Below are 71,906 nucleotides of genomic sequence, written 5' to 3'. Positions count from 1 at the left end.
ACCTGGGAAAAAAGTGTATTTCGAGCCCTGCACCGGTACATTTATTCTTAATACACGATAACATTTAATACATCTTCAAATCAACATTTTCTCTGTGCAATAATAAACATTCTCCTTTCTGTACATAGCATACCCAAAGCGTCTTGATTCAGAGTTATCGCGTCGAATGTTTAGACTTTGATCGCAAATTGTTTTAACGGACGGTGTGGCTTTATGTTTTGTAGAATTTCGTGCAAGTACTTAGGAATTTAGGAGTCGCAAGCACCTTTTCTGCTGAAAATATCACAAGTGACAGATATACCAAAACAGATCCTTACATATGGTCTCTTGTTGAACAAGAAATCTGCACAAGTAAGTTTACGTTTGCTTAATCTTATATTGATAATATTGAAAGCATTGCATTAATAAATAATCTTACTTGATATATGAACTATGCATGTTAGGAACCACTGTTTCATGCACAGATCGTTTAAGTAAAAGCAAAGAGTCTATGCCTAAGTTACCTATCAATATGTGAAAGACAGTACGTTCCAATTATTGCTATCGATATACCTGATTCATCGATATCTGCAAATCAAAGTGGCCGCTTTGCCATCTGTTCAGAGAAAGTTTATTTTCGATTTTTACTAAAATCAGACGAAAACAATTTGATACTATTTCAAGTGTGGCCGTTAGTTTTGATGCCAGTTGCAAGTTTAATCAACTAATCCGATACCAGAAAAATGACATGATTAGTTGTTTTGATCCTCGTACGCTTTAGATGATTGGTATCTTTCAAAGAAATGCTATGCCTAAAGGTTTTAAGGAAAATGTTAACTCACATAGAACATAAAAATAATTCGTCAGGAACATTTGGTCTGTAACGAGATATTTTCTTTTATTAATTTTATTTTCTTGTCACAATAATCTATTTTCGCGCGGGACATAAATAACAAAGTTCACAATGTATAACATTAAAGTACGGCTGAGTATTCTCGGTCGAAATAAGTCAATGAAGGCTCAAGCACTTCAGATAAAAGTCGATTTGTTGATGAGACGTTCCAAATGAGTTAAGAATATTTATTTTTATATATGGCCATCTGCAATTGCAGATATTCCATGTCCTAAATCATCATTTTTAATGATTCTCTTTCTCAGAGAAAGAATAATGAGTTGATATTTTATAACGTTTCTCTTTGCAGATGCCTATGTATTTATTGGGCACTACAACAGCACTTGGTCGAAGAGAGTTCGCGAGAGAAGGTTGGGAAGTATGGCTAAATGCCTAACAATTAAAGATTTTGCAGCTAACTATACGAATGAACTATTTAGCCGTCGTCGCTAACGTGACAGCAAAATGAAATTTCAAATTTAATATTTTTTTTCGTTTTATTTAAATTTGAAAGCTTTCATTTTGGAAAGGTGTGAGGCATCATTACTAACTCAATGTTATTTCTTCTTTTCTTTCTTACTTTCCTTTTCTATCGATCATATTTTGTAAGAATGATATTGAAATTTGCGAGGAATATCATACAATACTTTGGTATTCGGCGTCAGCTACCCTTATTGAGACTCTACACTGAGTGTTTAATTATATGTCGTTGTCGGCAAATAGATTTCTGGATTGATTTAATTTGCTTTTGCCAAAAATGAATATGCACCTTGCATGTGCATAAAACTTGTTCGAAGTGCAGATGTTTCCAAAATGATGTGGATCATATGCAAAGTGAATACATGCAAAGTAGGGACTTAATTTCTTTTATAATAAAATTTAAAGATGCTATTAGTGAGTCCATCTGGCTAGGAAGGGTCACGAATGACTCATTAACCATGGAGAGAACAACATCTTTGCAGACGATGACAATCTATTACAGCAATGTGTGTGTGTTCGCCGAATGACCAGAAAGCATCATCTTTTTGAACAAGGCTAGACTGAAAAAATCGTCTGACAAGAATCTAAATCAATTAATCTAAAAAGTTCACTGAATACAATAAATTGAAAGCGTGCCTGTAAGCTTCGGCAATGCAAAGATGTTCTGGTGCAGATATTTTCACAGTACAATTCTACGACACCTCTATGGAAGCATTTCGATCCAACGGGCGCCATAGAACCTTCTAGCCATGTTCGAAAGAACTTGATAAAGTTTTTCTCTTCTAATCTGGTTTACATGAAATCAGATGCCAATATCTTCCTATGATTATTTGTCACAAATGACGTAGAATAGCGAGGCGTATGACAAGGAGAACGATGATGGCGATGGCGAGGACAACAAAAGTGTACTACTAATGATTCAGAGGGTGAAGATTACAATAATTATGATTTAATTGAATACTGTAAGTCTAAAATTTGGGAAGCGAAGTGTGAACTGTGAACTTTGTGAACTTCTGTGATTTACATGTATGTTGGCTTTCATTAGAAAACTGTAAAATAACACAATTCACAGCTTAAAAACAAGAGCGTAGAAATGAAACTGTTGTTAAGTCCTACTTATTGTTGTGTGTATATGTGGTAGCCTTTAAATCGTCAAAAGTGGACGAATGTATTTTGCTTCAGCTGTATCATTTAATTCAAAAAGGCTAACTGTTGTCCAAACATTAAATAAAAGTTCCGAACTGTCATCTAAACATATTTAATGGATCTTATATTATGTGATTCGGTGCTCTTTAAACATTCATCTATGTGCATGTCCATAACCTCAAGTAGTGATCAGTGGTAGACTATGGAATTTTTACCAATTTACCAAATTTTCAGTACATACTAGTAGATTGTGTGAACCAATTTATCAAGTTTTTCATTATTTTCAAGTAGATTGTGTAAACAATCTATTGTCAGCAGGCATGGTGAAACAAGAAGTGTACTGGGTTGCGTCGCATCTGTTCCTTATGTAAATAGGTGGTCTGATTAAGTCAGTTCCTAAACTCTAAGATTTGAATTTTGCATAATCTGATCAATGACAACAATTATCACATGTTGGAAAAGGCAAAGTTGTGAGTGATGCCTGATTCTTTTCATTCTGAATGTGTTTTCAAATCCAAATGGCTTTAATACTGTTTGTCTGAATCCCAAAGTGCAAACCCAAGGCAGTTACGATACTACAAGGAAGGTTTAAACCACTGCCATGACTCGCTATGATAATCTAACAACTTTGCTTCTATACTTGAAATTCATATACGATGGTTGAAGTAGAGTGGCAGTCTATCCTAAGCTTTATAACGCATTCAACTGCATGTTCTGAATGCCATGAGGAAAGTTGGCGCAAAACGTGACCAATGCTATTCAAAGTTACTGTTTCTATGGAAATGTATCTTATTGCTAATTGAATAGTAAATGTCTGTGAATGTTTCGCATGGAAAGCTACTAGAATTCTGATCCAAAGATTATAGAAATAACGGGCGACTCGCTGACCATTAACGATTATTTATATGCGAGAGGAAAGCCAAAATTAACGGGCGAGTTTTGCCGAGCCGTTTTTTTTGGGGGGGGGTTCCTCAAGCCCGCGCCCATAAATAAACGTAAATGGTCAGTACGGAGTCTGTTATTTCAATATTATATTATCAACAAACCCAAAAAAGTCACAATTTACGAAAATTTCTCGTGCGAACGACAATGTGGCCCAGAACCTGTCAGTGAGTAGTGCGCACGCTGCAAAAAATTTGCAAATCCGGAGATTTTTTGAAAAGCATCTTGGCTCACAAATGCTCCATTTTATTTTGAGGTTGATTATGATCTTGTACAAATCACAATTTTCATTTTAGCCGTAAAGTTACTGTGTTTACGATATTATTCATATTCACGGGCATGAAAACAAACCATTACTATGTATTTGTGGGCAGTCACGTGATTCAGCTCGGCCATAAAACGCAAGGGACAGGGCATGTTAATATAATGACAGTTAATTGTGGTCTGTTTCTAAAGTTATTGAAAGTTATGGGGTCTGTCAGATGTACTGCTGTAGTTATGAGACTTATTTGCGCAAAGTACCCCAGCAACTTTATAAGATCCTGAGTACAGTACATCCACTCATTCTGTTTTTAGCCAACCAAGAGTAGGATTTCATTCAAATGAACAGCTTATTCTAAAATTATATTTCACTTCGACAGCGCACACATTTTATGTATCCGATGTCATTTCAGTGAACCAATGTTAATCAACAAAGGTATATATAATGAATAAATTCAACATGCGTGTATGTGCATGTCCATAAGTTCAATTAGTGATCAGTGGTAGACTATGGAATTTTTACCAATTTTCCAAATTTTCAGTACATACTAGTAGATTGTGTGAACAATCTATTGTCAGCAGGCATGGTGAAACAAGAAGTGTACTGGGTTGCGTCGCATCTGTTCCTCATTTAAATAGGTCGTCTGATTAAGTCAGTTTCTTAACTCTAAGATTTGAAGTTTGCAAAACATGATCAATTAAAACAATTATCACATGTTGCAAAGGGCACAGTTGTTATTGTGCCTGATTGTTTTCATTTTGAATGTGACTTTTCAAAATCCAAATGGCAAACTGTTTTTCTGAATCCCAAAGTACAAACACGAGGCACTTACGATAATACAATGAGGTTTAAACCACTGCCAAGACTTCCTATGATAATTTAACATCATTACATCTTTACTTGAACTTCATATATTATGGTTGAAGTAGAGTGCCAGTATATCCAAAGTTTCAGAACGCATTCAACTGCATGTTCCGAATGCAATGAGAAAAGTTGGCGCAAAAAGTGACCAATGCTATTCAAAGTTACTGTTTCTATGGAAAAGTGTCTTTTTGTTAATTGAGAAGGAAATGTTTGTGAATGTCTCGCATGGAAAGCTACTAGAACTATGATCCAAAGATGTAAAGTCAATTGATGAAAGTTATGGGGTCTGTCAGGTGTACTGCTGTATTTATGAAAATTTTGAGAAAAAAACAGCTCATGACGCAAAGTACCCCAGCAAACTTTATAAGATTCCGAGTACAGTACATCCACTCATTCTGTTTTTAGCCAACTAAGAGTAGGATTTCATTCAAATGAACAGCTGATTCTAAAATTGCATTTCACTTCATGGCGCAGATATTTTATTGTCTTCAATATCATGTCAGTGAACCATGTTAATCAACAAAGGAAATTATAACGAAAAAAATCAACATGATAGGGATGATCATATGATTTATCAAAGATTTACAAGCATGACGAATCCTAGTAAATTTTAAGATCTAAGGTACAGAGGGGTTTATGCCTGCAGCTTGGTCATTTTTTGTCACCTGTGCTCACACTCCAGGCTTAAACATCATGTATGGCCGACTTTGCGCCTCATTTGGCAGGATTTAAAAACGTTTTTAAGCTAGCAATGCTGATCAATTGATTTAGGGACCCTACTGCTGTGAACGTGATTGTTTATTACATCTTCTGAAAAAACAGATTTATATCAACTTATCATCATATTATATGATATGAAATAGTGTTCAGAAAGTGAAAGTCAAGTGCCATTTATGCGAATGCGTAAAAGATATTGTACTTCACAGGCAATGCTAAGTAATGTGAAGGTTAAAGTTCTGGTGAAACGCCCATGTTGCAAAATCACAGAAATACAGTTCATTGTCTGTAGGACAGTTATGTTTATTTCCTTTATCGTTTAACGCGCAGGATTATTAACTATGAGAAGAGGAAATGCAATGCGGGCGTGCCTCCAAAACCTCTCCGGTCGGCTTTTTTCGGCTTTCCGAAGTTTGCCTGACGTCCTATCTTATAACGCTGATAACGGGAAGTAATAAGTATTTCACACATTCGTGAGCTCTCACGGGGAGTAAGCTTAACTTCTAGGGATTCCGCTTGCATAAGTAGTATCATACTCTGTTCACGCTAACGCGTGCAACACTTGCAAAATGCTGAATGCGGCGAAAATTATATCAAAACGATTGCGAATGTATATTTTGAAGTGAAATTCGGTTTCGCCAGCCAAAGCTACAAGTTTTGCCGATTGACCGAAGCGGCTAGCCGTCTGGCGGCGGAAAATCGCCGCCTAAAGCAGGACGATCGCCGAGTATATATGCACAGATCGCTTCGTTTACCCTCTTTCATAGACGATAAGGCAATAATCTTTCTCAAATTGAAAAGAAAACGTAACAAATGCGATGGGCGGTGCGAATAGATGACATATTCTATTCTCACCAAGTTACTTCCGGGTTTATCACTTAATTTTGGGCTAACGCCTGTTGGATGATGGACTGAATAAAAAAAAAATTTCTGGCTCAGTTGAAATCTCATTATTGTCCTCCGTATATCCAATCAAGAGATGGACAATCTATGTATTGTACTTGTTCGTTTACATCGCCGACATGTGTCGGCTGCTCTGATTCGCTAAAATTTTTAAGGCAGTCAATCGTCATTAGTAAAGGCGTCGTGAAGTTCATACAGTTGTCGATCCGGTTTTTACAAGGGATAATTACCGGTACTAAATGTTGTTGTTTTTTGTGTTTGTTTTATTTTTTGGTTCGAAAAACGCAATCGAAGAACAAAGAAGTACGTTTGTTGTTTTATGAAGGAGGTATATATTTGGGGTAGAAAATCTAATTTTTCGGATAAATGATCAAATTTATTTGGGTTTAAAAACTTGATGCTATCTTCTGAAATTAATATTTAACCTGAAACAAGGGTATGTATAGAAGAAACATTCATTTCAATTTGCGCTATATAACCTCATACTGAAATGGCGGGAGTTGATAGACTGACACACAAAAATGATTAAAAATGATAAAATCATAAAAAACAAAATGTCCCTCTTTCAGAATGTTTGAACTTGATTTGAATAATCACTACGGAGAAACAAGACCGCTAGCCAAAGATGAAAGTATCAGTGAAGTATCGTCGAGTCAGTTTGTGAAATGTCTTGCAATTCCTCAAAGCGAGACCAATATTGAAACTACATATGGCAGACATGTCAGATGAAGACTTGAGGTCTCGGCTCAATGGCGAAATTGCCAGACAACCTAGACCTGGTCCTCAAAGATGACAGTAACAACCAGTTCAAATATAAAACCTTATACTATATCTAGAGCTTTCAGGAAGTGAACAGTCCTTGTCGATCAAGACTTAGAAAGTACTTTTTCGGTATTAGGTGGAACTGTTTGTCAGCTGGCACGCCCTGCATGCTTAGCGATCATTGTGGTCTAGCGAATTTGGAAGTGAGGATGCGTATCTAACATTGCATTCCGACAACATCACCATCAACATTGGAACAGGTCATAATCACGACAACATGGTCAGAGAATGGACGTCTTTGCTGAAAAAGATGTTCAAAAATTAAGCAGTATGTCCCAAGCAGAGATCTCTGTTCTGCAGACAGGTTACGTCTGATTCCACCTCGCGGTAATTCAGTAAGACATACAGCCAGAGAGCTTTTTCAATGTGTGCGCCATCTTTGTGGAATATGTTGTCTGTAGAGGTTCGTACTGCAAGGAATGTTGAGTATTTAAACGCGGTTTGCGGTACATTCTCTTCACCGCAGGACTGTTGGTATTGTGTGTTATTATCCGTGCCGTTGGCATTAAGTATTTTGTAAATGTTGCATATTCGTTTGGGTGTTCTGTACAGTGTAATGTGACTTATATTAGTCTGTGGGCCGACCCGGCTATCGTTTCAAAAAGTTCTCTGAACTCTCAAGTTTAATCCCAGTCAGCCGAAATGTTGAGTTCCCACCATAAAGAAATAGAAAATCGATAGTTTTACTAACTCAGTTTGTGCGGTTTCGTGAAATTAGGCGGAAAAGTTACAAATATATAATATATGCTAATAAGTGTCAAAGGTCATCATCGATGTTAAAGCTTGTGAGCAACAAGCGTTTTCATTGGCGGATTTGTCAATAAGCCAATCACGTAGTCCGATACATACAAATCCAAAATGGCTACCTCCACAAGTAGGGAGTGCGTGTGTCACGTCAGTGACATACAAGACGAGCCGATCAAGGCTTTTACTGACCGCTCTTGGGCAAAATTAATGGAATGCGCGAAGATTTGGAAAAGCTCCGATGGGTTGGAGCAGGAAATTGCACTGCAATTGGATCCTGAAGCAAGAGATCAGACCGGCTATCACCTTGTATGCTATCAGCGTTTCACTAGTAAACGCCGGCTTGCACAGGCAGAGAAACGCAGAGAGAAAGGTAAGCTACGTAAAACGCTTGCCACAAGTGAACCGACGGAACTGAATGATGACAGTGAACAACAAGTGTCTCCCGTAAAACGTTACTTAAGGTCAAACCTAGTTCAAGATCCATTTCTTCAGCCAAGCGGAGAAGTATACACGTACTGCCACCGATGTGTATATTATGCAAGGGTGAGAAACGAAGGGTTGACCCGATTTCAAGAAAGAGGTCAAATGAAAGACTTGTCACTTGTGAAACTGACGGACGTACATTACTTAAAGCTGCCGAATTTAGGAAAGACAGAAACTTCTACTGCAGTTGAGAGGTCAAGACTTGTCAGTATTGAAGTGAAGTATCACAAATCATGCTATCAAAGTTATGTCAGATGTGTCACTTATTCTTACCAGAAGAAAACAGAGGAAGAAAGTGGTATCATGTATGCACCATCCTTCAAAAAATTTTGTGATGAAGTAGTGCAGAGGAGACTAATAGATAATAATGAAGTTGTTCCAATCAACGTGTTGAGAAATATCTTCGTTAAAATGATCAATGACATTGAAGATATTGATGCATCAAAATACAAAAAAGTGTATTTAAAAAAGAGACTCAAACGACGATTTGGTGATAAAATCAAGTTTCTTCGACCACACATGCACAAATGTGAACTGGTAATGGCTCACAAAGAATCAGATTCAGATGGCCGGATCCTGAACATTACTCATACAGATTCTGAAAGCGAAGAAGATGAAGCAGAGTCACAGTCACTAACAGCACACTCTAACAGTCAGCAGCATGAAATGCTTGAGATGATTCACTCTGCGATGAATATTCATGCCACTCTAGAGAAAGCTCAAGGTTGCAGAGTGGCCTCCTCGGGCAGAAGATCAAACAATCCAGAGAAGTAGAGATATTGTACCACCAAACTTTTTAATTTCCTGGCATGGTGTACTGGTCTATCACAGGACTTCCATTCAAAAGAACGTGTTGATGTCCAAGCTGATATTAGTAAAGGGAAAGCAACTCAACACATCGTTCATATTTGGGTTGTTTGCGTTTTATGTATGATATCGTGTATAATATAAGTGTATATCCTGTTTGGCTGTTTCATGTAAATTGTTGTTTTAGCCATGGCGAGACGTACCCGTAATCTACGTGTCTTGTGTTACTCCGGGTTGGGGCGGAGAGATTACTGTGACACTACGATCCTTTGGCGCTACGTTTCGAAAACAGAGTTTTCTTCATCAGTCGCTTAAAATTCAGTTTTGTTCGGTGAGACGTGTTGAATGGTTGATTGTTTTTATTTGAGTTTGTTGTTCATATAAGGAAGCTAAAATATCTACTGTTTGATCTCGTTGTGTTTGTATAGGTTCTTGTGAACCTGAGTTTGAGCTATTGTAGTTTTTGTGAAGTCTGGCGCTTATAAGTGTGTCGCCTATATTTCTGTTCCTTCTGTATGCGATTATTGGTTTGTTTTGGAACAGTTTTTTTAGTGTTTCGTCTTTTTCAAGTTCATGCCAGTTTTCTGTCAGGGCTTGCTTGATTTTTGTTGTTTCTATGTACGGGCTGTATGTTGTTATGAAGACTATTGTATTATTGGTGGCGTTATTTTGTCTTTTTGTTGTTTAAGCAGTTGTTTTCTTTTTTTATGATTTGTCTCTCTGATAATGCGTTCTATTTCATTTTTCTTGTATTGTCGGTCCTGTAATTTTTCTCTAAATTGTGTGACTTTCTGTGTAAAATCGGTTTCGTTGTTGCATGTTCTGATGTATCGTAATGTTTCACCTTTGATCAGACCATTGAATGTTGCTGCCGGATGGCATGAGTTTCTTTGTAAGAATTGGAATGTATCTGTTGGCTTTGTGTGTGTCTTGATATCGAGAATATTCTCTTTGTTGTACCGATGACCTTTGTAGATAGTCAGGTCTAGGTATGTGAATTTACATGAAACAGCCAAACAGGATACACACTTATATTATACACGATATCATACATAAAACGCAAACAACCCAAATATGAACGATGTGTGGAGTTGCTTTCCCTTTACTACCTAGGCCGTGCCTAATCGGTTCTATGCACAACAAGACAGTGAAACAAAAAAATACACACTACTATACATTAAACGCAAATCACCAATATATGAACGATGTGTGGAGTTGCTTTCCCTTTACTAACTAATAAAGAATGCAGAAAGAAAACGTCGAGCCACCACTGGTACCTTCAATGAGATTCGCATCACACGTCCATCCCTGAACATGCCAAGGCAATTAAAAAATTCCATGCGTCTGGTAAGAATAAGGAATCTCTGCTACTCTTTCTGTTTGAATCATGGAAAGAATATGAATCAGAGTGCCTGCAGGGTATCACCATGTATGTTACCAAGGGTGAGCTTTGCTACAGATTGCGTTCAGCAAATGGTGTCATGGATGTACATTGTAACTGAAGTACCAGATTTGCAGTGTGACATGAAGAGGCTGACACAAGACTATTACTTCATGCTGAACACGCATCACACTCTGGGGATGTAGACAACATTGTCATTCGCAGTCCTGACACAGATGTCTTCATGTTAGCTGTGAGTTGTGCTCATCAATTACAGAGCCAGCTGATATTACATCAAACCAGCAAAAATGGTCAGATAATACACATCAACAAGGTAGTAGAGGCATTGGGAGATGAAACTGCACAAGCTCTGGTTGGTCTTCATGTATTCTCAGGTTGTGACAGTGTAAGTGCTTCCAAAGGCAAGGGTAAGAAGAAGATGGCAAATATGTTGCTGGCTAATGATAACTATACAAGTACATTCCAACAACTTGGGGCAGCATGGACACTTTCTGATGAATTGTTTACACAAATAGAATCATTTGTGTGTGATGTGTATGGCCAAAATGGGTGCAGTGATGTAAATGAAGCAAGATACAATTGCTTTCGTCTTGGTTCACAAAATGATGGTGCCCTCCCTCCTAACAGAGATAGTCTGAAATTGCATACACAGCGTGCAAACTACCAAACAGCAATCTACAGGCGATGTTTGCAAGCCAAAATGGATGCACCAAGCCCACATGGACATGGATGGATAGTGCAAGACTCAAATGTATCAATCCAGTGGATGACACTTCCCACTGCACCAGATTCTGTTATCAACTTTGTGAGCTGTAAATGCAAGAAGTCCGGATGCTCGTCAAGATGTTCTTGTAGAGAAGTGGACCTGCTATGCACAGAGTTATGTCAATGTGTTTCATGTTCAAACTCACAGAACGATGAGGAAAATGGACAAGGAGATGACAGTGCTTCAGACATTGACAGTGACAGTGAATGAACTGACAGATTGCGTTTGAAAGATTAAACCACATGTAATATTAATTTTACCGTACAGATTGCGTTTGAAAGATGAAACCACATTCAGTATTAATTTTACTGTCTTAGATGATCTTCAATTAATGTACACTGGTGAAATTCTACGGTCATTATCTGGCAAGTGAAGAGGAAATAAATCTTCATATGAGAAAGCAATGAAAATTTCATATATTTTGCACAGTAAAAAACTCATTGTTAATTTTGTTTACCGGGTATGGGCAAATCCTTCAATAAGCATCACCATAGAATGCATTGGCATGATCATGTAAATTTTTCTAATTGTGCAAGAAAAATCAATTTTTGGTCAAAAATACATGTTCATACATACTGTTCTGAAAAGAAAATTACCTACTGACAACTTTGAATAGACCATTCAAATATATCTTTCAATTACATAGTACACAATGCATTGGCACATGTATCTTAATTTTGGGGTAAAAACCTAGAAATAAATAGTTTTTAGTACAAAATGATAAACTGTGTCATCAAGATTATATTGCCAGTAAGTAAAGTAGATATTGCAGTAAAAAATATTGGTGATTGAGTTAAAGAAAATGCACCTGTGCTGATATCTGCACTTTTGGGGAAAAAAATTCAAAATTTCAAGTTTTTGGTAAAAAATTAGTTTTTTTGTCAATATTTCACATTCCAAAGAATTATTTGTTGATATCTGGAAACAATATGCAGAAAAAAAATCATTACATATCAAAGATCACACACTTGAATGGATTCCCTCTTTCAGGAAAAACATGCGAAAAAGCATACTTTTTGGTCAAAAAATCTCACTTGTAACCGCATATTTTATTATTATTACTATTAACAAATATTTGAAGCTCATACCAAGTATTTCTAAGACATAGACAACTCAATGCTATTTCTAGAGCCTTTTCAAGGTTTGGCCCACAGACTATATGTGTATTGAGATTTTTAAAGAAACAATAATAATAATAATTAATATAAGTATTATATAGAAATAGGTTCAATTTCCGTGAAAATTTCACGATAAGGGTATTTTGGGTCGAAAAGACTAAATATGATATCGATTTCACTGCCCCATGTTTCCATAGTAACCATTTTAGGGGTTGAAAATTCCAGTTTTTCTAATATCCCATGAAAAGTTACTTTGATTGATATGAAAATTACCTAGTGGGCTAGTTCGGGTCAGAGAACACAAAAACAAGACCTATCTCAATGTTTCGAGTTGCCATGGTGACTATTTTGGGATTGAATATGCTACTTTCTCCCTAATTCCTATTAAAGAACTATTGATTGATGTAAAAAAATTGATGATAAGGGTTTTTCTTGTTAGCACATCAAAGAATCACACTCATTTTAATGTGAGATGTTTCCATGGTAACCATTCAGGAGTAAAAATTACCAGTTTTTCAAAGATTCCACCTAAAATCCAGTAACCAACAGAATATGTTATATCAAAGAGATATTTTGGGTAAGAAAGACCAAATAACCAGTGTAAAAATCCAGTAATCAACAGAAATATTATACCAAAGGGTTATTTTGGGTTAGAAATGATATCCATTTTTACTGCCTTGTGTTTCCATAGTAACCTATTTGCGTTTTAAAATTTCAAAGTTTTTCCAAATTCCATTAAAAATAATCCCAGTTACTATGCAAATGCTCTCCTAAGTGTATTTATCACAGCATGAACTCCATGTTCATTTTTGTTTCATGTTGCCATGGTAACCATTTTAGTAACCACAGTTTTTTTATTTAAAACCATAGACCCTCGAGAGGATCAATGTTAAAACTTAATTTACTGTTTTTTAATTATTTTATGGATTCTAAGTAACAACTTTTAACATTTGTTCTATATTAATAATTGCAATTTCTTTGCCTTCATTCTAGGAAAAATAATGAAGATAATGTATATTGGGGCCATTCTGGTCAAAATTGTTTTCCCTTAATTTTAGTGTGTTGATTAATTTTATATAGACCAGAAATAAATTTTCAAGCATTTTTAATTTTGTGTCATGCAGTCATCCCAAATAAGTGTGATATAGTATAGTACTAACTGATGCCGTATGTTGTGGGTTCGAATCCGATTGAAAACTATCCGTATTTTCTATCCTGGGTTGGTAACACTGCTGGTGGACAGAATTGTCCCCGAGGTTATCGTTCGCCCAGTTAAAGCGATGAAATTCGTTTCTTCGCTTCGATGTAGTGTGTAGGCCTATGTGCGATGTATGATAGTGAGCATGCGTGCGTGAGTGCTTCACGAACTCTACAACGTGTTGAGCGGTCTCAGTCAGAAAAATGTAACAACTTAGCCGGCTATTGAACCACTCTTTTTTGGGAGTGGAGATTTAGCCGACTGGTTCTGTCTCTGGCCTCTCAGCTAGGCGACTGATGCCGTATGTTGTGGGTTCGAATCCGATTGAAAACTATCCGTATTATTATGCATTCATCAAATTAAGTTTATGCCTTCAAATTAATTTGATGTGCTAAAATTAATTCTACTAGCATCCGAACCCAATTCCCCTTATCACCCAATGTACCATTATTTATCACAAGCAGGAACAGTAGCGCACAGTTTTTTTTTGTTTTATTTAAAACACAATTCACTGGTACTTATTTATTTTATGGATTTATAATTAACGACGTATTAATGTTCATTTTATAATGATTTATTTGATTTATTTGCCTCATTCCAGGAAGAATAATGAAGATAAATTATTTCTGATTGTTTAACTAAAGTAAAATTATGGCCATGTAGTGGTACAGTACTTTTTGTGTGACCTGGCGTGACCCCATAAACTCTATGATTTGCAAGATCTCCCCTTTCCATGACAATGTCTAAATTTGAAAATGGTCCTTGTATACCTTTAAACATTTTTGAAACCCAGCAGGCCAAGACAAGGGGGAAATATTACAAGTTAAATGTTTCATGTTTAATACTGCCCAGGGCTCGAAATTAACTTTTTTCCCAGGTAGTCCACTTGGGCTACCATTTCCTGAAGTTGGTAGCCCGGTGGCTGGTAGTCCATGCATATTTTAGATCAGGGGTATCTTTTTACGTTAACCAGACAAGAGAGGGCTATTTTATAAGATTCTGCCAATGAAGTGAATTTTCTAGTCTTTTGATGTGTATACTTGCACACCTTTATACCCAAGGAAACAGGTATAATGGACGACAGCTGGAGTTTTGTGACCTATGAACACGTTTCACTCTCAGAGTTGTATGCAAATTTTAAATGTCGCCATGACAACATGAAAACAATATGGCCTTTTCATTAGCACTAAGACATACTGTAGCAGGGCTAAAATAGACCATGGCCCTTCTGTTGGGAGGAGGCATAATTTCCGTGTCATTGTGATTGATACATTATTATCAAAATGCAACGAGAATGCGTTTTTATTGGCCATCGTTTCCTGTGCCTGTCATTTAAGTACGTCAGTTCAGATATTGAAACTTTGTTGCAAAGTTCCACGGCACGGCTGGTCGTCTCCAGAAAAGTCATACAATGGCAAATTTCTATGCCCAGCTGGGTTTGACTGCATTTATCTAGCTCGTCCCAAAGTGACGGACGCATCTTTCAACCTTTCAGCTTGGTGAAAAATGCATTTATTGATTCGTCAAAGGCCTGTGGACTCGCTTATTTTTGCACAAGTGCTACATGGACATAGGAAAAAGTTGTTGAATACTCACTGTTTCAGTAAATCCGCCATGATGAGAGTTCTCAAATCAAAAAATGTTGCCGAGCTCGAATTCAAATGTCTTCTCATTAAATTGCGTCATTGTTATACAAGAGTTAGCATTCCAAAGTCTGTCACCCTGATTTTTTCAAAGTTTGGAGAAGGCCGGCATTTCCATCTGAATGATTGAACGACGTGAAACGCAAAATTCCATCGCATATTATCTGGCAATATGTACAGTAGAAATACTGTATACCGTCACTCATGGTACGTATAAGCTTACACTCAACAAAATGGCCACAGGCGGCGTGAACTTTCTGAAAGGATTTCCTAAACGTCCAATACTTGTTACCTTAGGGACTCACTTGTGATGTCCTGAAAAGTATTCTCAGAAGTAATTCCAGTTTCTGTCAACATGCAAAGCTCAACGACAAGATTATAGCACGAGACGTAGTGTACAGACTACACATTCACGCGCAGGTAAACTCAATTGCGCATGCTCATATTGGCAGACTACACTGGCAAACGACTGCGCATGCGTGAAGGTATATTTGCAGCAAATACACTGGCATAGACTCTCCAAAGTCGCTGTACCTTGTTTTGTGCGCGCCCACGACTGATACGATGGGCCTGCATTCGAACACCTTTTTTTCAGAATTCCCACAGCTTCAATGAACTGTTATTAGATTTCTATATAATACTTATAGCCCCTAAACTTGTAATAATAATAATAATAATAATAATAATAATAATAATAATAATAATAATAATAATAATTTGTCTAATGGGTACAGCTGCAGAAAAATGAGACGCTTCTTGGCCTTGAATTACCTTATGCATCAAGTTTACTTTTAAATAAATGCATCAAGTTTATGCATCATTTTACTTTAAAAAAACAACCCTTAGTTCAACTGTCAGCCTAATTTCTTAAAATGATTGACGTCAATGTGTATGCGGGGAAGCATATCCAAAATAACTTTTGTTTTGTGTTATTCCCTAGCGACGTTAAGTTATTGCATTAAGCCCTGGATACGAGAATGCGCATGCATATAGTCGTAAATAAGCGTTGGTTACAAGTTTCCTAGTGTCACAATAAAGCACGTTTACGATATTTGAGTTCTAGATATCGCTTTCTGCATAACGCGACTGGTTGTATTGTCGCCCTTCAATCTTCGGTCTAAACCAGTCCCTAAATAGCTGGCAACGTCTTTGGCAACAATGATATTAATACAGGTGAAGGCTAGATTGGAACAGCTTCTTAATGCATGGGTAAACCTATCTGACTTGACTAGGTTTAACAAAGGTGCAAAGATGATCTACTGCCAATCATCCATTCGTATAAACTTTGCGATTCTAGGCTCAAACTATCCTGAATTTGTCTTAAATTGTTTCCAAAGACAAGTAATGAAGAATCATGAGCATACAATGATAGATGAGAATCAAAAGCCGAATACAAAATAGAAGAACCACATATCGGGCCATGTAGAACACCATAATGGCTGACTTTCGAGTTAGCTGGTTCGCGCATTTTGCCTCAAGATGGCGCCCTTGCGCACAGCTTGATTGACATTCGGTGGGACAACCCACAAATTTGCACTATTGAGCTGACACGCAGACGATAAATATTTGACCTGACCTTTTGCGTATTTGTAAACAATGGCAAACATTTTTGCAGAAATGAAAGTTACCGAGCTAAAACTTTACTTGAAAGAACGGGGAATTCCTGCTAGCGACCAAAAGAAGCCTCAGTTGATCAGTTTAGCTCAGAAAGCGGCGATGATGAACTTGCCGGTGATTTCTGAACCCGACGACTTAGAGACGTCAATGAAGCGGCGGCGAACTGTCAAAGTAAATGAAACGATTGAACTTGAACTCCCCGATGTTCGCGGAATTCCGGCCAAGGACTGGAGTAGTGATCTTTTTAATTTACCCAATGTACAACTGGTTGACGTTTTGGTTTATTTGAGTGCTGTGTGTCAGTTTGATTGCGGTCGCCTGCGTAAGTTGAAGTCGGAAGACGGGTACCAACTGTTTGCAAAACGACATGTAGTAGAAGTGAAACTTTACGCACACCAGCCGCGGAGCAATTATTTCTATGTCAAAGCAAAAGTTGTTCCACAGGAGAGACAGAAAAGTCAACCGTATGTGACATGGGTGCTACTTGATAAAAGTTGTAACATTCTGTCCGGTGGCTGTGAATGTGTAGCGTAAGTAATCAATTATGACTTGTTTACTTTTGTGTAAGACGTACTGCGTACATGACTACAAACCCGGGCGGAAGTCACTGTGCACCGTTCACTATTTACATGCAGTATACTTTTTCTCTAGGCAGGTCAGTTTGTGTTAATGTATATCTGGCTCTGGTTGGTGCAAACTAGAAATGACGTGAAAAGGTTCAGTTGAAAATGAAACATATTTGCCGCACAGATGGCAAATTTTATGGTTGCGTTCACAAATACTTCGGGGGGGGGGGCCTTGAAAAACTGAGCAACTTGTCAGGGTGGACTTGAATTTCACTATTGGTACTGTGAAGGGTACTTGAAAATATAGTGTTAATTAATCACAGGGACATCAAAGTCATGCCAAAATAAGTTGTGATATATTGCAATACTAAATGCCAGGATTCAAAATGGCATACACAGGTACACCCATCATGATTGTCAAACTTAAGTGAAAAAGTAATTGTACGGTACAGCAAGCTGCCAAATGGGAGTCTCAACTTTATCATGAGTTGGGAGGGGATCTGAAATTTTATGAAATGTGTCTGGGGCAATTTGAAAATAAAATAGGTATCATTTTCGAAAATTCGCCCCCTCCCCCTCGAGTGTTTGTGAACTCAGCCCCCTCCCCCAAAAAACCTGCAAGGCATTCTGTGTAGATTTTAGTGATCTAATAATATAATGCTAAATGTGCACAATTCATTGTTACAGGGATGATGGCAGATGTAAACACTGCATTGCACTACTGTTTGCTCTGCAAGACTTCAATGAGCGTCACTGTGATAGATCAGCTGAGACATCTACAGATCAACCGTGTAAATGGGATGTGCCTCGCCATACATCAAGACCAATGAAAATATTAGAAATAGACTTTCATCATCAATCCAGACAAGAAATCACTCCTGAACCCACACCACAATATTACTCCCCTGGGACAGATCACCCTCTGCTGTCAGATAGGGAAGTGGAAATTGCGATTTACAATTTATTTAAAAATGAAAGCTTGCATGCTGGTGTTTTAGAGGTGATAGATCCACCTACTAGTCCTTGTACCTTTGATAATGATTCCACTGAAGCACAACCTCTGACACTCATTCAAACTGTAGACAAGTTTAAAGAAACTGGAAATGGATCTTGTGATGCATTCATAACTTACTTATGTGAAAATACATCAGAGACAGACATAAAGGAAGTATTTCATCTGACGTCTGAGCAGAGTAAAAGTAGTGAGTGGTTTGAATATAGAAAAGGAAGACTCACTGCATCTGTTTTTCACAGGGCTGTTCATTATCAGGGTGATGATCTGGGTAATTATATAGTTAAAGCTGTTGTTGGGGAAGGTACTTTTAGTAATGAAGCAACAGAATATGGAATAAATTGTGAACCAGTTGCAAGGTATTTTTACTACAATGAATACAAAAAGTCTCATCAGAATGCAGTGGTTGTGAACAGTGGACTCTTCATTAGTAAAAAGTATCCATATTTGGGAGCTAGCCCAGATGGTATTGTTTTGTGTAAGTGTTGTGAAAAGGGTATTTTAGAAATTAAATGTCCATTTAAGTACAAGGATATGTCACCAGAAGATATATGCAGAGAAAATCCCCAGTATAATTGTTTTTTAGATGAACATAATAATGTGAAATTAAAAGAAACATCACCATGGTACTCACAGATTCAAGGACAGTTGGCTATTTCACAGCATCATTGGTGTGATTTTGTCTTGTACACCAGAAAAGGTTTTAGTGTAGAGCGTATTTATGCAGATGATCCTTTTTGGAAAAATATGTTGAAATCCCTACAATTCTTCTATTTGACATACATTGTACCAAAAATACTAAAATAATAATGAGATGTACTCAGTAATTTGCTGTGTAATTGAAGTAACAATAATGTTACTTTACTTGGCATCATTACAAAAAAATATTTACATTACTGCTATGAGTTTTAATATGTCACCTAGATATTTTTTTTACAAAACATTTGGGAATTTAAAATTGTCCTATTTATATAACTTAACAACTCTCTATTTATTGTATATAAATGTCAATAAATTATTGCTTTTTAATAATATAATAAATAAATAAATTCATTGAATTAATTAAATAAATTGAAAAATTTGTATAGTTTGTATAGACTTTTTACACCACTTTAGAAATTTTTACATGTACAAATACTGGCAATACAGTACAGAATAGCAATTTGCATTGTTCAATATTAAAATATGAAATTATTAAATATTAAAATTTACAGGATTCAATGTGTATCTATCGTACATAAATAGTATTAATATATTATGAATTTTACACTATAGCAGACAAAAATCTCTCTTGCTAGTGATATCTCATTTAGGATGTGCAAGCATTACACACACAGAGAATTTGCCTCTACCAGGTAACATGGAGAATTGCTGGAAAAGCAACTTCTGCAAATGTCATGAAAATTTACACAAAGCTCAGTCAAAAGAAGATAATTTTGATAAAATTCAGTTGGAAGTAGCACAAGAAAATCTGGTTGACTTCTTGAAACAAAAATAATAAAAAATTGCCACATGTTTCAGATAGTGTCCCTTTAAACTACAAATACAACCCTGTATCCAGGCCTACACCAATGTGTTTTACTGAACTTTTAGCCAGTGAATTAACAAACTAGTAGTCATTGTTCTTGCCTATATTTTCAATCGTGGTATTTTCAATTTATTTCTTTACAATTGGTGGAGAAAAATTACAAAATATGGCAGCTAGCTTCAACATCTGATTGCTGAGTGGCTTCAACGTCAAGGGCATTACCTGGTTGAGAAGACGAAAGCGCTTAAGTTTCCCTATGGCACGTTCAACATGAATTCTTAGTTTTGCGATGCTTTTTGTTTTTGTTATCTGTGCTGAGTTCAAGCGTTTGCCTTTTGCTGTTTTTGCTGCATGAGTGAACGGAGGAATATTGAGAGTCGCTTTTCTCTGAGTAAGTTGTTTTCTTATTGTAAAACCACGATCTGCCATGATATCATCACCTTCTTCAATTAAATCTAAAAAACCACTATGATCTGTAATATGACAGTCTGAAGCATTGCCACCCCACAAGTTTGATACAAATGTAAATACACCAGAAGGACTGATTGCCACAAGAAATTTATAAGTATTATGAGATTTGTAGTTGCTCCATGTACATGCTTGAGCAGTTGGAGTTGCAGGCTTCTGTACAAATAACTCTGAGCAATCTATTATAGCTCTGGTTTTAGGATATTTTTTTCTAAACACTGCAGGCATATATTTTTTCACCAGTTGACGAGAAGGCCACTTCAAAAGTGGACTGAGAACCAAATGCATATAATTAATCCATGTTGCAAAAATCTGTGACACCCTTGACTCTGAAACACCAAATATATTTGCAACAAAAAAACCCAATAAACCAACCCTGAATCGAATAAGGGTGAGTAAATACTCATCATATTTTGACAATTTCCTTGATGGCCCTGTTTTTTGTGCCCCCATTTTTGTTTGATATGATTTTCTACTTGAGCTTTCTTTTCCACGCCAATATTTAATTTCATTATCTCTAGCATTTAGAATATTAAAAACACCATTAAGAATACCCAGACTTGGCATCCCTGTATATTGAAAAACAGACTTGTCATCTGATAAGACAGTTTCTAAAAATAATTCTTTCCTCAATTTGTCCTTGTCTTCAAGTTTCATTTTCAACTCACTGACTTCACATTCAAGGCCATGCTTCTCTCTCTGTAACATTTGCACTTGTGTTCTCAACTTCTGTATTTCATTCTGTGATTTGAGCATCTCTTCAGTTGAAATGATGTTTCCTGTGACATCAGTTAGACAGGCCACCTCATGCGCAGATTCAGTAGCAACAGATAGAGGATGACAACAGTAGCTATGGTCACTACTAGGGATGGGATACACTTCAATGCCTGTGACGCAGACACAAAAATAAAAATGAGATTAAACCGCTACAATAATAAAGTCTATCCCTGATATATGTTTGATTTGAGTTTACAGTTGGAAAAAAGTTTTAGGATCATGTGTTTGTTGATTTAATATCTGTATGTATACATCTAAAATAAGAAAAATATTTACATTTGAAATATGACCCTTAAACTTAGGGACAGAGTTGCTCATTTTTTGACATTATTTCTGTTATTTTAGTTATCTTTGAAATGGTAGTTATGTTGTCCTGCTTGCTGAAATATAATGCTTAGTAGCCAGTTGTTATAATTCAATTCTCACTCTACACATGACCATACCCTAGGAATTCTACTATGAGTAATTTTTGGTATGTACCAACAAGTAAATGATACTGGAATTATGCAGTATGTACATGTACAGAGTTATACAGAGTGTGAGTTAAGTGGTGACAACCAGAGATTGAGCCCAGTTCAGCAAGCAGAAAAACATAACATAACCAAATCAATGTAGGGGGGCTTAGTCCCTTCAAGAAAACCTTTGCCAGATACAGTTCACTCATATAGCTAGCAATTATGTCAGAGATATGGTCCACTACAAACCTTTCCAACACAGCTTGAGTAAACTACATGTTAATTCTGTGTTTCAAGGTAGCTGCACAACACATAGCTGAAACAGAATGTTACTTTCCATCACAGTCCCTCTAATATAATAAAGGGTGGTAGGGACTGTGATCCCATATGCATGCCTTTGTATTAGTTGTTACTGAAAATTATCTTTCGTCAATCCGGAGGGGGCGGGGGCAAAAAATAGGAGGCCCCAGAGAGAAATGGTTCAAAGATTTAAGAGATTCTGTGTACCTTGTGAGATATTCGAAGCTTTTTCTTCAAATGACACAACTTCAACAACGCCAGTACTATCTACATCACAGGGAAGTACAACGATGTCGGCTACTGTCTCCGGATCATCACTGCCTACGCCGATATCCTCCGTCGCCGTCTTGCATGACATCCGCTTTTCCCCTGCTGACTGTGACTCCTTCTGGCGTTGCAGTTTGTTAGGTGGTCGTAAAATGGATGTACCGGACTTCATATTTCCAAAAATGCTTGGGATTGGATTCTCTTCGCTAGGTTTACTGTCTACGAAATGTTGGGAGCAGATCCGTGTATATTTTGTCGGCGTCCATTTCGGATCACGTCTTATTCGTTTTAGCCACTTTTTTCTCAAACCAGGTTGTTTTTTCGCATTTGGCAATGGAAAAAACGTAACATCTTGCATCCAGGGGTATTTTTTTAGTCCGCTCGATGACTTTTTTCGAGAGTCCGCGAAGCATTTCGGCACACAACAGTGAAAAACAGGCATTGTTTACAAATGTAGAACCTGCCCCAAGGTCAGGTCAGATGTCGTCTGCAAATTTGTGGGTTGTCCCACCGAATGTCACTCAAGCTGTGCGCAAGGGCGCCATCTTTAGGCAAATAAGCGCGAACCCCCTAACTCGAAAGTCAGCCATTGATTTGATTTATTGATGAAGTATGCCATTTTCACATTCGTATTCTTTTTATAGACTTTTCTAGCGCTTTCAACACCATTGAACCATATGTTCTCCCTAGACGTCTTATCAATATGAATGTCGATGCCAACATAATTCTCTGGATCAGTGATTTTCTTAGAGAAAGACCACAACGGGTATGTGTAAATGGCTACATGTCAGAGGAAATTGTACTGAATGTTGGTGCTCCACAAGGTTGCGTGTTATCACCTACTCTATTTTCTATTTACACAGATCACATGAGGTGCAATACTGCAATATCTTGTTTGTTCAAATTTGCTGATGACATGGCTCTTATTGGGCTACTCAAAAGGAAGATTCTCTTTCTGAATATTTCCATAATGTTGAAATTTTAAAGAACTGGTGCATAGATAGCTATTTAGATATGAATATTAGTAAAACAAAAGAGCTTGTCATTGGTTGTAAAGTTTGCCCGGATTTTACTCCTGTCACAATCAACGATGAATCTGTTAAAGTCGTTTCATGTTTCAAATACTTAGGTTCATTTCTAGATGAAAAACTTATATTTGATGAAAATACTGACTATATAGCGAAAAAGTCTCAACAAAGATTATACCTTCTCAGGAAACTCAAATCGTTCAATGTGAGTCAAAATATCTTACAAATGGTGTACAGATCCCTCATTGAGAGTGTTTTAACCTATAATATCATTTTATGGTATGTAAATTTGACTGTAAGAAAAAGAAGTAAGCTTTCTCGTATTGTGAGGATGGCAGAAAAAATTATTGGCTTTCGTCAAAATTCCCTTGTAAACCTTTACCAGCTGGCAGTGAAAAGGAAAGCGCAGAATATTGTCAATGATTCTGATCACCCTCTTCATGGTTACTTCCAGAAACTCCCGTCAGGGAAACGTTTTCGGTTTCCTCGTGCAAAGAAAAACCTCTTCAAAAAGTCATTTCTTCCATCAGTAGTTTCAATTTTAAACTCAAACTCGATGTAGTTGTTTTAAACCTCCAGTTGGTCCTTTGTTGTTTCCGTCTATGTTTCAATTTTTGTATCTATGTCGCTACCTTGTGAGTGTTTTTAAGCATTTCAATGTGTAATAGCGTCCCTTTTTATAGAATGCTTTTGCTAGTTGTACTATTTTAATTTGTATATGATGAGCCTGAAGGCAAATTTCTACATTTATTGTGGATAATAAAGTAATTGAATTGAATTGAATTTCATGGTATCCACCTGCTGTCTGTCAGGCAGATATTGTAACAATCAACAGTTTTCTCATTAAAACATCCCGCTTTAAATTTATGTAACAAGATATTATGATCAACCGTACCGAAAGCCTTCTGAAAACAAATTAAAATAATCCCTGTCTTGTAATGAATGGGGCACCAGAAACCAGATTTAAATTCATACAATAAAAACTCTTACAGAGATATTTTCAACTTGAATAGAGACAATCTTTTCAACATTTTCAAAACTTCAGATAGCACCGACGTTGACTGGTCTGTAGTTGCAAAAAGGCAGATCTGTCACGTTTAACATTGGCAAAACTTTTGCACTGTAAATAAAACAATGTAAAAGTTCTATAAGTCCGAATATCTGTCGCGAGGCGCATTCTTCAGAATGCAAAATTCATATTATTTGGATAATAATTATTATATTCATTTCCCGTTTAACACACAAAATATTGAAATAACATTTTTGGTGGTATATTCTGAAATATATTTGAAAAGCCTTTTTGAAATAGAAGGCATGTTACAAATATTTTCGATAGGATTTCTTTGTTGAATCATTCCAATAAAACTCCGATTTTTTAATATTATCAAAATAGGTTCTACTTTTTAGTTTGATATCCGACAAATAATTCTCATTGGAAACTGAAAAAGTTTTAATGAGTTACTTTTACTTTTATGTAATAAACTGAAAATGTGCATATCAAAAATTAAATTTTGGAATTTTTTCTTTTAATTTTCTTAATTAAAAAAGAGAAACTAAAGAGTGTTTCTCCATTTTAACGAAAAGAAAATAGCATTTTTTGGAAGTGTTCTGAATTTTTTTATTTCTCAGTAAATGGATTGGACGGTTGGTACACGCGTTGCGCCTGTCCATAACATGTACCCACACTGGCCATTAAGTAAAACGCCGTATGGCCTGTGGATACTAAATTTGTTTGTCGGCTAGATTTAGACATGCTCAAGTGACAAGTCACACTCGCTCAATACACGATAGTTGTTGAATTAACATTTAACAAATAAATTTTAGAATGTATGGTTCTGTTCTCTGGCGTTTATGAATTGTGTATGCGTTACTTGCTTTGTGTTTAGTTGTGTTTAGTCGGTAATTGCGGTCGCATACTATTTTAATACCTTCATTTGTACTTAATTTCTGTTTATAAAGGATTTATGTAATATCCAATATATTTTCCCACTAAATTGCATATGTTTAAAGCTACTGAAACATAAATGCGACCCTGGACTGCATGTTATCCTCAACGATTTAGCTGTTATCATCGTATTTTTTTCATTGTTGTTTGTTAGTCTTTTTTCCACATCAAGGGGGATATTAATTATCGATAAATTTATATATTTATAAATATGAACAGTATATTTCATACATCTTTAAATCCAGATTCACTCTTTGCCAAAATCAACATTCTCCTTTAAGTACATAGCATACTCCAAGTGTCTTTTTTCAGAGGTATTACTTCGAATGTCTTGACTTTGTTTTTGTCTGTAGTTTTTTTTAATTGTTTTTATTGATTGTGCGGTATTTTGTTTTGCAGAATTTAATGCAAGTACTTAGGAATTTAGGGGTCGCAGGCACCTTTTCTGCTGAAAATATCACAAGTGACAGATATATCAAAGCGAAGAATGACTTTTATATATGGTCTCTTGTTGAACAAGAAATCTGCACAAGTAAGTTTACATTTGTTCAATCTTATATTTGAAATTAAAAAAAAAACATGCCACAGTAATAAGTAAGCTTACCTATTTAACTCTGCTTTTTATGAATCACCGTTTCATGCACAGATTTCTATCAATCTGATAGAGACAGTATCTTCCAATTCTCTTTATCAATCTACCTGATTTACTGATATCTACAATTCAAAATGGCCGCTTGCCGTGTGTTACCTATTTTGAGAAGGTTTATTTTCGATTTTTACAAACATCAGACGAAAACAACTATGTTGATACTATTTCAACTGTGACCGTTTGTTTTGATGCCAATTGCAAGTTTTAGTTTACTAATCCGATACTAGGACGATGACATCATCTTATTCACGTGAAAGGTATTTGTTTTGACGCTTTTACGCTTTAGATGATTAATATCTTTCAAAGGAAAGCTATGCCTAAAGGATTTTAGCAAACGTGTTACCTCACATAGGGCATAAAAGTGATTCTTCAGGAACATTTCGCCTTTATCGAAATATGCTCTTTCTTTCATTTCATTGTCCACCTTGTCACGATAAACTATTTTCGCGAAGGATGTAAATAACAAAGTTTACGATATGTAAAATATAGATTTTTACGTTGCATTAAAATCATTGAAAGACCTGTGTTTATTAAAGTACGGAGTAATCTCTACCAGAATAAGTCAATGAAAGCGAAACCACATTAGATTAAAGTCGACATCCAGTGTTCCTACCATCATTTTTAATGATTATCTTTTATAGAGAAAGAAGAATAAGCTGATATTGTATAACGTTTCTCTTCGCAGATGCCGACGTATTTGTTGGGCACTACAACAGCACTTGGGCGCTGAGAGTCCGAGACAGAAGGTTGGGAAGTAAAGCTAAATGCTTGACAATAAAGGATTTTGCAGCTAACTATACGAATGAGTTATTTAGCCGTCGTCGCTAACATGGAAGTTCAAATTTAATATTTTATCGTTTTATTTAAATTTGGAAGCATTTATTTTGGAAAGGTGTGAGGCATCGTGTTTAACTGAATATTATTTCTTCTTCTCATGCTTACTGTCCTTTTCCATCATATTTCGTATAAATGACACTGAAATCTGAAAGGAATATCTGTACGGTTTCACGTACGTGTTGCACAAACTGGTAAGTTTCTTTTTGGTTTCTTTTAGGAATTACAGTATCCAACTTTCGATACATATATTGCATTGTTTGGTTTTACAACTGAACTTCATTCCCGTTTTCAGCTATTTCATTTTTATTTGTTCCGTCTTCACAGTAGTCACATTTCTACTATAGACTTTACATCTACCGAACCGTCGCTTCATTGGCTCATATACGCTTATATCCGCGTATTTGTTCTCTTCATTCCTAGATCGTTAAAGACACACTGTCATTTTCGTGTAGAACACACTAAGATTCGTTCTCTTTCCATTGTGCTTATACAACCTTTGGTAAAGGTCGTCCGTGTACGTTCGAAACGTTAGGAAGAATAAACATCCATTGTATAGTAGCAGATGGGCCTTGTCGATTATGTTTCACACGTTAAGATTAATTAATATTTATTGAATTGTTGTTGTCAGATATACATGTTACTATTTGTGCCAAGATACAGATTTGCGTGATTCTACAGATTTTTATTGTATTTGCTCCGTTGTGATCGGTGGTAGACTATGGAAGTTTAACCAATTCACCAGTCGTACTTGCCAACAGAATATACTAATAGATTGTGTTAACAATCTATTGCAAGTGGGCATGGTGACACAAGAAGACACCTATAAAATGTACTACCCTGAGTCCCTTCTGTTCCTAACCAGTGTCCTGTTCACGAAAGCTTGTTGCATGATAAAGTGTATGAGAGAGATGAAATCTGAGTCGACAATCATTCGGATGCAAAAGAGATGACGAAGTAGTCACTGTCGTCATGTCTGGTTGAAATTTGCAAATAGGCTTTAAAAACTGAAATATCGCGACCAAAATTACTTCAATATACAGTGATGCTAAGTGCAGCATATCCTTTCATGTTTGATGTTAAAAATATTCTTATATCATCATATTGACACTTCAAGAAAATCGCAAGTAATACAAGACCCAGTCAATGGTACAATCGGAATGAATCCAAAATACATAAAAAAGATGATACTCCTGGGTTCAAACGCCTCAGAGACAGCAAAAAGCTTTGAATGGCAAACTTTGTGTACCCTGGATCTGTTTAACACGGTATTTGGTTAGAAATTACGTCATATTTATGATAACTTACATCAATTCGTTTTAATGATCTTTACGGCCCTGATAAGGATTTTGCGGCCCGAGGTCGTACGGCGGAAGCGCCCGAGCGTGCGAGGGCTCGTTCGCCGTACGACCAAGGGTCGCAAAAGCCGTATCAGGGCCGTAAAGGTTTTATCATATATCTTATGGAATGATAAATATGTAGTTTACGTAATATTCAACATTGTTTAGAAAATAAAAATGCGTGCGATATCAAAAATTCTACGCCATTAGTGTCATTTTTTCAAAAATGCGATCGCCGCTTCCCGTCGTACGGAAAAAAGTAATATTGCATATATTCATTAATGGAAACCACACTTACCAAAATCTAATCAATTCTTGCAAGTAGCATATGGTACCTGTGTACTAAATCTGACTTGAATCTGTTCAGGCGTTTTTGAGTTATCGTGTAAACACACACACAGAAACGCACGCACACGGACAGACAGATAGACATCGCTATGACATTAGCCCACGTGTTTGAACACGTGAGCTAATAATAAAAGGGTCACCCTTACGATGAGTATTTCAGTGACTACTATAAAATTGTATAGAACAGTCAACCCAGTGCACTACATAACAAATTAGAAGTGTCCCGTCTAATATGACCTTTAGACCTGTAAAGCGGATTAAAACATGTACAGCTTGTCATAAACACCTGCTGCGGATATAATGAAAATAATCGCCATAAAAACACGTCAGAAAGGCTTAATGTTAACATTTATAACTCGTTTTTCTCTAATCTTCGCTTCACTGTTGGGTTTGTTATGATTTCTGAATTTTCTAAAAAGAAATTGAAATTCAAGATTATAACAACAAAACCATATTAGAAAAAGGTGTCAAATTCTGAAAGGAGAATACCAAGATATGCAATATCTGAATTAAAAGTAATCTCAAACAAAGATTGACTTAAAAGTACAACAAAAATGAATTCGTCAATTTCACAAAACAGTAGAATTTAGCTTGGCCGTCATTAGGGGCAAATTAAAGACTGTGTCAGATACACAATGATTCATTGGCCAAATACATTTTGGGATCGACTCACTATATCGTATATGTCTAACAACGGTAAAAACGATGTGTAAAGTAGCCTTTATTTCTTTTATATTCATCTTTCCTTAGATCATGTGCATTTATTTTATAACCTGAACTACACTCAGTTCTAGAGGCATAAACATTTGAATATATGTACAAGTAGCTTTGTTCCAACTGATTATCTAATGTGAACATTTTAAGCCGCACACAGTAGAGGACTGTACATTTGTTGTTGGGGAAACAAGTATCCAAATTAGGAGTGCGAGAAAAAAAGGTTACCAGTAATCGGAGAGTGAACAAAATTGAACAGTAAATCAGGTACGGAAAAAGATGCCACCTCTTAATTCGTCCAGACCCCCCAGGACATCCAATGGTCAACCCTTAGACACGGACCATTATTCTATGAAACTGTCTCGGAGATATCAGAAAGTGTCATTGCCAATAGCAACTAGTTATGTAGTAATTTTTAAGGGGTGCTGTAGGAAACACAGCGTATTTTTCTTGAAATCACTTTTTGCAAATACTAATTTAATTTTAAGAAATTGTGAACCCAAGATTGAAATATCCGTTGGGTTCACCAATTACCTTGTCACGTAGTCATAATTTTGGTGAGAAAGAAGTTTAAATTTATAAAAATGTATGTATATCACCCGATTTCCTGGTTTCCCTTTCTCACAATTATATTATTAGATTTCTACAGAATTTAACTCCACTTTTGCCTGATCCAATTTTCTGACATTGTCACATTATCTTCTTTATATTCAATTTTACCAAAAGACAATTTTGTTTAGCAATAAAATTCTCACATTTCGGAAAAAGAGATATTTGAATTTTGCCCTTTCACGATTTTCATCACTTTTTGAGTGTCAGTGTTACAACCCCTGCCATTTTTGATTGGGATAGAATATGCAAAATAAAATAGTTGGTTTTCTTCTAAATGTACTCTTGTTCCAGGGAAATATTGAATTTCAGAAAATAATATCAAGTTTTTTTTACTTAAATGAACTTTTATCAGAAATACTAAAATTGAGGTTTTCTACCCAAAATATATACCCCTTAATCATTCAAGTAAAGTATTGATGCAATACTAAATTTAAGATTCTCTGCGTTTTATGTATACACTACTAGGGGGTTTCCTTGTCATCTTTGATGACAAACATTCACTTGGAATGGAAAAAAAATGCGTTGGGTTAGTGCAGTACCATTTCCCAATCAGTCGTTCTAAAGATTCCCACCTTTGTAACAAATCACTAACAATGAATTCAGCTCGGTTTACCGGCATACTAAGTTAGAGCCTTTCAGGATAATCGCAATAGTGCCACATTCGTTCACTATAGATTTGCTAACTTCAACTTAAGCCTGACATTTTATTCGTAAAATATTACTCCTAATGCGATGATTCAGACGATTCCGGGACTAACTGTAAGTGTGACAACTACTTCTACAATTTTTTTTCTTTCAGTAGAATGCACCTCGAGAATATATATTTGGACTGTCAAACTTCTCAAAATCTCTTCCTATCTACCACTTGCGAAGTTCACTTTAAAGCTCTTTGAGTAAGAGTTTTTAAATCAAAATTCCATCTTTCTCCATTGAGTTTACACAGGGACGGCGACCAGTTTGAACTTCCAATGTTGGTAAATCTTGTGTAATTTGTTTCTCAAGTACCATAAAATTTATGGTGACCCCCTGAATTTATGCTTTATTTTAAAAGTGGTTGCCTTGGGAAATTTGTGCGAAAGTTTAAATCTTTTACTTTCGAGGCGCGCACCACCTTATGGATTTTTTTTGTGTATTAAAAGGATCACTTACAAAGGACTGACTTTCGTTAACACCAATTGAATACTTTCCAGCTCTAATAAAGTTGTATACTTGTTCAACAATTCTATATTTCGAAGGACAGGTAGTCATCGCAGAAATGTTTAAGAATATGCATAAAGAGCTGTTCAGTTTCAATATAGCATCAACAACTCTTGATCAATTTTTAAAACTTGTTCATGTCATTTATTACAAGGTAAAATTTTAGGGTGCATATACCTAAAATATATTTTTGTTTGATATGACACGAATGTGGGATCATAATAATCTTTACGGCCCTGATACGGCTTTTGCGGCCCGAGGTCGTAAGGCGGAAGGGCACGAACGTGCTCGGGCCCGTACGCCGTACGACCAAGGACCGCAAAAGCAGTATCAGGGACGTAAAGGTTTTCATGATTTGCCTAATAGAATGATAAATATGCATTTTATATAATATTAAGAGGTTATTAACCAATATCGCATGTTCCTGTGTCGAATCAGCATGAGTGTCATTTGTGCTGCATCAGACACGAGACGACATCGAGTGTCTGACACAGCACAAATGACACGAATGTTGATACGCCACAAGGAAAAGGCGATATTGGGTAATAACCAATTTATCTTATGCCCGTGCCCATAATTTTACTAATCGTACAAAAACTTCAAATTTTGAGGCTTTACGTTATTACGCCTTGCGCATAAATATTGGAATGTTTATGTGAACAGGCTTCTTCTATAAAGTATACGACGAAGTCAACATCACGCGCGACATCGCTGCAAGTCCTCCATATCTCAATGAACCCGAAGAAGGAAGACACCGGGATTCAAAAATTGTCATAAGGGAGGACGTTTTAAGGTGCAAAACGCTATTACAATTGTAACCGATGAAAAACTTCAAATCTATCCTGATTTCGATCATGCTCGATCGTCGTGCGGCATGGAGCTCGCGCGGCAAGGGGCCGCCATTTTGTTTATTTACCCTGAGAATTGCCATGTCAACAGTCGTCGCGCGCGACATCGCTGTCATGCCACGCGCTCACTACCTGTTCGGGGGCAGACCGTGCACAGTGCCGTGCGAACGGCAGAATGTTTGCTAGAACTTGGCCAAAAAATACGACAACTTTATAAGGAAAACCATTTGAAAACATAACAAGACTCAACATGTTATTTCCGTATTCGGCAACCAGAAATACCCGTGTTCCTCGACGCCCTTCAATTTTTTACGTCGGCGACATTACTTTGCAGGCCGAGAGTGGCAGCCATTTTTTTGTTTACATTGTTTACCAACACACTGCTAATGTATTTCGGGAGAACTCCAAAACCTACGTTTATCGTGCATATCTCGACATTTACAGTGAATATTACGGCGGATATTTTACGGTGAACGTCACTAGGATGAAGCAATATGGGAAAGGGTACATGATAATCAGCCTTATTGAGGATATAAAAATAGTGTGCGATATTAAAAATCCATCGTCGTGTGTGTATTTTTTCATAAATGCGATGGCCGCTTCCCGTAGAGAATTGACTAAATTTGTTTACCTGCAGAATTCTAAAACGCGCAAAGCAACATGCGTATCAGTTTGTGACCAACAGAGATCCAGGCAGAAATCGACATGTATAAAGGGTGATATAAATGTATTGTAATTTATACTGTACAGGCATGCACCTAGTGTACACAGAATTTCAGTAGAATTTAGAAATATCAGCCGATGTCACCGTCGCGGCTCAACTGTCGCCACGCGCAACTTCGATTTTAGCGAGCAGACGTTTTCCTAATCTCGCGCTGGCTTTGTGTACGAATGGAACGTATAGCAACGCCGTAGCAAGATAGAAACGTCGTAGCAACCAGAATCGAGGTAGTTCAGAAAGGCACGCGATGGCCCATATTTGGGCACCGAGCCTGGTTATGATACGTTAAAAATGCATGAATGTGAGGGCGTTTCCCCATAGCTTTACACAGGTACGTGAATGGAGGGATATGATAAATATGACTTTCTTCACATAAAAATACAGACGTTTGTCTAATGATAATCACAAATTTTGTTTTCAAAGTATATTGTATTGAGAAATATTAGTATGTGATTTAAATCCCTTTGAATATTCAGCATAATTACATCGAACCCACGAATCTTCCAATGAGAACAAATGAAATTCAGTTAGCTAGCAAATACGTTTAAGCTGTTTCGTATTAGAGAAATCTTCTACAGAAATCATATGGACCCGATGTGACAGCTTGCTATAAATGCGGTGCAATACTATCTACAACCAGAAATCCCAATGTACTGATAATGATTTCGAAGGGAAAAATGATAGAGAGAGTTAGATAGATAAATAGATAGATAGATAGATAGATAGATAGATAGATAGATAGATAGATAGATAGATAGATAGATAGATAGATAGATAGATAGATAGATAGATAGATAGATAGATAGATAGATAGATAGATAGATAGATAGATAGATAGATAGATAGATATAGGGGAGGGAAGAGATATATAGATAGACAGACAGAAACACAAACATACATACAGATTCATTATTTTTTATTGAATATGTTCCTATTATCTTTTGTATTGTCCAATAATTTACAAATACATGCGTATCAGTTGTGACCAACAGAGATCCAGGCAGAAATCGACATGTATTAAGGGTGATATAAATGTATTGTAATTTATACTGTACAGGCATGCACCTAGTGTACACAGAATTTCAGTAGAATTTAGAAATATCAGCCGATGTCACCATCGCGGCTCAACTGTCGCCACGCGCAACTTCGATTTTAGCGAGCAGACGTTTTCCTAATCTCGCGCTGGCTTTGTGTACGAATGGAACGTATAGAACGCCGTAGCAAGATAGCAACGCCGTAGTAACCAGAATCGAGGTAGTTCAGAAAGGCACGCGATGGCCAATATTTGGGCACCGAGTCCTGGTTATGATACGTTAAAAATGCATGAATGTGAGGGCGTTTCCCCATAGCTTTACACAGGTACGTGAATGGAGGGATATGATAAATATGACTTTCTTCACATAAAAATACAGACGTTTGTCTAATGATAATCACAAATTTTGTTTTCAAAGTATATTGTATTGAGAAATATTAGTATGTGATTTAAATCCCTTTGAATATTCAGCATAATTACATCGAACCCACGAATCTTCCAATGAGAACAAATGAAATTCAGTTAGCTAGCAAATACGTTTAAGCTGTTTCGTATTAGAGAAATCTTCTACAGAAATCATATGGACCCGATGTGACAGCTTGCTATAAATGCGGTGCAATACTATCTACAACCAGAAATGCCAATGTACTGATAATGATTTCGAAGGGAAAAATGATAGAGAGAGTTAGATAGATAGATAGATAGATAGATAGATAGATAGAAGATAGATAGATAGATAGATAGATAGATAGATAGATAGATAGATAGATAGATAGATAGATAGATAGATAGATAGATAGATAGATAGATAGATAGATAGATAGATAGATAGATAGATAGATAGATAGATAGATAGATAGATAGATATGAGGGAGGGAAGAGATATATAGATAGACAGACAGAAACACAAACATACAGACAGATTCATTATTTTTTATTGAATATGTTCCTATTATCTTTTGTAATGTCCAATAATTTACACGTTTTTGCACACATTTCCTAAATTTCCCTGGAGGCACTTCTCTGCAAAATAATCGCAATCATACCAATCCATAATCCAATAACACTAGGTCAAAATTTGTAAGACAATAGTTGTAAACATAGACACAAAACAGCACAGAACAGACAGTAAATAGACGGTACAAACAAAGTCAAATCCATGAAAGAAAGATATATGGACCTCTGGCCAAAAGACCTAGAAGTGATGTCAGGTGTTTCGAAAATAGTAAGCGCATCCTGCCCCACATGTGGCACCCGCCATATATCAATCTGTAAGTCAGATAAACCTTCAGGAGTCTAAAGGAACTGTACGATTAAATCGCTAGTCAACTGCTGGCTCGTTGATCTTGTTTTTATATAAATAACATGTTATTGTAAGCAGAATAATCACCAAGGGAGTAAGCCAGCCTAATACTAAACAGGTTGCCAAACGTTTGTCAGATTATATCATTGTGTACGAGGCTATCACGGCAAAGGTTGATGGGTATGATTTGGCTGGATATCGCAGATGTTCCATATAATCAATGAATGTGTCGTTCTCCATATTTGTTGATTTCAACGGCAACCTCTCTTGTTTCGAAAACACTCTATGAACATGTTGCTTCGAGGATTCGTCGCAATTCTTACAATGTTAATTGTAATTTGCTTTTTGCATCGTCATGGCTAAATATTCATGGTGGTCATTATAGAAGAGCTTACCTACCACGACCGAGGAAGAAACTGACGACTCTGGAGAAAACCGAAAACAAAAACTCCTCTTGTATGAAAGACACAAGAAGAAAAGTAAGCTCATCGACGTCACTGAAATCGCAGCAGACACCTTTAAATTTGCAAGTGTATACATTGAATTCAGCAAACATTGTGTTATTGAGTATATACAGTGATATGACAGCCTCTTCTACACTGTATTAGCTTTGTGTGTAGGACTTAACGTCACGGCCGCCAAATTAATTTCTGATTTTATGCAATCCAATGTATTTGATGATTAGAGCTTCTGTAAATGTGTATTCGCCATCTGTATATATCCTGCAAATTCATCATGGGCAGCATTTGTTAAGGCGTCTCTGCACTTCAGAAGCCTACCAAAGATAACTAATTGGGTCAAAATTTAACATGCAATACTTTCCCCAACACTTATCACTGATAAATACAATGCGACTCCGTTACATATCATTCTTACGTAACGTTATAACAATGTATGTTATATGTATGACATTGTTATACATATTTCTTTTATTTAGCGTCATTAACACAATGATAGCCTTTATAACTTGTCCTATAAAGAAGAGTTTGAACTGTTGCCTTTGTGGTTAAATTTAACGGGCCACTTTCAATACATCTTATTACGTCTGTAGGTCAATCCAAATTCATCTACACGAATCCTGCTGTATATCAATCCCATTGGACGCGGTGGACCAAACTGTCAGTACGGTCATTTTAAACATGCCCTGCAATACTCTATCGCGCAAAATCGTTCTTTGGTGAACGCAATTCTGTTTTATGAACATCCTATATTCGGAACACTCGAACAGCTGAGAGACGCAAGGACACTAGAAGAGACATTTGATATCGACCAGTTGAAGAAAATTGTTAATATTATATCTCTGGAAGAATTCAACGCGAATTGCAACAAACAGTCAAAACCCTATTAACATCTCCTAAAGCACGAAAACACTTAACCAATACGTATTCAAATTCTGCAAGACTTTATCATTCTGCATTCCATTTAGCACTACCACAGTACGAACAATTACCGGCAACAAAAGATCAACTTACAGAACGGCTTGAAGCAGCGTCCTCGATGAACTGTGTTGGAGTTTGGGTCTTCAAGGCTGCAGGTCTTTCCATACCGACAATTAATGAAAAAGTCGACAAGCATCTGGTACCGTCACTTAGTATACGGCATTCGGCGGACAGCATTCGTAAAAATATCTTGACGGGACGACCATACCTTGCGATCCATTGGAGGAACAAGCCTGAAGAATTGTAAATAAGTTGATATCGCTCATGCCTCTGTTGTGATGAAAATTTTATAGATAAGGTGAAATGCACCTCGGCGACAGATATTTCAGATATTGGTAAATCTTGGATAATTGTTTCGCTGGTACTGAATTTTAATGGTGACCCCTATTTGGTACTCTTGATTTTGTAAGATGATAGTTAAAGATTCCTTCGGGAAAGTTCGAGCTAAACTTTAAGCCTTTCAATGTCGAGGCGCGTATTACCTTTCGTAGAAACTTAAATTAACTACGCGGAATACGAAACTTTGTGTTTGAAACTGATGGGTTCATATGTGTCAGATAATACTCTTAAACTCAACAAGTGTTTCGCTAATCAGACAAATGGTTTTAGGAGAGTTTGTCAAGAATACGCTTGTGTCACTGCATGAAAACCCAATAATACATATGCTGTATCAGCATGGATTATTACCTGTATTTTAGCTGAATAGTGCATATGCAGATGAATAGAGTCAGCAAGAATCCATTGCTTTGTATTCAGCAAGTCTGTATTCATGTGGATTCATGTGAGTTCAAGTGTATTATTCTATTATTCAGGCAACTAATTAATTTGCATTTGATTCAATGTGTTTGATAACAAATATTGGCCCTGTCACGAATTGAGGCAAAATGAAAATGTTAATCTTTCGATGGTCTGCAATGATTATTGAAAAATAATAAACCATTTCCCCTAATTTAACACAGTATAATATGAATATGCAAACTCACGTGCTATAAAGAAGACACTACGAAATTAAATTTGAAAATCAATTTCCATTTAAAATGGAATGCGTCTGGGGGACAGATATTTGGTGCCCTTAGTTTATTTTTGAAATCGAAATTTTATTTTTCTCCATAGAGTTAACAGCGAGATAACGGCCATTTTGAATATCATACTACAGTAAATATTGTGTAATTTGTTTCTCCAGTTCCATAAATTGGCAAGGTGACCTCCCGATTTTTATTCTTGATTTTGAATGTGAATGATTCAAAGATTCCTTTCGGAAAATGTGAGCGAAAGTTTAAGTCTTATACTTTCGAGGAACATAGTATCTTAAGGCAGAATTACGTAAACAAATTGACTATTTAATGCTCCAAGGGCACAATTCGCTCTCACGCGACCCAGCTAATCTGTAAATTAAATATAAAATTAGTTAATCATGTAATACTTAGCTACACGATAGAGTTGACATGTCCAACGGGATTTAATTTTTCTTTTGATAACTTGAGCATCATTTTCTTCTGATAACTTTTACATCATTTTCGCGGTTTGTGCAGACAGTAAAATAACCTTGAAACGGTACAAAAACTGCATTCATAAACTAAAATTAGATGCGGCGAATCATGATGGTTTCGCTACTTACTTTTAGACGTGACGCTAATTTCTAGCCAAACGTTTTAATGGTCGAAGACCATTTAGTCAAATTGGTATGGGCAAACTTAAACACCTTCAGAAATTTTACAAACTCAACTTAAATCGTATATTTCGATTTACTTTATGTACTTAGGAAACGTTAAACCAATCTCCATCTCTTTGCACATGACGTTAACTATCATGTAATTTCACATAGACGATTGCCAGTAGTAATGGCTGTTGTATAGTCCACACATCTCGCGAGATTTGTGTCCTCTCGTGTAGTGCGAGAGTTGAGAACTGTCATGCTTAGAAAAGACCCCTTAGTATGCAAAATGAAATTAGCGAGTCCCCCTCATTGGTCCGTTTAAATACCGCAAAGGATATTGGGATGGCCATACCCTTTTCTGATTGGTTAACTGGTTAATATATGCAAAACAAGAGTATATAAGTAGCAAGAGGGCCAGCTGAGGGCCAATTCTGCTCAGGCATTCATCCAAACAACAACAACAGCTCAACTATTCAAGCTATGGCTACTCCTATACTATCACCAAGACTACTGGAAGAGGGATGGCGCAAGTGTTATTCAGTGAAGGCTGAACGTCCGTATTACTTTAATGTAAAGACCAACACCAGCGTCTGGACAATGCCAACCCTCTCTGAACCAAGATGAGAGGTTTGCTGATGTTCCTGGAAGGAAGAGCCCGACTTGCCAGAGCCTACTCAGGAAGTGCCCATGCCTGATCAGACTCAGTCCAGTCAGTCATCAGTTGCTGCTTTGGTCCCTCAACCTTCCAAGCCTGGCGCAACTAGTCAAGCAGGTGAGAGACAATTCAGATTTCTTCTGCGTGACACAGAGACGTCAGCTCGGATTGTGAGTGTGCAGATGTACAAGGGAAATGTGTACGTTGGAATACGTGAATTCTTCAAGAAACCCGACACTGGAGAACTGATACCAACAAAGAAGGGAATCAATTTGAATTTGGATCAGTGGAATCGGCTGAAATGTATCATGCAGAGTATTGATGATGCTGCTAAGACACTGACAAGCAATTGACTTGGAACTCACAGACCCGTCTTTCGTCCTTTTTTCAGAGCCTTCCTTCAGCGATATGCCAAATGACTTGGACAGGCAAGTGGCAAGGAGAGTGGCCAAATATGTCTACGCCAAGCTCATTCTGGACGAAGTCAATGCCATCATCAATCAAAACTGTCAGGGATGCAAGGAAGATTACCCATCTCAGAGAGACCATGAGTGCCTGTACTATGGCAATGCCCCTGCAGGTCAACGGGAAGCGATCATCAAATACTTTACTGATGCTGCCAAACGAGTCAACATGCTGGCTGTGCAGAAGTCTGTTCTCGCCATGGCTGAACTGTGTTACATCACCCTGGATCATAATGTTCCACTCGGATTACTTGATCTTGATGATCTCTTGGAGTTACTGTACTATCGCTGGAGTGAAGACCCTGAAGGATGTTATCAAGCTTTATCGGACAGTCTGTCTGTTTACGGAATGGTTTTATGCAATGACATGATTACCGCAGTTTGTTCAAAATTTGGTTCTGCAAGCAATTAATCTCTTCGATTTCCTTCACGTTCTAAATGACTTTTTTCCGGACATTTCAAGTTTGCCTAGGACACTGAGAGACACTTGCAATAAAAAAAAGGTGTTGTGTTTCATGTTTTTTTTGCCTTGTTAAATTTTGTTAACTTTGAGAAAATAAATTTACTGTTATTGTTTAAAATGAAAATCTATAACTTGTCTGTCTATACTCTTTGTATGATTGTTTTGATGAATGAGTATGTTTAATTGCCCCCCCCCCTCCCCCTTCCCCCCTTTATGGCCCCTCATCTCTGAGAAAAAAAAAATCAGACGCAGATGCTTGGTATTTTCAATTGAACAAGTTTGAAAATTTATTGAACACCAACAGGAAAGCCAACACAAGAACTAGTAACAATGTAATGAATATGACTTCTAAGTCAAACGAGTCTGTAAAAAGTTAACATCATAAATGTCAAAATCAACACCAGTCAATTTTTCAATGAAATCATTCACGAGAAAGTCATTAAAAGTCAAGTCCTCAGTAAACTGCTTCACAATGTTCGACATGGACCATCCCCGGCAACGATGTAGCAGATAGTAAAGGACGTATTGTCCACACACTGAAGAAAGAGGTCCCTGGAGCCTTGTCTGTTATAGATCCAGTCGAGGGAGTTCCTGTTGAGGAATGCCTTGAAAGGTGTCCTGTTGGGTGGACGTCCGTACGAATCGAAATATTCACCACGGTTGCTATCGGCAAAGTAGAAAGCCACCCAGTGTTTCCCTGGTTGAGTACTTGGGTCCACATTGGCCACAAAGGCAGCAGGATAGGACTTTAGTCTGGTCTTAGGCAGTCGGTCTGATGGTTTCACCCCGGCAAAAGATGATGCAGTGTATCGATCTGTACTCAAGACTTCTTTCAACTTTAACGTGTCCATCTTTCACTGGAGTCGATGAATCAACTTCAGTAATCAAAGAGGATGTTGCGGTCTCTGTCGATTTCAATGATGTTATCCAGTTCGCCATACACGAGTAAATTCACAGTATTTGGCAGGGCTTGTCTGAACTGCAGTTCGATGCCCAGGTTGCCTTCTTTGACCAGGTTCAAATGTCCTCCGTCGGCAGACAAGTCCGGTGTGAGATCAAATGCAAACAGTGTGTATCCATTGTCGTATTCATAGCGATTGATGTTGATTCCTTCATCCCTGCCTATTTTATTCGTCCCGGTAAACAGGGAATAGTAGGCCATGATGAATGATTGACCACCTGCTTTGGTGAAGTCCAGTTTCAGGGGTTTGCTCGGAACTTGCTTTCCACTGACATTAAGGACCAGCGACGTCATGTCGTAATGTTTGAAGTTGAAAGGATTCTTCTTGTATGAACCGTTGAAGGCATCGTTGTCCACCAGACCCAAGACCACACGTTTAGGTAGCTGTCCCAGAAAGATGTGGTCTTTGTTGAAGGACATGGTGCCTCCAGGAATAGACAGAACCTTCATCACACAACGATGTATGGGATACTTGGATGGTCCCTGCTTTAAAGCTTCTGCATGGCCCAGCTGTACCGATGGACTGAGTTTTATTTTCCTGATCAGAAGTGTGGCTTCGGTGACTACAGCTTTGAAGCCTGGATTTTCTGCAGAGCTCACAAGGGAGAAGGCATTCTTGCTTCTATTGAGTTTGAAATGTAATTCGACACCATTCATTAGATATTTGGATTGGAAGAAGAGATCTGAAGGAATGGGTCCTACCATATCAACAACTTGACTGCCAACGTGAAGGCATATCGGTTTTTCAGTCCCTTGTTCACTTCTCCACCTTCTTTAGTGGGGTCCACTTCATCCATTTTCAAGTGATAGTCCTTGAAGAAGAGGGCTGAACCGATATGGGTGTCTTTGGCCTCCTTACCATAATTCAACAAGGTCTCCAACAAGGCTCGGTAGGGGTAAGTAGGGGAAGGGTTGGATATCATTTTGCCATTGAGGTGTACATCCACCTGGCTGAACAGTGAATGGAGCCACAAGTTGACGGGACCCACTGCTGCATCTGCACCAAGGTTAGTACCATCAACTTTTGTAATCTTGGCCTTGATCAGAAGGAGTGTTGAGGACAGATCGATGTAGTCTTCCCCTGAACCCGAAATCACAAATTCGATGGGTCCCGATTCCACAATGTGGGTCAGGGGATGCACTTCTTCCCATTGTCCCTCTTCCACACTGGTCTGCGTTGGAGGAACTGTGAACAAGTCAAGTTCACTCTTGGTACACTCGCAGGAGTGTTCGTGAAGAAATGCCATGTTAGTCAAAAATGTCAGGAGATCTTCTCTTTCGCTTGGCTTTCGAGGAAATGACTCTTCGTTTCGGAGCTTTACGTTTTATACCGCCGCCTTGGGGAACTGAGTATCTGGAACCCCTGCCTGTCATCAACTGTTTCCCGGCTTCCACCAACCGTCGTTTTGCCGAGTGCTTGATGTTACGTCCACTGAGTGCATCACCTGCAATGTTCAGTCCCGTTTTCAGCATCTGTCTCCCTAGGACTTTCGCACCTTGTTTGAGCAGTGGTGTGGCTGCACGGAAGAGGCCTCCCAAAATACCGCCCAAGCCATATCCTCTCTGCACGGCTGCCCCCTGGAAAGATGCTCCATTTCCCACCTGATCCAAATAAAACTTCTTGTATGTGGCCGGGTTGCTTTCATAGATTTTACGTCTATACGGCATGGTTCAGGTTACAATAGTGTAGGGCGTCGTTTTCTGAAGGCTAGTGTCACGATCACTTTCCCACCTTGAAATGGCACTTTCTGACCCATGTCGTCTCTTATGTAGACTTCTACCGTATCAAATTCACGGTTTCTCAGGGGAAGAAAGTATGGCGTGTGGAAGGTGCGGTTGATCATCTGTCCATGGATCCCTTCCACATTTTCTATTCTCAACAGGGGTGCAAAGGTATCTCCCACCAACTGGTCGTCCACTAGGTCGCAATACACATACAGAGAAGAGAGGTTTCGAAGACTGAACATGAAAGGTGCATTGTTCTTCTGCCTCAAGATGGTATTGGGATGAAATCCCATGATTTCAGCCAGACCTGGTAGAAAGTAGAGGCTGGTACCGTCACTCACATCAGCAGTTACTTTTCTTGACACCGGGTCGAAAGTCAGCTGGACGTTGTCCGGTAAACCTTGCTCTCTCAGAGTGGCCAGTATACTTCCAAAATCATCGTAATAACCTGCAGGTATTTTGACAAGTGTTTTTCTATGATCTTGAATTTCGTACGCCAATAAGTTTCTGCCCTCGACCACATTGTACCAAGAGAAAGGGTAGTGTATGTCCATCAAGGCCACTTCCCAGTTGCCCGCAGAGAAATGTGTTTGGGTAATTTCACAGTGTAGCCTGTCACTGCATTGTCTGGGAAAACATCCATCGATGCATTGCTCGGTAGCGTCATGAAAAACGGATGTTCAGCCATGATGAAAGTGGGGTCAGACTGTGACTGTCCAGACAGAGTCACCCCTTTTATAGTTTTGTCAGATCCCTGACCCAACTATTGAATTTGGATGGCCAACCATACCACTTGACCAGATATTCAGTCTTGCCCTTTCTCTTTCTTGTTTCGAGTATTTTTTCCACTCTGAAGACATCGTCCTCTTTCTTGACAACTTTTTGTAGTTCTTGTTCATAGAAAGTACCTTCTAATTCCTCCTCATCAAAATCTTTCAGCTTGTAAAGAGGTGGTCGACTGGAGATCCTTCTCGACACAGTGAAGATTTCTTCTGTCCAATTTGGCAGATAACCTTTCTTGAACATACGTTTAGTTTTGCTGATTCTCACTTGTTCTCCCACACTGAATTTAAATTTCATCTTTGTCTGTTCAGTGTCACTGTACAGAGTATCCAACACCTCGTTTTCATTGGTCTTGTTGACAGATGCTGGTTTTCTCTTGATGCTGCGATGCCAAGTGTTGTTGTAAGATTGCATTAGCTGAGGAAGCGCCGATAGGTAGCTTAGGGTGTTGTTTCTGGTAAAGTACTTCCACATTTTAGTTTTCAGCGTACGATTGAAACGCTCAACCACAGAAGCTTTCGTTTCATTTCCGGTGGTGAAAAATTGAATGTCTTCACTCTTCAGATATTTCTGAAATAGGTGGTTCACGAATTCTTTGCCTTGATCCGTTTGCAGTTTTTCTGGTTTTCGTCCAGTCTTCAAAATCTGTTCAAACGCTGCCACCAAAGTGGCCCCTCGTTTGTCTTTCAAGGGAATGGCCCAGGCATACTTGGACAAAATGTCAATGCAGGTGAGGATGTATCGGAACCCTGAATTGTATTTTGCTAGTGAACTGACATCAGCAAGATCAGCTTGCCACTGTTGATCCATTCCACCGACAATTACTCTAGCCCTTGGAAACTTCCACCTCACTGGTTTGTGTAATGTGTAAGTGTCCTGATGTTGCATCCATTCTCTCACTTTCTGACGGGTGGTCTTTATTCCCTTCTCTTTTGCAGCACGGTAAACAGCATCGATTCCTCCAAAACTTGCGGAATGACTTGGATCGTAATACACCTGGCTGAGGTGCTGATCCAAGTCCGTCAATTTGGTCACAGGTTTCATGTTTGATGACTATAGATCCAGAACAGCAAGCACAGAGGCACCTCACCCGTTTGAGGACATCGCCAAGGGATAGAGAAGGTGGACAACACTCCATGACAAATGTCTCCTTTGGAATGACTATCATCAAATTGTCGAGTGATGTTTTAAAAGTTGAGCCAATTCCCTGTCATGGATGATCGATGTCGTGGTCTTGCAGCGGTTGAAGTGACAGGACGTATCTCCTTCCTTATCTTTTTCTTTTTAGCGGATGATTGTCCAGCAAACACTCCATGATCACCTTCTTCATCATCACCTCTTGGCTGAAACAATCCTTTTGATTTTTGCTGAGACTGAATCCAGTTCCATCTTTCCTTGTTGCCAATCAGATCTTGTGGTACATTCATGTCAGACAGCACTCGGGCAAATTGTTGCCACCCTCTAGGAGTGAAAGTTTTCCTCCGACGTAAAGTGTCGTTGATGAGGTCTACCATATGAGTTCCAGGTAAGGGATTACCATCGTACGTTAATTCCCCTTTCTCATTCCAATCCACGGAATCATGCTGTTTCACTTTCTGAAGGAGCAAGTGTGCTTTTCGTCGGAGGGATTTTGGCACACTTTCCATCACATCCTGCTCCACACTATCCGAGGGCTTTGGCTTGTCTATGCCTTCCTCTTCTGTGCTCTTATCTAAGGGAGACCCTGAAGAAGACACAGCGGTAGTGGTACCTGTTGAAGTTTCAGAGGGGAGGATGCTGATTTTAACAGGTTCCTTCCTTTTATCAATGTAAGCCCTGTACTGCTGAAGAGTCTGTTGGTACAGTTTTGCCTTTTCATCATCGGTGATGTCTGTTCTTTCCAAGATTTGTTGCATCTCCCTATCCAGAGAGGACAGCATCTTCGTCACAGGGTTTGTTGTTTGATTCTGCTGTAGTTGTATGGTATCTAGTAATTCCTGTGGCACAAGTGCCATCTTCTTGGCATGTTCCATGGGCATGGTGACAATTCACTTAAAGAGGAGACTTCCCAACACAGACAGCACAGGCCATAGGACAGCTGAGAGAAATCCACCCTTTTGCACAAGTATCTTCTTCTTCTTTGATGTAGAAACCTTTTTATTTGACAGTGTGCGAAGATGATGTTTGTATTTGCTCAATTTCTTCTTTCGAGCAGATGACAGTGGAACACTCCCCCGAAGAATGTTCAGGCAACATTCACAGAGGCAATGGATTAAATCGTTACTGGCTCCCTCGATGATCCCCCTCTGTTGCTTTGGATTGCCCCTGGTTAAAACAGAGAGAAAATGAGCATGTTTTCTCATTCACTTAGACATGATGAAATGATTGCATTTCATCTCATCATGTCTATTTTATGTTTTCCTGACATGAACAAAGGAAGTATCTCCTGGAAAGATGTTCTTGCGCAGATGGAGGACTTCCTGTGTGTCAGGTTTCAGGTCAATGAGAAGATAGCCAGAGGGCTCATGGGAGGCATCGGTGAAAGCTTCTTGGATGAAACGGGTGTGTCCTGGGTACATCTGTTTGGCTAAGTGAGTGATCTGTGATCCGTCTCTTGGATTTTTAAACAAGACCAGATAATGTGAATTCAGACTCATGGTTCGAGTCTCTCTGCCTTGAGATTGAAAACAGATTTGTAAGATAGCATGACAGAGAGATTACGATGATGAGAACCTTTGGTGAACAGATTGGTAATTCTCTTGTCATTTCCAGTTTCTGACATCAGATCATCAATAATCAATAAGTTGGATTGGTGAGGGGAAAACGTACTATCCAACTCTTCAGGAATGCCTTCAACAAAATGAATGCTAGGGATATTGGCAGCCAGTTCCGTATAGGCAGGTTGGTATTCTCCATAGCACCAGACAATACGCTCAGGAGATGGAAAAATCATAGTTTCCCGTTCCTTCAGCAATCGTTTGACGAATTCGGTTTTGCCAGACTGTGTGGGTCCACATATGAGAGCAGTGAACGGATGTTGTAGTCTTGCATCCATGATTGACTTGATTGATGTTGTTCAGACAGTAGACGAACAATTCGTATCAACTGGCACATCAGTTGATGAGTGTCAGATTGTCTGGCCAGTTTTAAAAATCTGTGTCTTTCAACTTTATCTTCAATATTATGCACTTGTGTGAGATGATTTGCCAGTCTTACGAGATGTTTTGCATGACAACCAGGGTAAGGACAGTTCTTTCGCATTCGTGGCATGGTATACCAAGTTGACCAACTTGATCTTCACTGTGATGGGACTTTTTGGTTGATTTCCTTTCAGTCAATCTCTCCATTCAGATCAATGCTTTCATAACATGAGACTGGCTTCCTTTTGAAAAGTTTATCATAGATGATGTATGGCAGCACACACAAATACAGGAAGAACATAGGATTGGAGAAATCTCGATTATTGACGATCAGCTTCAAGAGTGTTTGCAGAATGAGACCCATCACGCCAAATGAGTGTTAGGCTGAAATAGTACAAACATATACAGGAAAGCTTAAGGATGTTCTCATTTCTTGACAGAGGGAGGGCAAAAAAAGGCCCGAGGGGCAAGAGGGCCTCAAAGTGTTTGTAGGGGGGGGGTGTTATACCCAAATGAAGTGTGATGTAACTCATTGACCAAGAGCAATCTTCTTCGCTGGCCCTCGGGGCAGTCGGGCCTACTTTTTGGCCTTTGGGTGAAGTCTTGTGAAGAGACGACACACACACATACAAACATACATACATGTTTACGCATTCAGCTAATGTTTATACACAAACATCAACAAATGAATTCAAACCAGCCTCTGAATTTGTTTAAATTAACAAAGTTGATTTGCGTTTATTACATTCCTTGACAAAAAAAAAAGTTTAACCATACTTTTTTTTGTTTGTTTGTTGACATACAACATACAAAAAAGACTTTGAAAGATGAAAATTGAAATCTACAGATAATTCTGTTGAAAGAAAAAAAATTGAACAAACTGTTGGTCTGTCGTCTTTAATATTTAAAATTTAAAGGGGGAAAAAAATGTAACTTCTTGTCTCTTTTCATGCATTTGCAAATTCTCCAAATATCAAATACATACATTCCAAGACTTTGAAAGTGAATGAATTATACAACTCTAACAGATAGAATAATCAGATAACCATTGCCACAAAACTGATCAGGAAGATTTCAATTTTGTTTTTGCAATTTATCCAATTAAATTGTGAAAACAGCTTCACCAAAATTATTAACATACAACTTGATAACTTGAATTTGTTTTTTTTTCTTTGAATGATATTATCAACAAAGCCTATTGAATTACAATTATAATTACCATGCCTTTTTTTTCTTTCTTACAAAGTATTGGAAACTGCTTGATTGACAAAGAGGGGGTGGGAGAGGAAAATATGAAGAAAAGCATTTGCCAAACATTTGTTGGCATCCCTCAATTGATGTTTCTCAATTTTTTTTTGGTGGGGGGAGGAGTGTTTCATGGACAAAGTACAGTTTTAATACCCATAGGGAAGGGTTTTGTAATTTTCAATCAATGCTCTCTTATCATAAACTAGGGCATATTTTTTACTTTCACTTTTTGTGACAACATCACATCCAACACGTCGGATTTTGGCGGGGTCATTAACGGTGATGGTTGATGATGGGCAAGTGGTGACCAGACGAGTGATGGCATCAAAGTTGATGTTTAAACTGTTGCGGTAATTCAAGGTGATCCCTCTGACTTTACAAAGAGTGCGGTTTCCTTCCTGTCGGGTCTGTGCTAGACAGAAGCATAGTTTTTGGCTCCACCGGACACAAACTTGGTAATGTAATTGCCTGGAGGTTCAAGTTCGCTGGTGAGATCACCTAAGTAGTCACCCAGAGGTGGTTCATACATGTCTGACTTGCTGACAAAGATGACAGAATCGGTATCAAAGTACAAGACACGCTCACCAATGGCTTCAAGAAGATCATACAACTTCAGGCGGGCATAGGCTGTGGTGAATGCTGCGATGACAACATTTGTATTAACGGCACCTTCGACAAATTCATCCCGAAGTGAATGTTGTACAGCGACCATGTTATCGTTGACAAAAGACAAGTTGTTGACGGTGTGTTGCTCACTTGTGAGTAACCGGAAGAGTTCTGCAGGTTCTTGGATGTACTGAAGCTGTGGAAAGTTGTTACGTTGAGCAAACTTGCCCCACATGGAATTCAGCATCAGTTTTGCCAATGCTCGCTGACCTGGATTTCGATGAATCTTAGTCTTGTCAAGTAGGATACCTTCTCTCTCATGGTACTCACGGATGTATCGGTCTTGGTCATCTTCCGTCTGACACCATGAAGGCCAACCACTGCTCTCTTGTTTCAACTTAAAGAAGGTATTGATGTAATCGGTGAAGAGCCCACCTGTTTGTGACTCTCTGTTGTACTCTTCACTTTCACGGTAGTGCCACACCTCAAACACTTTGACGACTTTGTACCCCTTCTCCACAGCTTTTGCTAACTCTGGTGTTGTCCAAGTTCCCACAAAGGATCGTTGGTCATCGCTATGTTCACACGGTGCCTGCTGTTTGGTATCCGCACAGCTTCTGCATAGGGGAAACATCAGTTTCTTATCCACTCTGAGGGGCAGAACAGGAAAGTAAAGTTGCCGTGGTGGCAACACTCGACATTTGGCAACACCAAAGTACCACTGAACAGGCAGTATGATGTTCTTGGTGCGGACTTCCGGATGCTTGATGGGATACTTACAGTACTTGTTGACATAAGGGTAGAGGCTTGTGAAATCGACATAGTGAATCTCTTCGTTACCCTCACACTCATGGTAAAGTCTCGTTGCATTGGTTTCTACCACCATAGAAGGCATCCCGTGGATAAAGAGGCTCCTGTAGATCGAGTGACTTGATGAATTCTTGCAGGTCTTGGTTTTCGTGAATATCTCTCTTAAAGTCACATTCCCACATTTCGATCACATTGAAGCCATTGGTGCGTAGAAATCGCATCTTGTCGAGGGTACATTGGTAGAGATCACCCATGGTCTTCTCTAGTTTGGTGTTGACGATATCATCGTCTTCGTAACATCGCGGACAACCATGGTAGTAGCAACCGTGCATCTCATAAGCAGTGTTGTTTGCTTCATCATACCCATCTAGCCAATATCGATCAATTTTCTTCTCACCCCCGTTGTATACATGTTGAATGTTGACATTCTTCTTATATGCAAGCCACTCCAACCACTGCAGCGCAATGACAGATTGATTTCGTCGGTGGATGTAGCCGTGATCTGGAATGATCCCGATGGTATCTTTCTTGAGAAAATTCCTGCGTAGAACACACATTGCAGGCTGATGCGATGGTGACACAATCCCTGAATGGATCCACACCATTCTGTTGTTTGAACATATCTTGAAATTTCAAACAACTCCTCCTTAAGATGTCTACATCGCTTCTACAGTAGTTCTCAAGTTCTTGTTTCAGGTTGAAAGGATGGTTTTTCGATCGCTCTTCTTCGTACCATCTCAGGAATTTTTCTCTCTGATGTTGTTTCATACCATCAGGACCATAGTATTGTGCATCTGGGAGAGGACCGATGTATTCTTGATTCTCCGCTGTGTTGAAGAAATGGGGAAAGTAACCTTTGTGCGGTTCAGCCAGATAAAACATGTCGGGAAGTTGAGCTAAAGCCACAGGGAAGAAATTGTAGGAGTCGATGAATTTAATGTTTAAACTGGGGATGAAAATGCGGATGATTTTGGTTCCATTGATAATGACTTCAGGTTGAACATTATTCTCATGGCAGTACTGCAAAATGAACTGACCATCGTATCCTTGAAGATTGTGTGCTATGAAAGTGCCGGGGGAGTTTTCTTCAGAAAGTGCCCAATCACAGAATTCTTGTTTAGTGTTAGGACCATGGAAAACTTGCTCTGAGCAAGACTCAGACTGGACGATGCAAAAATTCGGGACATGGACTCCACCATCTTGGGTACATTCAAAGTCGAAGAAATAATACTTCATTTCTTCTTCACTATCTTCTTCATCATCTTCTTGGACTTCGAAGTCAAACACATCACCCTGATCATCACTGTTATCTACTGTGCCGGTCCTCTTCTTCTTTTTCTTGCCAATAGGCTGGATAAAACACAAGTGGTCACTGTCTTCGTATTGTTTGCAGACTCTGCAGTATTTCTCACCACAACGATGTTTCTTCTTTTTACTTCTCTTTTCCCAATTTGATGGTTACGCCACACAACTTGCAACGACGGATGACCTGACATACAGTGTTTACAGCATGACCACTTGTTGCATTGTGATTGTTGAAACACTGTTGACCAAGAAAGTAACGATGACAGTCTTTACAGTAGATTTTATCATCAGCAGGCGGACAGATGGAGGGAGTACGGCAATATTTGCAGAAAACTTCACAAACATGTTCATGCTTGTGTTCGTATGCTGTGTTGCAGTTGTGACAATAGTAGGCTTTCTTCAAAAATGCAGGCATCGACGTCACCACATCATAGTGGTTGTCATGATGGTACAAGTATATGTTGTGTTCTGCAGTGTCACGTCCCTGATAAATAAGTGTACCAGATTTCTCATCAGAAATGACATGGATCCTGTATAATGGTACGGCAGCTTGCAACTTGTCGAGTTCTTCATTTCCACATGGCCCTGGTGGAATACCTGCCTGAGTGATGAGTTCAGCTGCACGTCTTGTCTGTGCCTGCCGTCCCCTTCGTACTGAGTCCCATTCAGGATCACTGTTGCGATTGATGTGAGCAATTGCCGTCACTATTGCCCTTGCACAGCACAGTTCATCGTTGTTAGCGATGCGGATGACACTCCTCATCAATCGGAGTCGACGGGCAATGTTGACAGGTCTCCTTCTCCAATCCTTTCCTGCCCCCTGAGGCATGTGTACATGAATGAAGTTGATGTAGATGTTTTCATCAAGAGTGAACTCTTCGTATGATTGCAGCACCCGTTCAATTTCACCCAATACCCTGTCGACTGTAAGCTCTTGCACAGGTGAGAAAGGTAACCAAATTTGATAGGGAAGTGATGGACTTTCCAGAGTAATTCGCACACGGTCTCTTTCAGGGATACCATTAGTCAGCCTGTCGAGGATGCTTCGAAAGACGTCTTGTAGTACTGACATGACTTGTATGAAACCACGAACTGGTTTAATATCATTGAATTTGATTTCATAATCATGCGCTAAAGCATTGAATTTTTGTACTTGACGTTCTCGGACGCGAGTGATTTGATAGTACTCAGCCCCACGTCTTCATCTGCTGGCGAGTCATCTGGTGGCATGTCATCTGTTGACCCTGACCAATTTGACTTATTGGATGTGATGGAGATGATGATGATGATGTAGTGGTGGTGGAACTTTGAGAGGAAGAAGGGCAACGGCTATTTGCAATAAGAATCTGCCATTTTGCATTGAATTCTTGGGTATTCATGGGGGTGGGAGAATCCTTTGAATTTTCACTATCATCAGTATTTAAGGGGGAATGGGGAGTATATTGATTGATTAGAGTTTGTAATTTGTCATTGAAACTTTGAGTGCCTAAATAATTACTGTCATAACTACTACTACTACTACTACTACTACTACTACTACTACTACTATCGTGTGAAGAATCTGAGTTTAAATTGCTACAGCTGTTTTCTTCACTACTACTACTACTACTACTACTACTACTACTACTACTACTACTACTACTACTACTACTACTACTACTACTACTACTACCGCGTGACGGATCTGAGTTCACATTGCTGTGGCTGTTTTCTTCACTATCCCCAATTTCTTCACCCCAAGGAAAATCCCATGTACTCTTCACCATCATTACATTTTTTCTCAGCCTGATATATTGCTTCTTTGGTTGCTGTGCTCTTTGCCTAAAATGAAGGGACAAAAAAAAAATTGCTTCATTTACTCCCACAGAAATACCATAATGAAAATAATACTAATCATAACCTAGAAAAAAATAAATGTCATCATGATAAATCAAAATATATGTGTGTGCTTGCTTTTACTTTTTTGTGTCAAAGACAAATATATGTTGACCTCTTATCATATATGATGAAGTTAACTGAGTATTTGCTATGTATTACCTAAACAATGTGGAAATATTGTACACTTACATAATTAATTCATTATGATGATCTTTGTCCCTTCCTTCATCATCATGATCACTCTCAGAGGCAGTGTTGTCCTGATAAGAATAAAATCAACAAATAAATATTTAAACAGTAAAACAACCCATATTCTTATTTTTAACACAGAGAAAAGTTTGGGAAAATATAAAAAAAAATATTCCATTCAAAGGGGCGGGAGGGGGGGGGGGTTGTGTTGTGTTTCATAAAACACTAAATATACAAGCTGAGTTCAACACAAAATACTGGCCAGAACTGTTGGCACTATACACTCATGTATACTGTGCACTGCCTATATAAATCTGTATATCTTCATATTCAGCACAGTAGCTCACAGACTGAAGAAATTGTAAATCTGTGTTTGTCAATTTTGCAAAGTCCTGCATCGATGCATCATTTACTTTACTGATTCAGAAGTGAATGCAAATTCATTAAAATTTTATAGTGGTAGAGGCTATACTTTGATTGCACAAATCAACAAAAAAAAAATAATGTCACAAAGCTATAAACCTCCTCAGTACAATATGGCCGGATATCACGATTGCATTTACATGACCCCTTCAAATGCACAAAATAAATCGCCAAATAATACACACTGTGTTTTTTTTTTTTTTCTTTCTTTAAAATGCATTCAGTTTGTCGATTAAACCTCCCTTTCTCCACAGCGCATAAAGCAATCATTTTCCCCTTCCGTAAATTGCTGGTTTATATCTCACGCCAATCTTTTCATTTAGTTTGATTGTTTGTTTACATGCGAGGGGGTTTCCCTAGATTTGTCAGCTCTCAGGTCAGACTCAAGCCGACGAACCAGCAGACAGCTTGCTTGTGCAGTTGGCAGTAGAACAATAGGTGGAATTTTCCTTTTCACGCACACGACCTCTGACCCTGACTGTCAATCAAATCAAAATGCTACAATGTTCCTATACCTTTTGATTACGGGTGCACGACTGAAGAACATGACCCAATTACTGCAAAAGGTTGTGGCGAGTAGAAAGGAAAGATCGTTGACCTTATTCAGTCGACTGCATTGATCACGCACACGGCCAGAAAGTGCATGCCCTTGCAAGTCACCTATTGTTTACATGTTCTGAGCAAGGCAATGGCTAGTGGCCTCAGCGATTTTTAAATTTCATTCTTTGTCTCTTTAGTGAACAACTAATTTTTTTTTCCTTTTTGAACGGGGGAAATCTCAGCCAAATAGTACATCATAAGTCTCATGACAAATAGTACATCATAAATATTACTCACATCACAGTTCCCGTACGGCCGATGAGACATGGGTTGCCGATATTGAGTTGCTCTGTGGAGCTGTGAAGTCAGCCCATCCTGCAGAGAAAAGAACACAAAAATATGTAAAACACACTTATCCGCGGGGGGGGGGGGGGAGGGAACATTGATTTCGGTCAGGTTTTCAATTTTAGGTTTCAAAGTTCACTTTGACCTTTTTTTCTTTTTTTTTTTTACATCCGTTTTTTTTTTTTTGCTGCTCGGTTAGGGTGCGGTGGCGGAGAGCAGTTAGCAGACTATACAACAAAGGGCGCCGCAAACATTTTCACCCAGCACAAGCTCTGACTGTCAATCAAAAAAGAATTGTTACATTGTCCGTCGATTGCATTGATCACGCACCAAGCTAATGACACAAACTAGCACCGGCAGAGAGTGCATGCACCTTGCAGGCATGTCACGTATTGTTTACATGTTTCGAAATTAGTTACTGCGGAGAAATTCCAACATCGGTAATGTTGACTTCGATTCCTGTTTTCCCTCTCCAATGAACAATATATTTTTTTTTTCAAGTGGAAGAAAATATCACAGAGCCAATGACAAATATTAAATCATAACTTATTACTTACAGGATCAGGATCACAATTTCGCGGTACTGATACCGGTTGTGTCCATGTCCGTTCGCATTGAACGGGAGTGGTTTCTCGGGGGAGCTGCAAAGTCGACTCATTCTGCAGAGAAAGGGAAATAAAAACACACATAAAGACGTACATTCCCCGAGAAGTGATGATTTTATTTTTTACAACTGCCTACGGCTTTCAAACTCACTTTGAGTGTTTTATTGTTGTTGTTGGTTTTTTTTTTTTGCATACATTCTACTGCCCTGCGGCCGGCCGGTCGCCGGTTATTTATAGCAAAAGGTAAAAAAAAAAAATCCATTTGACTCACGCAGCAATCTGAGACTGTCAATCAAAATTTGATACACTGTTTCAACATCTTTTGATCACGACCCAAGTACATGACCTAATTACTCCAATAGGTCAGACCTGCCTGACACTAAGCATAGGAAATCTTGGACTGTTGTGATCACGTAGCAAGTAACACAAACAGGTCATCGGCGTGAACTGTGACAGACAGGCACAGTCAGAGAGTGCATGCACCAGACATGTCATGAGCTGTGTACGTGCTATCTAACCTCTGAGCAACTGAGAATGTCATTTTTTCCCCTCTCGGGGGACTATCGCTAACTTGTTTTTGAAACGGGTGGGGTACGGGGGGGGGGGGGGGGGGGGGGGGACACGTACTTGCTTCAAATCAATATAAAGGTACTCACATTAAGATCGTCATTCTGTGTAGCATACAGGGGTTGACCATTGGCTGTACCATAGCATGGCTGCAAAGTCGACGCATTCTGTAGAGGTAAAAAAAAACAACACTCAGAAACGATATGAGATATACATACATATGATGGACGGTAAGAAAATTTAGAAAAAAAATTTAAAAAAAAAAAAAAATGTATCACTTACGGTATAACCATAGTACTGGTCAGCCCATCCAAACACCTCATCCAACTCAGAATTGGTCAAACACAAATCGTCCCACTCCTTATCATCCATGGTAAGGTTGACGGAGGAGCCCCACCAACAGAGAATGGATCCAACAGTGATCAGTGCTGCGTCACCGAGGCTGACACACAGAAATGCGACAGTGGCCCTGGCATTGCCCTGCTACTTATAGTCTTGCCTCATTTGCATAAACCAATCAGAGTGGGGTGCGTTGACGTTGTATATTCTCACTGAGCCAGGGGGTCCTTGGGGTTCAGGAGGTTCCTGGGGGGCCCATCTATGCATGGACCAACTCCCAAATTTATAGTCCACAAGTCTCGCGAGACTTTGAACTCTCGCATTTTGCGAGGTGTGCGGACTATCCAACAGCCATAACTACTATTGCCCCTTTAACTTGAATTACTAACATGTCATTAGTAACAATCTCAAGTACTTTAGGTTTGTGGAATATATTTTAAAGCTGAAATCACGGTGATTTAATCGCAATGCTACTGCATCATAAAGAAAATGGACCATTTTTGTATTCATTGCACAAAGCATATTTGATTTTGTTTGACTAACTTTTTTTTTGCAGATACAAAGCATTTTGCGAACATACCGACAATGGTGATAATGAAAGATGTGAATACTACAGGCGGAACCTTGGATTAATGATGAATCTCACAGGCAATATTGCTAAATCTATTAAGAATTTCATGAACACAAACAATTTAACACAAGTGTACGTCGCTAGTCCACCTATCTCAACGGTAAGTTCTCGAAATACCCTTCTGCTGACCCAGTTTTTTTCATCCCTTAATGTAGATTGATAAGCAAAGTAAAAACACCAAAACGCGAAACAATTGACCGATTTAACTGTTGGATCTTGTGACATGAAAACTCTTATAGCTCTTTACATTTTGTAGAAAAGCTTAATTCGAGACAACATTCATGATGCTACATGGTAAATCACTCGATAGTTGTGATAAAATGAAACCATTTCTGAGAGACTTTAGCTCCAGATAGTATATAAACCGCAAGAAATCACGCAGAGTGTTATATTTATGATTTTGGACATTATATCGATTAGGACACTACTGAGACATTCATTCGAGCATTTTGTAAAAATCCAAGTTAGATTATTGCAATAGACTCTTGTGCGGAATAAGCAAAGATCAGCTTCAAAATGCCGCCGGCCGTTTAGTTAGCCGTAATCGCAAAATTGACCGTATCAAACCTGTACTAGTTGATTTACATGCTCTTGGTTAAGTACGTATTAAGTGTAATATTACGCTACTTTACGTTTAAGTAAATTAGTAATTACTTTTAAATTACTAAGAGGCTTTGCGGCTGTGCAGTGGGTAGAACGCTAGCTGATATTATGGTACGTTCTTACAAGAGATCAAGTTACATCTGCTTCCACCTCATGGTAAATTCGGTAAGACATACAGCCAGACAGGCTCTTCAATGTGCGCGTCATCTTTGTGGAATATGTTGTCTGTAGAGATTCGTACTGCAACGCGGTGTGAAACCTATCTCCTTAACATGAATTTTAAGTGATTTATTTTTGGTGGTACCTTTTCTTCACCGCAGGACTTATCGTGTGGTGTGTTTTATCCTTGCTGCTTGCAATTGTTTTGTAAATGTTACATATTCTTTTGAGTGTTCTGCACAGTGCACTGAGACTTATATGTATGTTGCGATTTAAAGGAATTTTACTAATAACAATATAAATGTTTTGTCTAATTGGTACAATTGAAGACAAATAAGACGCTTCTTGGGTATAAAAGTTCTTTTGCATCAAGTTTAGTTTAACATAATTATGCAACCTTTTGTTTAACTGGAAGCTAGCCTAATTTCTTAAAATGAGTGGAATCAATGTGTGTGCAGGGAAATAGGTCCAAAATAGATCTGATAATTTTGTTTTGTGTTATTCCAACGCGACATTAAGTTGTTGCCTTAAGCCCTGAATAGGAGAATGCGCATGCATATAGTCGTAAATCCAATTACTTAAAGTGTAGTATGAGTTTGAGCCTAGAATCACTTTTCTCCATAACGCGTCTGGTTGCATTGTTGCCCTTCAAAATTCAGTCTGAACAAGCCCCTAGATAGCTGACAATGTCAATGGCAACAATGCTATGATTACAGGTGAAGATTAGATTGGAAAAGTTGTGAAATTTATGGCTAAAGCCATAAGACTCACCTTGGTTTAAAAAGATTAAAATGTAATCTATAGCCAATCAGCCATTCGTCTAACCTTTCATTCAAAGCTAGGCTCAAACTATCCTTAATTCGTCGCAAAATTGTTTCAGGAGACGAGTAATGAAGAATCATGACCATACATTGAAAGATGTCAATTAAAAGCTAAATTAAAAATAGCAGGGGACCACATATCGGTCCTTGTGGGACACCAAAATTAATTCGATTTAACGGATAAGTATGCCCATTTACAGTAAACACCTGTAAGCCAGATATTGTACCAATCAACAGCTGTAAATTGTCATTGAAACATCTTGATTTCAATTTATGTAACAAGAGATTATGATCAACCGTATGGAAAGTCTTTTTTGAATGCGAATGAGACATATTTCAAACCATGTCTATCTGAAACCCGATTCATACAATAAATTATTATTATACAGATATATTTTCAAATTGAATACAACATTTTCGAAACTTCAGATAACACCGACACTGTAGTTGCGAAATGCAGATCTAGATCTCCCGCGTTTTTTAAATATTACAGCACAGCAAGTTTAGCACTCTTAAATAAAGCATTGTAAAGTTTAATATTCCAAATATCTGTCGCGAGGCGCATTTAATATATATCACTAACCTTCGATATACAAGGTTCATTTTATTTTAGATAAACGCAATTTTATGTTTTCCGTTTTACAGGCAAAACATTGAAATAACGTTTATGGTAGTCTTTTCAATCCAATACATTCTAAAATATGCTTAAAAGCATTCTTTAATAGAAGGCATTATTTCAAATGTTTCAAAGGATTTCTTTTCCCCAATATTTTTGATTGAATCGTTTTCAATTAAGCTCCCGTTTATTAATAACAATGCGTTTTGCTTTTTCATAAGTTTGACGAAGTTGTGTTAAGTCTGTAATTGCAGTCGCATATCATTTTTATAACCTTCAGGTTTACTTAATATATGTTTATAAAGTATTTAATGTAATTTCCACTTTATTTACCCACTGAATTGCCATTGAAACATTATGTGGCCGTTGACTGCATGTAATTATCCCAAAAGATGTAGCTTTTATGTCGTAATTTTTACATTGATTGTTTGATAGGCTTTTTCCCACAATCAGGGGGAAGGATATTAATTACCACGGTAGTCCCGCGTCCACAGACTACCAACTCTTCTCTGGGACTACCAAAATCCATGAAATGGTAGCCCACACGGACTACAAAAGTCTGGGGCCTGAAATTCAGTCAGTACTTGGCATGACCACATGTCCGGCCTGTCACTTTGGTACCAGCTAAATGCAGTCAAACCCATGTAGACACAGAAAGGCCAGACTATGACTTTTGTATGCAAGTGACGAAGATTACCGTGTGATGGAACTTTGCTACAAAGTTTCTAAATCTGAACTTCAGTTCTTCAATGACAGGCACAGGAAATGATGGCCAATGAGAATGTATTTTCGTCGCATTTTCATCAGAATGTATCAATCACAATGATATAGAAATTATGCTTGGTCCGTACAGAAAGCACATGGTGTATTTTTAGCCCTGTTAAAGTATGTCTCCTTGCTGAGAAGGTCGTGTCGTTGTCGTGACGACTATCAAAATTTGCATAACATTCATTCTGCCTGTTTCCTAAGGTATTAAAGGTGTGCAATATTCACATCAACTGACTAGAAAATTCACTTCCTGGATAGAATCTCGAAAACTAGCCTTTTCTCGTCTGGTTACCGAAAAAGATATCCCTGGACTAAAAATGCATGGCTACCAGCCATTGTCACTGAGCTAACAAACTTCAGTCCAAGTGGACCACCTGGGAAAAAAGTGTATTCGAGCCCTGCCACCGGTACATTTATTCTTAATACACGATAACATTTAATACATCTTCAAATCAACATTTTCTCTGTGCAATAATAAACATTCTCCTTTCTGTACATAGCATACCCAAAGCGTCTTGATTCAGAGTTATCGCGTCGAATGTTTAGACTTTGATCGCAAATTGTTTTAACGGACGGTGTGGCTTTATGTTTTGTAGAATTTCGTGCAAGTACTTAGGAATTTAGGAGTCGCAAGCACCTTTTCTGCTGAAAATATCACAAGTGACAGATATACCAAAACAGATCCTTACATATGGTCTCTTGTTGAACAAGAAATCTGCACAAGTAAGTTTACGTTTGCTTAATCTTATATTGATAATATTGAAAGCATTGCATTAATAAATAATCTTACTTAATATATGAACTATGCATGTTAGGAACCACCGTTTCATGCACAGATCGTTTAAGTAAAAGCAAAGAGTCTATGCCTAAGTTACCTATCAATATGTGAAAGACAGTACGTTCCAATTATTGCTATCGATATACCTGATTTACCGATATCTGCAAATCAAAGTGGCCGCTTTGCCATCTGTTCAGAGAAAGTTTATTTTCGATTTTTACTAAAATCAGACGAAAACAACTTGATACTATTTCAAGTGTGGCCGTTAGTTTTGATGCCAGTTGCAAGTTTAATCTACTAATCCGATACCAGAACAATGACATGATTAGTTGTTTTGATCCTCGTACGCTTTAGATTATTGGTATATTTCAAAGAAATGCTATGCCTAAAGGTTTTAAGGAATATGTTAACTCACATAGAACACAAAAATAATTCTTCAGGAACATTTGGCCTTTAACGAGATATTCTCTTTTATTAATTTTATTTTCTTGTCACAATCATCTATTCTCGCGAGGGACATAAATAACAAAGTTCACAATGTATAACATTAAAAGTACGGCTGAGTATTCTCGGTCGAAATAAGTCAATGAAGGCTCAAGCACTTCAGATAAAAGTCGATTTGTTGATGAGACGTTCCACATTAGTTAAGAATATTTATTTTTATATATGGCCATCTGCAATTGCAGATATTCCATGTCCTAAATCATCATTTTTAATGATTCTCTTTCTCAGAGAAAGAATAATGAGTTGATATTTTATAACGTTTCTCTTTGCAGATGCCTATGTATTTATTGGGCACTACAACAGCACTTGGTCGAAGAGAGTTCGCGAGAGAAGGTTGGGAACTATGGCTAAATGTGTAACAATTAAAGATTTTGCAGCTAACTATACGAATGAACTATTTAGCCGTCGTCGCTAACGTGACAGCAAAATGAAATTTCAAATTTAATATTTCTTTTCGTTTTATTTAAATTTGAAAGCTTTCATTTTGGAAAGGTGTGAGGCATCATTACTAACTCAATGTTATTTCTTCTTTTCTTTCTTACTTTCCTTTTCTATCGATCATATTTTGTTAGAATGATATTGAAATTTGCGAGGAATATCATACAATACTTTGGTATTCGGCGTCAGCTACCCTTATTGAGACGTCTACACTGAGTGTTTAATTATATGTCGTTGTCAGCAAATAGATTTCTGGATTGATTTGCCAAAAATGAATATGCACCTTGCATGTGCATAAAACTTGTTCGAAGTGCAGATGTTTCCAAAATGATGTGGATCATATGCAAAGTGAATACATGCAAAGTAGGGACTTAATTTCTTTTAAATAAAATTTAAAGATGCTATTAGTGAGTCCATCTGGCTAGGAAGGGTCACGAATGACTCATTAACCATGGAGAGAACAACATCTTTGCAGACGATGACAATCTATTACAGCAATGTGTGTGTGTTCGCCGAATGACCAGAAAGCATCATCTTTTTTGAACAAGGCTAGACTGAAAAAATCGTCTGACAAGAATCTAAATCAATTAATCTAAAAAGTTCACTGAATACAATAATTGAAAGCGTGCCTGTAAGCTTCGGCAATGCAAAGATGTTCTGGTGCAGATATTTTCACAGTACAATTCTACGACACCTCTATGGAAGCATTTCGATCCAACGCGCGCCATAGAACCTTCTAGCCATGTTCGAAAGAACTTGATAAAGTTTTTCTCTTCTAATCTGGTTTACATGAGATCAGATGCCAATATCTCCCTATGATTATTTTGTCACAAAATGACGTAGATAGCGAGGCGTATGACAAGGAGAACGATGATGGCGATGGCGAGGACAACAAAAGTGTACTACTAATGATTCAGAGGGTGAAGATTACAATAATTTGATTTAATTGAATACTGTAAGTCTAAAATTTGGGAAGCGAAGTGTGAACTGTGAACTCTGTGAACTTCTGTGATTTATATGTATGTTGGCTTTCATTAGAAAACTGTAAAATAACACAATTCACAGCTTAAAAACAAGAACCCCGTTCGGCACTAAAGTGCCGCAAGATGACCTTTTGACCCCTGATTTTGCAATACGTTGACGTCAGCTCCTTTCCCGGCCTGAATTGCAATGCCAGCCATACAACACTGAGTCAGAAAGCTAGGGGGACCTAATACGACCTTCTAAACAACCACATACTGTTTCACATACGAACAGCTTCGTCAAGTTTGTGATATCTAAGCGGCGATCGTTAGCGAAATTTGACAGGAATTTAAAAATGGCGGCCGACGACAGCTACACTTTGATCCGTTATAAGACGGGGGTGTTTTGGGGGATTGTTTTGACCGAAGCCAAGTAGAAAGCAGCTCAGAAAGTGAAGATTGCACATAAGACCAACGGGACATCGCAGTAGATCAAAATGGCGGCCTACGACCACACCAACGGTGAAGAAATTCAGCCACCAGTTGAGCAACTGGAAGTCCGACCCGTGCCTTCAAAGTAATCCAGCCCCACGGCAGCGCAGAGTAAGAAAAGGTAGGCTAGTTCCTCTCTATAATTGACAACTTGCAATGTACAGTTAGATGTATGTATCGATGATGACACTTGGCATAGCTCGATGTTTATTAGTAAACATGACAAACCTCAAAACAACCAGGAAATGACAGAGCAGCAACAGAGATGATAAGACAGACGATGACAGATGAAAGATAGGACATTTAGGGCATTTTTAGGTTTACTGTAGGTGTCCTACTGACTGTAGATGTGTAGGCCTATTGCAGGCGAAACTTACCGTCTGTCTTTTGTATTATTATAGTTTTATATAAATATCCCTCATAATCTAATTTAATTTGAATATTTTTTATTCATGGATACTAATGCCAAAGGTGAATTATTTAGCTACTTGTTCAAATGTAAGGAGGATACAGATAGTGTTTGAAAGCATTGTACAAAGTTATTCTTTGTGGTATAAATTTTATGGAAACAAACTGGGTGCTAATACCTTGCAGATTTCCATCAAGAGTGTATTACATACTCTTATATTTTAGTATTTGCAATATGTAACTGCAACATGTTTGCACTACCTGACAGAGAGAGAGAGAGAGAGAGAGAGAGAGAGAGAGAGAGAGAGAGAGAGAGAGAGGAGAGAGAGATGTAATAGTAATTCCTTAGTCCATATCAAGTTTTGTCCTTATTCATAGAATATGCCATCATGAAAAAGGCATGGCTTTGTACTTGGATTATCTTACTGAAACTTATTCGCACAAAGTACATAACATTTTAAAACATTTGAAAATTGTGTATTTGTTTTTGTTTCAGGCAAAGAGAACCTAAAACCAGAAGGCAAGGAGTGCGAAGCAAGCTAGGCAAGGAGTGTTTGATCTTATGCAGGGTTTACTAAATTTAGGCCATCATCTGCAGACTGACAATGTTTATACAAGTGTGAGGATAGCAAGACCTTTATCAACAGGACACATATGTGTGGAACAGTCAAATTTAGTTCTGCTCTGCCAGACATGCTTACCTATGTTCAGAGGGAAATATAGTGATTGACGATGGCTGGCCCTGCCTTGGATGGATAGTAAGCCAGTCTGTTTTCTGTCAACTATTCATTCACCAGAGGACAATGGTCCACCTGTGACTGTATGTCAGCATCAGATAACATATTGGGACCGTGTAGATACTCAATTTATTTTTGTCTCCAAGTATAACGCTTGGGGTCTGTAGTATTTTATTTTGTACAGAGTAATTTGTTTGATAGTAAAAATAGTATCATATGACATTTTTGTACTGTATAGATACTCCATTTGTTTTTGTCTTCAAGTATAATGCTTGGTTTATAGTCTTTTGTTCTCTTCAGAGTATTTTGTTTGATAGTAAATGCAATTGAAGACAGAATGAGATTTATTGTATGTGATTTATAATTGAAAAACAAAATGAGAAAGTTTAGTAGGTTTTGCATACAGTACTGTACTTTGAAAAGACAATATACTGCAGGCCTTTCTGCATTTTTTTCTTCGCAATTGTTACTGTTGGTAGATGGAAAGAGGAAGGCTTGGAGATGACATGCATAGCTCAAAAATATGATAAAAGACAGCGATATCATCAATATTGACAGTGTTGTGTTCTAAGACCCAATTTTATTATACTAATGATGTACCTGCCACAAAACCCACCTTATCCAGAAATGGTTACTTGTGACATTTTGAGGGTTTTGGTCTGGTTTACAGTGTGTTGCTACATTATTTTTACTTTTTTTACTAAAGAAAAAAATAAATGTTGTTTTGGTTGCAATGAAATTGTGTGTTCTTATGTTTTTGCATGCATATTGGATGAAATTTGCAAACTTGAATGATCAAAGTCTGTGTTTTGCAAAATAATTGTAACGTTAGTGTTCTCTGTGATTTGAAAGAAGCTTGTATTGGATTCATAAATATGATGTTAAAAACATTTTCTTTGAATCATCAGTTGTAGACAACAGAATCTAATATACATTTAGACATAATTGAGTAATGGGAAGTGATAAATTCTTTAGAATGTCGTCAGAAAGAGAAGCAAATATTTGAAAATCATTGTAAATTTAGAATACTGGTGGCCATTTTGAATATTTAATGAGGTCATGTGACCAGTATTTGCATATTTTCCCGACAATTGTTATTCTACAATTCAAAAAATATCTGTTATTGTGGACAAAGTTTGATAAATTCAATAGTCAGATGTTATAAAATAGGATACTTGACCTGTATGACCCCAATTCAGGGGCGCTGTGTATAATTCTTCACTTACGAGGGAGGACAAGAAAATCTGTGTAAGGTTTATCAAATCTGTGTAAGTTTATCATATATATATAAAGTTTAAACAACAAACTTCATGGTCAAGGGACTATAAAATGTGATTCAGCACTAGGATATGATACAATATTGATTTTCTTTTACTGGAAAATTGGAAAACATGTGAAAATAATGATAAATTTCTATTGTTGGCGGCCATTTTGAATACTTAATTAGGTCACATGACTAGTATTTGCATATTTTTGGGACAAGTGTTTCATTGTCATTCAAAATATACATACTTAACATTTGAAATATTTCATAATATGAGATGCTGGATGTTATGTTACATTATGCTTTGACTGACCTAACCCTTATACAGGGCCTTTGTTACATTACACTTAGCAGGCCAAAACCATACAAAATATCAGTGTTTTTTCATAATTTTTGTCGCAATATTGTATCAGTTCATGCTGGTGTGATAGAAAGCAATGATTTGGTGATGAAAAATGATAAATTATTGAGGAATTCCTATGAAAATAAAGAAATATGTTGAAAAAATACAAAATTTATATATTGGCGGCCATTTTGAATATTTAATGAGGTCACATGATCATGATTTGCATATTTTTGGGACGAGTATTTAATGGTGATTCCAAAATATATTGGTATGGGGGACACTCTTTGCTAATTTAAGAAGTCAGACGTCATACTAGATGGTACTTCCAAATATCAACTCAACCCCAGGGCCTTGGGGTGCAAAGGGTTAAGTCCTACTTATTGTTGTGTGTATATGTGGTAGCCTTTAAATCGTCAAAAGTGGACGAATGTATTTTGCTTCAGCTGTATCATTTAATTCAAAAAGGCTAACTGTTGTCCAAATATTAAATAAAAGTTCCGAACTGTCATCTAAACATATTTAATGGATCTTATATTATGTGATTCGGTGCTCTTTAAACATTCATCTATGTGCATGTCCATAACCTCAAGTAGTGATCAGTGGTAGACTATGGAATTTTTACCAATTAACCAAATTTTCAGTACATACTAGTAGATTGTGTGAACCAATTTATCAAGTTTTTCATTATTTTCAAGTAGATTGTGTAAACAATCTATTGTCAGCAGGCATGGTGAAACAAGAAGTGTACTGGGTTGCGTCGCATCTGTTCCTTATGTAAATAGGTGGTCTGATTAAGTCAGTTCCTAAACTCTAAGATTTGAATTTTGCATAATCTGATCAATGACAACAATTATCACATGTTGCAAAAGGCAAAGTTGTGAGTGATGCCTGATTCTTTTCATTCTGAATGTGTTTTCAAAATCCAAATGTCTTACTGTTTGTCTGAATCCCAAAGTGCAAACCCAAGGCAGTTACGATACTACAAGGAAGGTTTAAACCACTGCCATGACTCGCTATGATAATCTAACAACTTTGCTTCTATACTTGAAATTCATATACGATGGTTGAAGTAGAGTGGCAGTCTATCCTAAGCTTTATAACGCATTCAACTGCATGTTCTGAATGCCATGAGGAAAGTTGGCGCAAAACGTGACCAATGCTATTCAAAGTTACTGTTTCTATGGAAATGTATCTTATTGTTAATTGAATAGTAAATGTCTGTGAATGTTTCGCATGGAAAGCTACTAGAACTCTGATCCAAAGATTATAGAAATAACGGGCGACTCGCTGACCATTAACGATTATTTATATGCGAGAGGAAAGCCAAAAATTAACGGGCGAGTTTTGCCGAGCCCGGTTTTTTTTTTTTTTGGGGGGGGGGGGTTCCTCAAGCCCGCGCCCATAAATAAACGTAAATGGTCAGTGCGGAGTCTGTTATTTCAATTATATTATCAACAAACCCAAAAAAGTCACAATTTACGAAAATTTCTCGTGCGAACGACAATGTGGCCCCAGAACCTGTCAGTGAGTAGTGCGCACGCTGCAAAAAATTTGCAAATCCGGAGATTTTTTGAAAAAGCATCTAATCTTGGCCCACAAATGCTCCATTTTATTTTGAGGTTGATTATGATCTTGTACAAATCACAATTTTCATTTTAGCCGTAAAGTTACTGTGTTTACGATATTATTCATATTCACGGGCATGAAAACAAACCATTACTATGTATTTGTGGGCAGTCACGTGATTCAGCTCGGCCATAAAACGCAAGGGACAGGGCATGTTAATATAATGACAGTTAATTGTGGTCTGTTTCTAAAGTTATTGAAAGTTATGGGGTCTGTCAGATGTACTGCTGTAGTTATGAGACTTATTTGCGCAAAGTACCCCAGCAACTTTATAAGATCCTGAGTACAGTACATCCACTCATTCTGTTTTTAGCCAACCAAGAGTAGGATTTCATTCAAATGAACAGCTTATTCTAAAATTATATTTCACTTCGACAGCGCACACATTTTATGTATCCGATGTCATTTCAGTGAACCAATGTTAATCAACAAAGGTATATATAATGAATAAATTCAACATGCGTGTATGTGCATGTCCATAAGTTCAATTAGTGATCAGTGGTAGACTATGGAATTTTTACCAATTTACCAAATTTTCAGTACATACTAGTAGATTGTGTGAACAATCTATTGTCAGCAGGCATGGTGAAACAAGAAGTGTACTGGGTTGCGTCGCATCTGTTCCTCATTTAAATAGGTCGTCTGATTAAGTCAGTTTCTTAACTCTAAGATTTGAAGTTTGCAAAACATGATCAATTAAAACAATTATCACATGTTGCAAAGGGCACAGTTGTGAATTGTGCCTGATTGTTTTCATTTTGAATGTGACTTTTCAAAATCCAAATGGCAAACTGTTTTTCTGAATCCCAAAGTACAAACACGAGGCACTTACGATAATACAATGACGTTTAAACCACTGCCAAGACTTCCTCTGATAATTTAACATCATTACTTCTTTACTTGAACTTCATATATTATGGTTGAAGTAGAGTGCCAGTATATCCAAAGTTTCAGAACGCATTCAACTGCATGTTCCGAATGCAATGAGAAAAGTTGGCGCAAAAAGTGGCCAATGCTATTCAAAGTTACTGTTTCTATGGAAAAGTGTCTTTTTGTTAATTGAGAAGGAAATGTTTGTGAATGTCTCGCATGGAAAGCTACTAGAACTATGATCCAAAGATGTAAAGTCAATTGATGAAAGTTATGGGGTCTGTCAGGTGTACTGCTGTATTTATGAAAATTTTGAGAAAAAAACAGCTCATGACGCAAAGTACCCCAGCAAACTTTATAAGATTCCGAGTACAGTACATCCACTCATTCTGTTTTTAGCCAACTAAGAGTAGGATTTCATTCAAATGAACAGCTGATTCTAAAATTGCATTTCACTTCATGGCGCAGATATTTTATGTCTTCAATATCATGTCAGTGAACCATGTTAATCAACAAAGAAATTATAACGAAAAAAATCAACATGATAGGGATGATCATATGATTTATCAAAGATTTACAAGCATGACGAATCCTAGTAAATTTAAGATCTAAGGTACAGAGGGGTTTATGCCTGCAGCTTGGTCATTTTTTGTCACCTGTGCTCACACTCCAGGCTTAAACATCATGTATGGCCGACTTTGCGCCCTCATTTGGCAGGATTTAAAAACGTTTTTAAGCTAGCAATGCTGATCAATTGATTTAGGGACCCTACTGCTGTGAACGTGATTGTTTATTACATCTTCTGAAAAAAACAGATTTATATCAACTTCTCATCATATTATATGATATGAAATAGTGTTCAGAAAGTGAAAGTCAAGTGCCATTTATGCGAATGCGTAAAAGATATTGTACTTCACAGGCAATGCTAAGTAATGTGAAGGTTAAAGTTCTGGTGAAACGCCCATGTTGCAAAATCACAGAAATACAGTTCATTGTCTGTAGGACAGTTATGTTTATTTCTTTTATCGTTTAACGCGCAGGATTATTAACTATGAGAAGAGGAAATGCAATGCGGGCGTGCCTGCAAAACCTCTCCGGTCGGCTTTTTTCGGCTTTCCGAAGTTTGCCTGACGTCCTATCTTATAACGCTGATAACGGGAAGTAAGTATTTCACACATTCGTGAGCTCTCACGGGGAGTAAGCTTAACTTCTAGGGATTCCGCTTGCATAAGTAGTATCATACTCTGTTCACGCTAACGCGTGCAACACTTGCAAAATGCTGAATGCGGCGAAAATTATATCAAAACGATTGCGAATGTATATTTGAAGTGAAATTCGGTTTCGCCAGCCAAAGCTACAAGTTTTGCCGATTGACCGAAGCGGCTAGCCGTCTGGCGGCGGAAAATCGCCGCCTAAAAGCAGGACGATCGCCGAGTATATATGCACAGATCGCTTCGTTTACCCTCTTTCATAGACGATAAGGCAATAATCTTTCTCAAATTGAAAAGAAAACGTAACAAATGCGATGGACGGTGCGAATAGATGACATATTCTATTCTCACCAAGTTACTTCCGGGTTTATCACTTAATTTTGGGCTAACGCCTGTTGGATGATGGACTGAATAAAAAAAAAAATTTCTGGCTCAGTTGAAATCTCATTATTGTCCTCCGTATATCCAATCAAGAGATGGACAATCTATGTATTGTATTTGTTCGTTTACATCGCCGACATGTGTCGGCTGCTCTGATTCGCTAAAATTTTTAAGGCAGTCAATCGTCATTAGTAAAGGCGTCGTGAAGTTCATACAGTTGTCGATCCGGTTTTTACAAGGGATAATTACCGGTACTAAATGTTGTTGTTTTTTGTGTTTGTTTTATTTTTTGGTTCGAAAAAGCAATCGAAGAACAGAGAAGTACGTTTGGTTGTTTATGAAGGAGGTATATATTTGGGGTAGAAAATCTAATTTTTCGGATAAATGATCAAATTTATTTGGGTTAAAAACTTGATGCTATCTTCTGAAATTTAATATTTAACCTGAAACAAGGGTATGTATAGAAGAAACATTCATTTCAATTTGCGCTATCTAACCTCATACTGAAATGGCGGGAGTTGATAGACTGACACACAAAAATGATTAAAAATGATAAAATCATAAAAAGCAAAATGTCCCTCTTTCAGAATGTTTGAACTTGATTTGAATAATCACTACGGAGAAACAAGACCGCTAGCCAAAGTTGAAAGTATCAGTGAAGTATCGTCGAGTCAGTTTGTGAAATGTCTTGCAATTCCTCAAAGCGAGACCAATATTGAAACTACACATGGCAGACATGTCAGATGAAGACTTGAGGTCTCGGCTCAATGGCGAAATTGCCAGACAACCTAGACCTGGCCCCTCAAAGATGACAGTAACAACCAGTTCAAATACAAAACCTTATACTATATCTAGAGCTTTCAGGAAGTGAACAGTCCTTGTCGATCAAGACTTAGAAAGTACTTTTTCGGTATTAGGTTGAACTGTTTGTCAGCTGGCACGCCCTGCATGCTTAGCGATCATTGTGGTCTAGCGAAATTTGGAAGTGAGGATGCGTATCTAACATTGCATTCCGACAACATCACCATCAACATTGGAACAGGTCATAATCACGACAACATGGTCAGAGAATGGACGTCTTTGCTGAAAAAGATGTTCAAAAATTATGACAGAAAATTTCGTCAGAGTCAGGAGTTGAAAACCGTGATTAACAGTTCAGCGACAGAGGGAATGATAGTTGGTGAAAACACTGATGTTCCATAACTTCATAAATATGCAAGCCACACTGACCAAAATCTTATCAGTTCTTGCCATAAGTCTATTGCACCTATCTACCAAATCTGACTTGAATCTTTTCAGCGTTCTTGAGTTATTGTGTTATCAGACAGACAGACAGACACACACACAGACATACAGACACAAAGAGAAACAAACACACACACACACACACACGGACAGACAGATAGATAGACATCGCCATGATATTAGCTCACGTGGGTAAGCACTTGAGCTAAAATGCTAGTTCATAACTTCATAATATGCATGCTACACTAGCCAAAACCTGATCAGTTCTTGCCATTGGCATATGGTACCTGTTTACCAAATATGACTTGAATCCGTTCAGGCGTTTTCGAGTTATCGCGTAAAGAGACAGATAAACACATACCAACGGGCAGACAGAAGTGGCCACGATATCAGCTCACGTGTGTAAACATGTGAGCTAAAAATAAGCACCATATGATTCGATTTGGAAATTAAAAACTATGTATTCTCGTAGGCATTGAAAGGAAATTGCATCCGTACCATTTATATGCAACTTGAAACATCATCTTTCAATATAATGTGATTCAAAAAAGCTGAAACACGTGAAATCCCAGCGACAAAGAAAACAGAGTGTTCGTGGATCGACATCAACGCCTATTGCATCGAGCTGTATGGTATCAGCTGATCGATACAATGAGTAAACGTCGATAGTAGTACAACATTCAATAGCAAACAATATCAACAGAGTTCAAGTGTTAATCAAATGTTTAAATTTCATTAATAATTGCATCTACAAATTTACTTTGCGATGACTTCTTGAGAAGAGCTATTGTATTTGCCGAACGGGAATACTCGACGTAAAACGTGCGCTTGAAAGGTACAGTTGACAAACATACAGGAGTGTCTTTGTGGAGAACTACAGTGGAAACCGACGATGAAAGTTGTCGCCACACCGATTACATCCGGGGCCTTCTAAGCGAAACCCAGACAGAGCAGGTGACAGCGTGTGTGGGAGGACTCAAAAAAGACAAAGTGTACAGTAAGGCATTATTATCAATATTGTGCACAATTATCGATTAATATATGACATGGCTTTACCCACAATGTCCCCCTTTTCAAATGCCAAGCCCTTATTTGTTTACAAACAAAAAATATGTATTGTTATGTTCTCTACGGGGCCATAATGCTCGGTAATCGGACACATTACCAGTAATCATCAGGGGGTATGACGTCACGAAATCCACTGGTTTTGACAAAACTATAATATACTGAATCGGAGATATATCACCCAAATACCAGAGAGTATACATGGAGGAGAAGAACACCACTGGTGCAGTATAGATTATATTTCTTTCTTAATTCACCTGAAATAAAGAATTCTTACGTATACGTGGAAGTTACGAAGCATGTAGAACTGATCATATGGCTGTTGAATTGATAAAAATATTGCATGCAGGAGAGAGAAAACAGGGTATTGGAAAGATAATAGTTGCCTGTTGCAAGATACTATGTATTTGAAAAACCTTGTTATTGTGTTCGAAAATTTGGTTGTACTTATGAGCATTTTGAAGTGTCACGAAACAAAATGGGAATGGTGTACAAATGTTCAAGCAGTAAAAAGTTGCATATAATTGAAAACCAGAAGAAAGAAAGTAAGCATTTATCTATTTGCATTCCAAGGCCTGGCACCGGCCAATATACAAAGAGGAGTTATATGACAGAACCCCATTGCCTGTGAGTGGAATCGCGCCGCTTGCACTCACAGGCCAACGGGTTCTGTTATTATTACATATGTTCTATCTTTTATTTGCATACCTAACCTATGGGAGTTTGACCGTTCAATAACTTTCCGTATTTTGTATAGTACGCGGAGTCCCGAATACGGGAGACGCACGACACGCCTGTTTGACCTTTGACGTAGCAATTTTATTTCAACAATCGCGCGCGTTCCAGTCATATCGCGCGTGCCGCATCCCTCAAAATTTACCATAGAATTAGTTTATACGGACGATTAATGGAGGGAGGTGTATAATAATAGGGTTATATATACACAAAATACGGCCCTGTATGGACGAGGGCTCAGTGAGTGACGTATTGGACTCGCCTTCGGCTCGTCCAATACGTCACTCACTGAGCCCTCGTCCATACAAGGCCGTATTTTGTGAATAACCCTATATTATTTATCGAGAGAATCGACGATTAGTCGTGCGTACTACTTATCTGTCAAAGCTTCA

General features: G+C 37.9%; 9 protein-coding genes and 1 long non-coding RNA gene across 10 annotated transcripts in view; 5 read left to right on the top strand and 5 right to left on the bottom strand.

Moving 5' to 3' along the window:
- Positions 1-1,624, top strand: part of LOC139136088 (uncharacterized) — a 7,436-nt gene extending 5,812 nt beyond the window's left edge. The window contains exons 3-4 of the mRNA XM_070703871.1: positions 225-351; positions 1,182-1,624. Of these exons, the coding sequence (XP_070559972.1) occupies positions 225-351; positions 1,182-1,324 (270 nt within the window). The 3' untranslated portion in view covers positions 1,325-1,624. The remainder of the gene's footprint in view (positions 1-224; positions 352-1,181) is intronic.
- Positions 1,625-16,688: 15,064 nt separating this feature from the next.
- On the top strand, positions 16,689-19,227 carry LOC139136645 (uncharacterized). Its single transcript, XM_070704415.1, has 2 exons — positions 16,689-17,318; positions 18,042-19,227. The coding sequence occupies exons 1-2, from the start codon at positions 16,768-16,770 to the stop codon at positions 19,171-19,173; spliced, it is 1,683 nt and encodes a 560-aa protein (XP_070560516.1). The 5' UTR covers positions 16,689-16,767; the 3' UTR covers positions 19,174-19,227.
- A 274-nt stretch (positions 19,228-19,501) lies between these two features.
- On the bottom strand, positions 19,502-22,716 carry LOC139136644 (uncharacterized). Its single transcript, XM_070704414.1, has 2 exons — positions 22,102-22,716; positions 19,502-21,249 (listed from the first exon to the last, which is right to left on the bottom strand). The coding sequence occupies exons 1-2, from the start codon at positions 22,601-22,603 to the stop codon at positions 20,024-20,026; spliced, it is 1,728 nt and encodes a 575-aa protein (XP_070560515.1). The 5' UTR covers positions 22,604-22,716; the 3' UTR covers positions 19,502-20,023.
- A 15,800-nt stretch (positions 22,717-38,516) lies between these two features.
- On the top strand, positions 38,517-38,837 carry LOC139137778 (activated RNA polymerase II transcriptional coactivator p15-like). Its single transcript, XM_070706046.1, has one exon. It carries the CDS (start codon positions 38,517-38,519, stop codon positions 38,835-38,837), a length of 321 nt encoding a protein of 106 aa, XP_070562147.1.
- A 1,451-nt stretch (positions 38,838-40,288) lies between these two features.
- LOC139137777 (uncharacterized protein F54H12.2-like) lies at positions 40,289-41,029 on the bottom strand. Its single transcript, XM_070706045.1, has one exon. The coding sequence runs from the start codon at positions 41,027-41,029 to the stop codon at positions 40,289-40,291; it is 741 nt and encodes a 246-aa protein (XP_070562146.1).
- A 41-nt stretch (positions 41,030-41,070) lies between these two features.
- On the bottom strand, positions 41,071-41,619 carry LOC139137776 (uncharacterized protein F54H12.2-like). Its single transcript, XM_070706044.1, has one exon. The coding sequence runs from the start codon at positions 41,617-41,619 to the stop codon at positions 41,071-41,073; it is 549 nt and encodes a 182-aa protein (XP_070562145.1).
- Positions 41,620-47,659: 6,040 nt separating this feature from the next.
- Positions 47,660-48,748, bottom strand: LOC139137775 (uncharacterized). Its single transcript, XM_070706043.1, has one exon. The coding sequence runs from the start codon at positions 48,746-48,748 to the stop codon at positions 47,660-47,662; it is 1,089 nt and encodes a 362-aa protein (XP_070562144.1).
- Positions 48,749-50,132: 1,384 nt separating this feature from the next.
- LOC139136643 (sericin-2-like) lies at positions 50,133-53,368 on the bottom strand. The gene is made up of 3 exons (XM_070704413.1): positions 53,296-53,368; positions 52,036-52,106; positions 50,133-51,789 (listed from the first exon to the last, which is right to left on the bottom strand). The coding sequence occupies exons 1-3, from the start codon at positions 53,323-53,325 to the stop codon at positions 51,156-51,158; spliced, it is 735 nt and encodes a 244-aa protein (XP_070560514.1). The 5' UTR covers positions 53,326-53,368; the 3' UTR covers positions 50,133-51,155.
- A 7,886-nt stretch (positions 53,369-61,254) lies between these two features.
- LOC139136642 (uncharacterized) lies at positions 61,255-63,510 on the top strand. The gene is made up of 2 exons (XR_011553215.1): positions 61,255-61,747; positions 62,531-63,510. It is a non-coding gene; the product is annotated as an uncharacterized lncRNA (long non-coding RNA).
- A 7,747-nt stretch (positions 63,511-71,257) lies between these two features.
- The window catches only part of LOC139137774 (deoxynucleoside triphosphate triphosphohydrolase SAMHD1-like), a 6,120-nt gene continuing 5,471 nt past the window's right edge, over positions 71,258-71,906 (top strand). The window contains exon 1 of the mRNA XM_070706042.1: positions 71,258-71,324. Coding sequence (XP_070562143.1) covers positions 71,258-71,324 — 67 coding nt within the window. The remainder of the gene's footprint in view (positions 71,325-71,906) is intronic.

This window comes from Ptychodera flava, chromosome 7 (assembly GCF_041260155.1).
Source record: "Ptychodera flava strain L36383 chromosome 7, AS_Pfla_20210202, whole genome shotgun sequence".
NCBI classification, from domain to species: domain Eukaryota; kingdom Metazoa; phylum Hemichordata; class Enteropneusta; family Ptychoderidae; genus Ptychodera; species Ptychodera flava.
Note: the sequence above shows the minus strand (reverse complement) of the source record. Positions and strands in the feature narration are given on the sequence as shown.

What these genes read in the sequence shown, in the direction of transcription:
- LOC139137778 (XM_070706046.1), top strand. Translation starts at nt 38,517, where the DNA reads ATGCCTGATCAGACTCAGTCCAGTCAGTCATCAGTTGCTGCTTTGGTC.
- LOC139136645 (XM_070704415.1), top strand. Translation starts at nt 16,768, where the DNA reads ATGGCAAACATTTTTGCAGAAATGAAAGTTACCGAGCTAAAACTTTAC. An exon ending in GGTGGCTGTGAATGTGTAGC is followed by an intron (nt 17,319 to 18,041) that starts GTAAGTAATCAA and finishes TCATTGTTACAG; the next exon opens with GGATGATGGCAGATGTAAAC.
- LOC139136644 (XM_070704414.1), bottom strand. Translation starts at nt 22,603, where the DNA reads ATGCCTGTTTTTCACTGTTGTGTGCCGAAATGCTTCGCGGACTCTCGA. An exon ending in AGCTTCGAATATCTCACAAG is followed by an intron (nt 21,250 to 22,101) that starts GTACACAGAATC and finishes TCTGCGTCACAG; the next exon opens with GCATTGAAGTGTATCCCATC.
- LOC139137777 (XM_070706045.1), bottom strand. Translation starts at nt 41,029, where the DNA reads ATGAATGGTGTCGAATTACATTTCAAACTCAATAGAAGCAAGAATGCC.
- LOC139136643 (XM_070704413.1), bottom strand. Translation starts at nt 53,325, where the DNA reads ATGTCTCATCGGCCGTACGGGAACTGTGAT. An exon ending in GGCCGTACGGGAACTGTGAT is followed by an intron (nt 52,107 to 53,295) that starts GTGAGTAATATT and finishes TATTCTTATCAG; the next exon opens with GACAACACTGCCTCTGAGAG. An exon ending in CATCATAATGAATTAATTAT is followed by an intron (nt 51,790 to 52,035) that starts GTAAGTGTACAA and finishes CCTTCATTTTAG; the next exon opens with GCAAAGAGCACAGCAACCAA.
- LOC139137776 (XM_070706044.1), bottom strand. Translation starts at nt 41,619, where the DNA reads ATGGCATTTCTTCACGAACACTCCTGCGAGTGTACCAAGAGTGAACTT.
- LOC139137775 (XM_070706043.1), bottom strand. Translation starts at nt 48,748, where the DNA reads ATGCCTTCTATGGTGGTAGAAACCAATGCAACGAGACTTTACCATGAG.